The sequence below is a fragment of the Phaseolus vulgaris genome, chromosome 1 (genome assembly GCF_000499845.2).
Source record: "Phaseolus vulgaris cultivar G19833 chromosome 1, P. vulgaris v2.0, whole genome shotgun sequence".
Lineage (NCBI taxonomy): Eukaryota > Viridiplantae > Streptophyta > Magnoliopsida > Fabales > Fabaceae > Phaseolus > Phaseolus vulgaris.
This window is the reverse complement of record NC_023759.2, coordinates 8,432,482-8,504,570: the sequence shown is the minus strand read 5'-3', so window position 1 is coordinate 8,504,570 and position 72,089 is coordinate 8,432,482. Positions and strand designations below refer to the sequence as shown.

General features: G+C 32.0%; 3 protein-coding genes across 3 annotated transcripts; all 3 read left to right on the top strand.

Annotated features, from left to right (window-relative positions):
• The first annotated feature begins 24,151 nt into the window (after positions 1 to 24,151).
• LOC137813476 (probable calcium-binding protein CML44) lies at positions 24,152 to 24,878 on the top strand. The gene has a single exon (XM_068615756.1). The coding sequence runs from the start codon at positions 24,250 to 24,252 to the stop codon at positions 24,718 to 24,720; it is 471 nt and encodes a 156-aa protein (XP_068471857.1). The 5' UTR covers positions 24,152 to 24,249; the 3' UTR covers positions 24,721 to 24,878.
• A 13,943-nt stretch (positions 24,879 to 38,821) lies between these two features.
• LOC137813475 (alcohol dehydrogenase 1-like) lies at positions 38,822 to 43,402 on the top strand. The gene is made up of 10 exons (XM_068615755.1): positions 38,822 to 38,979; positions 39,534 to 39,670; positions 40,503 to 40,549; positions 41,557 to 41,882; positions 41,975 to 42,057; positions 42,148 to 42,223; positions 42,386 to 42,447; positions 42,568 to 42,663; positions 42,753 to 42,914; positions 43,055 to 43,402. Exons 1-10 carry the CDS (start codon positions 38,943 to 38,945, stop codon positions 43,169 to 43,171), a joined length of 1,143 nt encoding a protein of 380 aa, XP_068471856.1. The 5' UTR covers positions 38,822 to 38,942; the 3' UTR covers positions 43,172 to 43,402.
• A 19,406-nt stretch (positions 43,403 to 62,808) lies between these two features.
• LOC137813474 (probable methyltransferase PMT10) lies at positions 62,809 to 68,800 on the top strand. The gene is given in 10 exon segments (XM_068615754.1): positions 62,809 to 63,138; positions 63,141 to 63,583; positions 64,826 to 64,975; positions 65,050 to 65,320; positions 66,295 to 66,405; positions 66,615 to 66,774; positions 67,058 to 67,315; positions 67,457 to 67,579; positions 67,866 to 67,943; positions 68,019 to 68,800. Coding segments are annotated over 10 exon segments (1,989 nt in total). The 5' UTR covers positions 62,809 to 62,948; the 3' UTR covers positions 68,224 to 68,800.
• Positions 68,801 to 72,089: the final 3,289 nt, after the last annotated feature.

Here is a 72,089-nt window from a genome sequence, read left to right as displayed (position 1 = left end):
CCTCTACAAACATGGTTTCAAATCTAATTATTGGATTTGGACTGATCATGGGGAAGACATGGTAGAAGGTGACTTGTATAATAACGATAATTGCATGGCTTTGGGAATAACTGGAGGTGCACACAATCAGTCACAAGATTACCAAGTTAGGTTTATGGAAGACATGGTGCACTACAAAAAAAATCACTTTTAGCGACCACCAAGTTCGATCGCTAAAACCACTATAATCGGTCGCTAAACATATCTGCGACCGAAATTGTCACCAAAAAAAGATGGAAGCGAAAACCCTAGTCGTGAAGCATTTAGCGACCGAATTATAAAGTGGTCGCAAATCGGTCGCAGAAAATTTGGTCACTAAAATCCAGAACCAAACTAGCAACCAAAGTTTCGGTGTCTAAATCGGTTGCAGAAAATTTGGTCACCAAAATTCAAGAACCAGATTAGTGACCAAATTTTTATAAAAAATCGGTGACTAAATCGGTGACTGAAATAGAAGGTGATAGCGACCATCGTTTTCGGTCGCTAATGAATTAAAATATTTAATTAAAAAAAACTTATGGTGACTAATTCGGTGACTAAAATAGAAGGAGATAACAACCACCATTTTCAATCGTTAATAAATTAAAATAATAAAATATATTTATTTGTTTGGCTTAATTAAAATTATTTAATTAGGCTTAGAGAATAAAATAAAGTTTGACTCATATAGAGAAGAAAAAGGTTAGTAGTGAGTTGGGTTTGATATTGTGCAACCCTAAGTCATTCATAAGTGTATATGTATTCTTCCTTCTCATTACACATTTGTTTAGCTTCTAAAAAATATAAAAGATGGCAAAATGATATTTGAAAATTGTTTGCTGACACTATTAAATTCCACTAAAAAGGAAAAAGTGGATTTGGTTGCGAAACTTTGTTCTGCTAATCATATTCCTGGATTTTACATAATTTAATCACCAATATAGATAACCATTGCTCGTTAGCATTAGCATTTGGAATATTGTGAAATTAAGCTTCGATAACACATTTTCATAAACAATTCATTTAATTTTAATTCAAACTATCAGAGTAAAAAAGGAAATTAATCATCACAGGTAAAATGCATTCTGAATAACAAACCATCATTTGGAATTCTACAACACATTCCTGTATAAAACCATAAATTTTAATTTCTGTACAATAATTCTAAGAGAAATATCACTATATAAAGTCCTTGTGAGAAACTTTGCCATCTCCCAACTTGTAACACAAGACATTTTCCCTTAGTTGATGAGCAATGTAAAACAATCTAGCAGATTAAGTATAGTGAATGAATGGCAAGGTTCAAATAAATTGTCTTTCTCTCACCAGAAGCAAAAAGAATTGTTGTAGTTGCAGAAAAAACACAGGAGTTAAATTCTGACTGTGTCCACTAATGTGACCTCATGACAACTCTATCTAACCAATCAAGCATACGTGGTTGTACCAATCAAGGGAATTCTTTGACTGCTGCAATTGTAAGTTATAGGAATTTTCTATCTCTTCCTGCAATGCTCGTTATTAAAGTAGTTATGATAAGTATACTTGAATGTTGAATCTGTAATAATAGGGTATCAAGTTATTAAGATTAACAACATCAACACCAATGTTCTGAGGAATTTGAGTTGCAATGACAAAAAAAATGCCTATAAATGAAGAACAGAAAATGAGTATATTCAATTCTGCTATCAAACAAGGTAGTAAACCACTTTCACTTGTACTGGACTCCAGGTTGCAATTAGCATTAGAGGGAACATATCAATGTACATAACCCAAACTCGAAGAGTCCAAGACACGTGGTGATGGCAATGTGAAAATTTCACATAAAGGAAATTTTGATTGTTTTGAGTGTAAAATTAACTTACCACCATCAATATCAGATATTAAGCCTTCGTAATTAAGCTCCTCTATCAGCTGAAAAGTCACATACAATTCACAAAATCAAGCAAGATTCAGGCACAAAAAGTGTTCAGAAATTTCAGATAGCACAATCAATGGAATGTACATGAAAAAGAATTGAGTATCCCTTAACAAACATTCAACATTTAGATAGCATAATCTATTCAATAAATTAATTTTCTCTTTCTTGCATTATATTTTTGTAGAGGATACAGGCTAGAACTACACCAAATAATATTTTAATACAATTTTGAAACAAATCCCAAACAAAAGCTAAACTGGAATCAAACAACTTAGGTCCTGTCATGATTCAAAGCATTGTAACTAGCAGAAATCTCAATTTAAAAGCATGCTACCATGCATAAATAATTACCAGGCATCCAAAAATGGCGACAGGGAAATCACAGTGAACACGGGAATGAACAAAATTCTTCCACCAACTCACCAAATCCTCCCAACCACGGCTCAAATCGGGTATAGGGTTATCGCAAAATGTGCCTCCTCCTCCTTTAACATAAAAAAGAAATCAGATTAAACCCTAAAAAATGGTGAATATCAAATAAGAGACACATATATCCAGAGACAACAATTAATGCAAAAAAATAAAAGAGGAAGAGAAAGATTATTAGCATCCAATGTGCTAAGTAAATTGTACGTTTAATTTGAAGTTTATCACAATCGATTTTATGTATATAGAAGATCTAAAGGAACCAAGAGGCATGCAAATTATTTGAAATTAATTAAACTACGATAAACAAGAATGCCATGAATTAGTGGAGCATCGAATCTGGCCTTAGCAGAATCAGAGGCATTTGTGCTCAAACAAGTTCAAATTCACGTGTTTGATGCTCTTAGGCAACAAGAGTCATTACAAGTACCAAATGTAGATAACATGGAAGAGCCTCCAAACGAAGAAACTCAAAGGTTTTATAAGCTTTTGTTGGATGAAAATACATCATTGTATGAAGGGACATCAGAGTCCAAATTATCAATGTGAGTCAGGTTATTAGCTTACAAAGGCAATTGGAATATTCCTAACCAATGCTTAGAGTTTATTTCAAAATGCTTTTGGATGCAACATCAACCAAAATAGGTTTGCCTAAAAGTTATTATGATGCAAAAAGGCTAGTGTCGAAGTTGGGATTACAGCCTAAGAGGATTGATTGTTGTGTGGATGGTTGCATGCTCTTCTATGATAACGGTAAAAATGATGGAGCGTTGCTTGAATGCAAATTTTGTCACAAGTCAAGGTATCGTCACCACAACACCGGAGCAAGTAACAAAAAACCAGTTGTTGTAAAGGCAATGTTCTATTTTCCAATAATTCCAAGGTTGCAAAGAATGTATGCTTCAACACAGACTGCGGGACAAATGACATGGCACTATGATAACAAAAGCAGTAATGGTGTTTTGCGTCATCCATGTGATGGCGAGGCTTGGAAGCACTTTGATATCGTTTATCCCAATTTTTCTGTGGAGGCACGCAATGTGCGACTAGGTTTATGCTTTGATGGTTTTAATCCATATGTTCAAGCATCAAATGCACCATATTCATGTTGGCCAATAATTGTGACCCCGTATAATCTTACTCCTGAAATGTGCATGTCTAAACCTTATATGTTTTTCAGTTGTCTCATACCAGGCCCATTCAATCCAAAGGCGGGTATTAATGTATTTTTAGAGTCCTTGATAGAAGACTTGAAGAAATTGTGGAGTGGTGTCCCAACATACGATATTTCAAGGAAAGAGAACTTTATGATGAGGGCAGTGTTAATGTGGACGATTAATTATTTTCCTGCATACGGTATGTTGTTTGGTTGGGGAACTCATTGTAAATTGGCATGCCTACATTGCATGGAGCATTCAAAGGCATTTAGATTACATCATGGGGGGAAAAATTCTTGGTTTGATTCGCATCGTAGATTTTTATCGAATGATCATGCATTTAGGAGGAACAAGAATGCGTTCAAGAAGGGGGAAGTTGACATGCATCCTCCACCACTAAGTTCACACCTACACAAGTTTGGAACAGAGTAAAGATTTATCCTAAAGTAACTAAAAGTGGTGTGCAAAGATTACATGGTTACGGGGAGTGGCATAATTGGACAAAAAGAAGCATCATTTGGGATCTTCCATACTGGAAAGACAATATATTAAGACATAATCATATTGAAAAAAACTTCTTCGATAACATCTTTAACACTGTCATGAATGTCACTGGAAAGACAAAGGACAATGACAAAGCACGAATGGACTTAAGTTTGTATTGTAGGCGAAAAGACTTGAAACTTAAGTCATGTCCTAATGGAAAGATGTTGAAGCCAAAAGCAAATTACACACTTGCAACAAAGGAAATTAAACATGTGTGTCAATGGTTAAAAGATCTCAGGATGCTTGATGGATATTCTTCGAACTTGGCTAGATGTGTTGATGTGAACAAGGGAAGGGTGCTTGGGATGAAAAGTCATGATTGTCATGTGTTCATGGAATGCCTACTTCCCATAGCATTTAGTTCGTTACCAGCTCATGTTCTAAATCCCATTATTGAGGTAAGTCATTTTTTCAAAGATTTGTGTTCTACAACACTAAAAGAGGATGACCTTACTAGGATGGAACAAAACATTCCAATAATTCTTTGTATGTTGGAAAGAATATTTCCTCTGGAATTTTTTGATTGTATGGAACATCTCCCTGTCCATCTAGCATATGAAGCAAAACATGGTGGACCTGTCCATTATAGGTGGATGTACCCATTTGAAAGGTAATAATAAGAGTTATTAGTCTTTATTTAATGTGAACTATAATTATCAATCATATCAAATTTCTTTGATTGTAGATTCATGGGATATGCTAAACGTTCAGTGAAAAATAAGGTTAGGGTAGAAGTATCTATTTGTGCATCTTATTTGCATCGTGAGACAACTCATTTTTGTTCACACTATTTCAACAACTTCATGTTAAGACCACAACATTGTAGAAATGAAGTGGACATTGAAAGTGAAAGGCTTCCATCAATCTTATTTGTCTTTGACCAACCTGGACGTCATTCTGGGAGGGAGATCACTCGTTGGTTAACTGATGAAGAATTGAGCTCAGCTCATGTTCATGTTTTGATCAACTGTAATGAAGTTAAACCATACCTTGAGTAAGCGTCATGCAATATATTATTTTAAAACACTGTTATTCATCCATTAAGTTATCGCTAACCTAATGCATTGACACCTATATATTGACATCTCTTTCTTACATTCTAATGAAATTTCCAAATCACATGCTTCGGCTTGTATACATGCAGATTTTCCTTTGTGGTTTAGGACACAAGTATGTATCTAGAAATTGTATAATTTACTTTTTGTTGACTTCTTTAACCATTTCATAAAAACTTAATGACATTGATATATTTATAGGTTCATAAAGATACTTTAAATGTCAAGAACCAACACCTAAGAGATTTATCACTTGGTCCTTTAAGGTGTGTAAAAGAATGGCACACGTTCTTTGTGAATGGGTACAAATTCCACACTCACACATGGAGCGAGGGAAAGAAAAAAATAAATAGTGGGGTCCATGTAAAGGGTCTTACAAAAGGAGGTGAGGATGATTTCTACGATGTGATTCAACACATGTATGAGGTGGAGTACAAGTCTTCGACCTCAAATAAGAAAGTTGTATTATTTTCCTGTAATTGGTTTAATCCATCAACAAGAGGTACACGAGTAGATTCCAAATATGGTATTGTGGATATTCGAATGGATAGAAAATATGTGCCATTTGATCCTTTTATCATTGCACATAATGTTCGACAAGTTTATTGTGTACCATATCCAACATCACGCAGAGACAAACATGGTTGGTGTGTTGCAATCAAAACGAAGCCCAGAGGTAGTATAGATTCTGATGATGTAGAAGTTGAAGTGCCATATCAAGTTGATGAAATGTCATGTTAATGAAGTCATTAAAGTTGAAAGGGTTTCAGGATTACAAGATTTAGAGGTTGAGCTTGAAGAAGTGGACAGAAACAATGTATCATCATTTTAAGATCAGATAGATGAAGAAACAAATGAATGGGAAGAAGACAATGAAGAGGGAGACACTGAAGATGAATATGGAGATGACTTTGACATCTCTAGCTCTGAATAGACTTAGGAAGCCAATGTTAACAAATAATATTTATTGTAGGAACTAGTATTGTATTGTTGTTGTTAACATATTGTTTATTACTCCAATTAATTAGAGGTTTATGTTTGTTGATGAAATTTCTACATGTTTATTTCAATTTTTTTATTAAACTATATTCAACATATTTTTCTCCTTTGATAAACTTATATAATCTTCATTATCATTTCATGCCATATATATAGATGTCATCAGGAGGTTCTGATCAACCATCACCGAGTAACAACCAAAAACAGGGAAAAAAATTATGTGATAAAATTGTTATCACGATTTAACAACCAAAATCCATCATCCAGTCAACTCAATACACTTATTTCTTCTTCAGTTCATGGATCTACCCCATCAGTAGCAGATGCTACCCAATCCACCCCACCAGTACAAGATGTTATTGCATCAACACCATCTCCACTTGTTGGTTCTAATGCATCAACCCCACCAGATATTACACTATCCCCATATACAAATCTTGGAGGGACGCACTCAGCTTCTGCAGTGAATAACTTAGAGGACGAGGTCCTCTCAGCTGGTGATTGCCCTCTGATTCAGCCTGTTGGGGGAGGGTAAGAATATAACAAAATTCAATTTATATGATTTAATATTACTGTCGTATAATTTTGACTAACTTTGTTTTGGTATTTAGGGTTTATCCATCAAAAATTGCATCAAAGGCCATCACTGTCAGCATCAAGCAACAATTTGGTGAGCCATGGGCAATCCCAAAGGGTGAACGAGGTATATATTTTCAACATTTTAAGATACTTGTTTTTTATTCCCTTTAAAAATTTTATACTTTACAATTTGGATTGATGATTCTTGTTGTTTTGCAGAGGAAGGTCACATGGAGGGTTGAGAACGAGGAAAAATTTAACAAAAATTTCCATACAAAAGCTTCTCACACCCTTTCACAAATGTTTAAAGATGCTCGCCAAGAAGGTGAACGACCAAAATGGATTGGCAATAATGTTTGGAACAACCACCTTGAATAGTGGAACATGCCTGTGTATCGATCCAAATGTGATACAGCTAAAAAGAATCGTTTGTCTGAAAAAGGTGGATGTCTGCACACTGGAGGATCTATTAGTGTTCATGAACACGCTATTCGTATGGTATGATTTCCATATAATTTTTTTATATTAATTTATGATTGATTATTATCTTCTTAATTTATGAAATATTTTCTTTATAGATAGAGGAGCTTGGCCGCTCGGTCCATGTTGATGAAGTGTTTCAACAAACACATATACGGAAGAGCACTAGAGATTTTGTTGATGATAGATCAAGGCGGACTCATGTTAGTTATTTTAAACTTTTTTTTTTATATACATTAATTAGTATGATAACAAATATTTTTCATTTTAATAGGAAGATTTTGAAAGTAGATTGTCTCAAGCATTATCTGAGTCACAATCTACCTCAATATCTACTCCATTAGATCCTCCTGAGGAGAAAAGATTGAGAAGACGTTGTTGGTTAGAAACTGTAGGTGGAAGATACAAAGGACGAGTATATGGGGTTGGTCGTGTTGATTGTCAAGACGACTGTGTTAGTCGCTACCTACAAGAAACACAACCATCTTCTAGTAATAAGAAGGCTGATTCAGAAGAAATTGTTGAACTTAGGCAGCATATTGAACGCATGGCTGCAAGGTTTCAAAATTTTATGATGCAATATCTACCACCTGAAGCAGCAGTTACAGCACAACAGTTTTTTCAGCAGCCAAATACCCCGCCACCAACTCAACCGAATCAGCAGTCAAATGAAGTGCAACATCATAGTAATCATCATGAACAACAAAATTCACCCGGTGAAGATTATAATAATTATTAGCTTCTCTAGAACTTTGTTTTAATGAAATACATTTTAGATATTTGGAAATAGTAAGTATTGTATGTATGGACAACTTTGAATGTGATGAATATTTGTCTTCTGAAAACTAAAATGTACTGGAATGTTGATGAATATATGCAGGTGTAGAATATGGGGTGCTTCCAAATACAAAAAATATAGGGTGCTTCCAAATACAAAAAAACTGATACTGCTGTGTAGAATGTCCATATGTAAGTCTGTCCGTTAATTACATACGAATTTTACATACGGATTTATCTATATGTAATTACATACAAATTTTACATACGGATTTATCTGTACGTAAATACATACGGATTTATTTGTATGTAATTACATACGAATTTTACATACGGATTTATCCGTATGTACTTACATACGGATTTTACATACGGATTTATGTGTATGTAATTACATACGGATTTTACATAAGGATTTATCCGTATGTAATTACATACGGATCCAAAATTTGTATGTAAGAATTACCTACGACAGTTTTACATACGGATTTTTGTCCATATGTAATTCGTATGTAACTATGTCTTACATACGAATTTTGGTTGTATGTAATTTGAGTTTTTCTTGTAGTGATTCACAAATTAAAATATTACAACAATTGTCATAATACTTAATGTATTAATCATTTCTACGTGAATGCCTCCTAACATACACAACTCTGTCATCCGTCGTTCCTCGTGCTAACATGAGGGCTGCTTGTATTCCTTCCCACACAAGGTTGCTCTTTACCCCATCACCATGATTAAGTAATGGTTGCAATGTCCGTGTACTTCTATGAAAAATACCCTACAACCATGAATGTCATAATATTAGACAAAAATGAACACAAATGAAAATGTTATTAATGGTTCATACATACTAGAGCAGGATGTTTAAGATGTTCAGGATGTGTCTCCTCAGGATGTGTTGTCACTGGTTCATGGGCAGTGCTTCTAAGGGTATGAGTACAGAACGATCATCCTCAGTCATGTCAATGACATATGGATGTGATACCGGTCAAAACCACTCCATATAATGTAGAACGTAGGCTCCAAGATAAGGTGCTACGTCCATATCTTGTATGACACAATCATTGAAATGTAACCATCGTCGGTACACTTCATTTGTAGTGAGATCGTCATCTTTAACTACAAATGGGTGTCGAGGGATCATCTACACATATTCATACTGACAAAGAAAACATTCCAGCAAGTGCAACTGATGTGATTCCGCTAGCCACATAGAACAAGATTCTTGACATTCTTAGGAATCACCTTGAGCTGGAAAATATAGAGGCACTTTTCTTAGAGTTGGATCATTGTTCTAAGACAAGAACTCACCAAAAACTAGTACCAAATCCCAAACTCATTTGGATGAACCAAATATTGTCAAATTGAATCAACAAAGGGAATGAAAGCTGGAATGACCGAACAGAATTAAACAACAAATCATATGAACCGAACAGAATTAAGAACCAAACAGAACATAGTGCTGGAAAATAGAAAAACCGAAACTGAAAAACTCAAGAACACAAAGCAACATGAACAATTGAAGAAGAAGATAGGAAGGAGAAGAGAATGCTCATGAAGATGGAAGGAGGATGGATGATCTCGCCACTAGAAGTGTGGAATGCTCCTAGATGAGAGTGAAGCCGCCACTTGAGGACTCCATTGATCCATCAAGATAAGACTAGAGAAGAAGGCTCCAAAAGCTCTCCAAAGGTCACTCAAAATTTGAGTAGAGTTTTCTTAGATTAATTCCAATCTGAATTTTACAAAGGAAGCACCTCTATTTATAGCCTAAGGTGCTGAAAAATAGGTGGGAAATTTCAAATAAACTCATTTGAAATTCCCACTAAAAACAAGTCACATGGGAGGTGTGACCTTTTTCTACTATGACACCTCCCAAAAACTACACCTACACCACTCTCCTAAGTCACATGGGTAATGTGACTTTATTTTACATTTTCACACTCCTTTATTTAATAACCACACCTCCTAAAACTATACAAGAGTATTTCAAAGCTTGGCCTTGCCCCTCATGGGATGGACTTGGGTTCTTTGGGCTTTGGCCTTCTTGGGCTTGGGCTTGGGCTTTGGGCTTGGGCCTCATCTTTATTTTATGTCTTCTTTTAATTTTGAGAAGACTAGAAGGAAGAACTTCAAATGTGAGGGTGGATGTCCTCTTCCTCCATTAATAAAAGCCTCCTTTATTTGATTCTCATCAGCAACTCTCCAATTTTCAAGCCTCAAATAACCAGAGAATAATGATATCCCCTCAAATGAACGATCTTCCCTGTGCTCGTCGTATAGGAAAATTGAATGCAAGTTGGTGTCACTGTATCTAGTTGCAATCAGACAGCAACAAATGAAGTAACTTTCCCTGGTTCATACATCCTACAATGGGGTTCCTCTTTAGAATATTGGGATTGCACACGTCTCATCCCTATAGATGGGAAATACACATAAATCCAACCTTACAACAATGTCGCATAATTAGCTAATTGCCTAGTCTTTCCGTAGCTACAATCTCCTAGTTGCTTATACATGTGGGTTAACGCAGGTGCCACCTAAGCATATCCCCCAGTCAGCCTCAAATTGAAAAAAAAAACCCAAGATATATCACACTCACCAAAGTAGCACTCTTGTCAGCGAAGATAATGCAACCAACAAGGTGAAGTAAATAAGCTCTGGCAGCTATAGTCCACTACCTCCTTGAGCATGCGTGCTTGTATACATCCTTCAACCAACTCAAGCGCACATGAGCTCCCTGACAGTGTCGTGTCTCTTCATATGCTACTCCACGATCAACACGTAGGAATTCTACAAACAAATCATTCGCTCCATCTGCATCTAAGATCTGGTGTGTCAATATTGGCCAATAATGGGCAGATGCAACAAATTTGACACATCATCAAGAGTGATGATCATCTCCTCCAATATGTAAATGAAATGTGTTTGTCTCTGCATGCCACCTCTCTACAAATGCACAAAGCAATCCTCGCCCTAAATTCTCATAACTTTCATGGATCAAACCACTTAAACCAAACATGCCTACTGCAGCCTCTATGCATTCATGAGGTGATCCTAACTTGTTCATCTTTCTCCCATGAGAAACGACCTTTAACTCACCACGATCCTACAATAGTCAACATATACATATATAGATAAGACATTCAATTTATGTTCATTACTTACCAAACCATCCCATAATTGTCTGGCCACATGATTTTCATAATTAATTAGTAATGACTTATCCACTGGCCCTCCTGCATAGCCTTCATCATCAATTTCCACTTCTTTTTGTTTAATATTCTCTTTAAACTCCTCATTTGCAACTGAAGTACGAGTACCACCACGCTTTCTTCTCACAGATGCAGTTGGTCACACACGATCCACATTAGAAGATCCTCCTCCTCTAGTCCTCACCATGTTCCTAATCATAAAATGCCATTAAATGTAAAACAAAAAAATGCACATACACTGACTTCCAAATTTCTACATCCAGAACGCCTACGGATATCCAAATCCGGAGGCTAGAAAATCCATATTAACCTTATAGACATAACCATCCAACACAATTCTGGATAAACACTATAAGATAGGGGACTGGGTCTGAGTGATACAGTCGAGTGCATTTAGTTCTTAGCGATCACAGATAGTCTTAGAGAAAATTATAAGTTATTTTTATCCTCTTTTGCATTTATTTTAAAGCATTATTTATATTAAAAATTTATATGATTCCTTGGTTGAGTAAATCTCCCAATATAATTTTGTACCTGAAGGTCATCGTCCTGATTGAAGCAATTAGACGACCTGAGCACTGTGATCGTGTACGTGCAATTAGAAAGGGGTTGGAATTAAACAATATTTCAAAGCTGCACCACGACACTCATCTTCCTCCCCCGCCCTAGAGACCAAAGCAGAATTGACGAGTAAGATACATAAAAAATTAATGGAGGAGATGAGAAAGGAGACTAAATGGATGCGACTAGATTTGCGACATGAGTTTCTATCACAACAACATTGTGCTCAGTCGCTTTAGTCGTATGTTAGTGCCACTTCCAAGAATACAAAGGGGAGTTGTGCGACTCCTACAACATCAGGGGGATGTCATTGGTCAGATGAGCCAATGTGAACCTCAATTTTATTGAATCAAATTGTTTTTAGGACATTCATTTGATTATTTCTACTTTTTTTAATATTTTATTTATTGTAATGTCTTACTATCAATTTCAAGTTGCATAAATCCTTAGTAAACTAGGTAAAATAAAAAAAACTTATCTTCTATATTTTCTTTGACCATTAGTTTTGTTTCGTTTTGAAGAACTTTTGTTTTATAACAAAATTTTTCGTTCTCTCAACTTTTGTTTCACTATAAAATTTAGTATACATCAAGTTTATTCAAATCTCCAAGCTACTTTCTCTTTCATCATAATTTTGATTACATAGTGCGATTTCATTCAAATAGTGTATTATATTTCAAGAAATGCAATTTCCAATTGCATAGAATCAAATCATTTACATGTTACTTATTTGATATTTTTTTTATTTATTTAATATTTATCATGTAAGAATTTATGACTGTTAATTTCTAATCAAAATTGTTTATGGTTCTATACAATTCATATTGGAAGTGTTTAATTTTTATATAATTATTGTGTCTACTTTGCTTGGATTTTTCAAAGCATGATAACTTTATTTTTTTCATCACCCTTTCTCATACGTGTAATTTTATCACCACAATTGTGTAAATATATTTTATTTGGTATAATATAATAATTTATTGGCATGAACCTTTTTATTAGTATCCAACATAGATTTAAGTTGAAAAGATGAAAAATGCATTTGTATATTATAATTATTAGTAATCTAAATTACTAAACATTTGTAAAATTAATAGATATTCTACATGAAATTTTAATTATATACAATTATTATTTATTTTTTTATAATTATTTGGTACTATAATTTGATATTTATGTAATTATAATTTATTTCTTTATATCTAACATCAAAGATGAGAAAATGTATGTCTTTTTTACATTAAAATAATCCTTCTATCATATTGTTTTCTCTATTTTTTTAGTTTTTTGTAAATAACTTTTTTTAATTAATATTTGAAATAAGACTATAAAAAAATGCCATGTGAGAGTGACGTTGCAGAAGAGGAACAATGTGTGACAGAGATGTTGCATGAAAGGGACACTGACAACGAGATCAACAACATGGTGGTGCCTACAAATTGAAGTTGAAGTTGAAGGTTAAATAACACCATTCATAGATTCCAGAATGAGGATGCGGAGCAAAGGAATCTGTCTTATGCCAACTCTTTCACAACCTTCTTCTTCTCCAACTTCCCAGATAGTCATGGAGAATTTGATATGTTGGAAGTGTTTCAGAAAGTGGGCTAGGGTCAAGGAAATATTCATATCAAGGCGAAGGAATAGATGGGGCAGAAGATTCGGGTTTGTAAGAATTTTTGGTGTAAGAAATGTTGTTAGCCTGGAGAGGGACTTAGATAGTTGCTATATTGGAAATATGAAGCTTCATGTTAATCTCCCAAGGTATAGGAGAGACGGGTATGGAAGCAAAAGAGGCGGGTTATACTTTAATGAAGCGAAGGCAAAAGGGGGGGACGTACACAATCATATACAGAGGAAGAACAAGGAGGTGTGGAGGGAAAAAGGAGGGAAGGAAGAAAAGACCAAAAATAGCTCTGGCTCACAATCGTATGCGGATGCAATGAAAAGACCAGGACAAGGTCAGTGGAGTGGCCCTAGTGTAACGACAAGGGTGCAGTCTCTTCCTTGGTTGACCATAAGTATGGTCGGTTGTATGTTGGATGAGTTTGACTTTGAATCGATGCAAGAGGAGTGCCTTAAGGGTGGGATGTCTATGTTTAAGACGAAGTATTTGGGTGACAACCTAGTTCTTTTATCCCGTAAGGCGGAAGGAAGAATGGAAGAGCTGGTGAAACTACATAGGGAGTGGTTTTATAGCGTCTTTGCAGACATCAAACCTTGGTTCGTGCATGATGTTGTAAGCTATAAAAGAGTGTGGGTCAGACGTTATGGTTTGCCGTTCCAACTTTGGAGCAAAGAGTGTTTATCAAAAGTTGTGGGGGAAGTAGCCACGGTGGTGGGGATAGATGAAGCCACTCTATCTTGGGATTTCCTAGAATATGCTCTTTGCCAGGTTAGGTTGCTGAAGTCATGTAAAGCAAATTTTTCCAAGGAATTTCGTATTAATGGGAGATTATATAACATAACTGTGTATGCAGGGAGTATCAGCGGACATATCTTGCACTAGAAAAGACTTGTGTATGCAGGGAGTATCAGCGGAGAGAACATGTGTGTCTGACACGCAAAAACGTGTCAGCGATGCGTGTGCGGCTTTACATCATTCTATGGTCAACTTAGTAGAAGTGGTGGAGGTCGTAAGTAATTCTAGGTCCAGGCCCACTTGCACTGAGGCCCAGAGCAGGGGAAGTTGCATTCAGACTCATGCGCGTCACAGTGCTAATCGCGATTTAGCTCAAACTCAAATGTCGGGCGGTGTCGGGCTCTTGTCAACGACGGAAAGCATGAAGGGGGTATTTACTAGGGGTGTGGGTACTAAAGGAGACGCGAACTCGCATCTCAGTTTAGAAGGAACCCAACCCGACGTAGCTAAGAATCGGAACGAGGCTGAAGTGAAGGATGAAGAGGTAGATGTGGGGAACGAGGAGGTAGGCATAGCTAACGGAAAGGAAGGCGTTGCTATGGAGGAAGCCCATATAACACCAGAGAGAGTGCGGCATTTAAGAGCACTATGGGAGTAGGGGACTCTTACAGTTCAGCGACGGTGGAGGTCGAAGGGGAGCTTGGGGTCTCTTCACCAAGGAAACAGCTATTCGACCAGGTTAAGTTCTAAAACTTATGTTATGTTAGATTCTGAAATTGTTGAATACAATAATCATCTTAGAAGGGAAGCCACCCAAACCGAAGCTACTAGGCTATGGGAAGTAGGAAAACGTTTGGGGACAACATGTTCCGGGGATGCAGGCATGTTAATCAAAGAAATGGAAACATTGGAGGACAAGGATAACCAAGTGTTGAGTAATTCAAGGAGGGAATCAGAGGAGGTATCCCATGATTGTTATCAATTTGAATGTCAGAGGGTTGGGGGGGGGAGCGAAAGCTAAACATCTTAGAAATATTATTGCTAAGAAGGGTGCGAAGTTTGTGTGTTTGCAAGAAACAAAACTATCAGAGTTTTTAGATAGCAGGTGCTTTTCTCTCTGGGAGATAATAAGGTGGGATGGGTGCATAATGACGGTGTGAATGGGGCTGGAAGTACTTTATCTATGTGGCACAAGGAAGCATTCATGTACGTGTCCCATACTACAGGGAAAGGTTTTATTGCTATTGTGGGGCACCATATAAAGTTGAATTGCTCATGTATTATCATTAATGTTTATGTTGCTTGTAACTCGAGTGATAAGATTGCTATATGGGAAGTTGTGTCTGCTCTTAGAAATCTTCATCAGGGAAAGCTGTGGTGTTGTTGTGGAGATTTTAATGCAGTTAGGTGTGTTGTAGAAAGGAAAGGCATTAGAAGAAATGCAAGTAATAAAAAGGAAATCAGAGACTTTAATGATTTCATTGGAAGTAATTTTATGGAGGATTTGCCTATTGTAGGTAAGAAGTTCACATGGTATAAGGCAGATGGATCCGCAAAAAGTAGGCTTGACAGAATTCTGGTATCCAAAGAATGACTCCAAGTGTGGCCAATGAGCAAGCAATATGTACAAACAAGGGAGGTTTCGGATCACTGTGCAATAGTGGTGAAATCCTGGATTAAAGACTGGGGTCCAAAACCATTTAAATCAATTGATGCATGGCTCCTGGAGCCTTGGTTTAAGGATCTGGTGAGGGAAAATGGGGATCATATGAGGTGCAGGGCAACAATATAACCAAAGTTAAAGATAAACTCAAACGATTGAAGTTGGATCTTAAAGAGTGGAATAGGAGTGTCTTTGGGAATCTTGAGGATAAAAAGCGGAGGATTTTGAAGGAGATTGAGGATCTTGATGTCAAGGATGGCGTATCTGACTTGCTGGAGGGTGAAAAGTTAAAAAGAATGGAACTAGTTAGTCAACAAAGATTGGTAGAGAAAAAGCTGGAATCCCTGTATAGGCAAAAAGCCATGTCAAACTGGTTCAAATATGGAGATTCCAACTCTAAATTCTATCACTCTACTATTAGGTGGAGAAGACTCAAGAATGAAGTCAAAGGAGTGGAGTTAAATGGCCAGTGGTGTGAACATTCGGATGCAGTGCGCAGGGAAGTAAAGCGAGTGTTTGAGGATAGATTTAAGGCCACCCCTGATCTAGGAGTGAGGCTAGGAGCTGTGGAATTTAAATCTCTTCCCAAAGATTTCAGTGTGAGGATGGTTGAGGTGTTTTCTGAGGAGGAAGTAAGGGAGGCAGTGTGGCACTGTGAGGGGACAAAGAGCCCGGGTCCAGACGGCTTTAACTTCAATTTTATTAGAGCCAACTGGGAGACCCTAAAGGAAGATGTTATGGAAGCGGTGCATTGCTTCCATGAGACTGGGAGTCTTCCGAATGGGTGTAATTCGTCCTTTATTGCTCTTGTTCCGAAGGTAAAAGATCCCACTACGATTGATCAATTCAGACCAACTTCTCTTGTGGAAGTCGTGTATAAGATCATTACCAAGGTCATGTCGCATCGGTTTAAGACTATTATTACCTATGGTCATTGATGAAAATCAATCAGCCTTCATGAAAGGTAGGGGTTTGTTAGAGAGTGTTCTGGTGGCCAATGAGGTGATTGAAGAAGTACGAAGAAGGCGGAGGAGTGGTGTGTTCTTGAAGGTGGACTTCGAAAAGGCATATGACTCGGTCAGGTGGAGCTTCCTTTTTGATATGTTAATTAGGTTGGGGTTTCATGTGAGATGGATTAAGTGGGTGCAAGGCTGCTTAGAATTAGCAACAGTATCTGTTCTGGTCAATGGAAGCCTGACGGAGGAGTTTAGACCGACTAGGGGTCTGAGGCAAGGGGATCCTATGGCTTTGTTCCTTTTTCTTATTGTTGCAGAAGGGTTGGTTGGTCTAGTATGCTCTGCCTCAAAGGAGAACCTACTAAGGGGAGTGAGAGTGGGGAGAAATGAGCTGGAATGTTGTATGCTACAGTTTGCGGACAACACCCTCTTTATGTGTGAAGATTCTTTCTCTAATATCTTCACTATTAAGGCAATCCTCAGGATGTTTGAGATGGCATCAGGTCTTAAAGTTAACTTCCATAAATCTAAGCTGGCAGGAATCAAGGTTGGAAGGAGCTCGTTAGAAACATATGCGAGAAGTCTCAACTGTGGATTAATGCATGTCCCCTTCAAGTACCTGGGGTTAAAAGTAGGTGGGAATCCTAGGAGAACGCAGTTCTGGGATTCAGTGGTGGATAAAGTTAAAGCTAGACTTAGTGTTTGGAAGGGGAAATGCTTGTCACTAGCAGGTAGAGTATGTTTGGTTAAATCGGTCTTAACCTCCGTACCTTTGTTTTACTTGTCTTTATTTAAAGCTCCAAGATCAGTGTGCAAGAAGATCTCTAGCATCCAGAGGAGGTTTGTCTGGACCTGGGGGGCTGATAACAAGCGTATCTCGTGGGTTAGTTGGAGCAATGTTTGCAAGCCAAATGAGGAAGGGGGTCTAGGGTCAAGGATGTTAGAATGTTCAATTGTGCTTTACCAGCAAAATGGAAATGGAGGATGTTGAGTGAGGAAAAGGGGTGGAAAGAGATTCTAGTCTCTAAGTATTACATGGAGGGAGTAAGATCGGAAGTATCGAGTAACTACTCCTCTTGGTGGTGGAAAGACCTATCTAGGGCTTATGGAGAGGGAGATGGTGAAGGATGGTTCCATAAATCGATTGGTTGGAATGTTGGATCTGGTGATAAAGTTAGATTTTGGGAAGATGCTTGGGTGGAGAATTATAAGCTTAAAACACTGTTTCCTAGGCTGTATTCTGTTTCGTTGGATCAAGGTAAGGTGGTGGGAGAATAGGGCACTTGGGAGGATGTTGGGTGGAGTTGGAGGCTAAATTGGAGAAGGTCCAGGTTCACTTGGGAAAGTGTTATGGAGGAAGATCTGCTAAATCTTATTACAGGAAAGAGCCTATGCAAGGAAAGGAAGGATGCTTTAATGTGGAACGGGGAACAAGATGCACTACAAGAAAAATTGGAATTACATACAGTCAAAATTCGTATGTAAAACTGTCGTAGGTAATTTACATACGGATATTACATACGGATATCCGTATGTAATGTAAAAAAAGAAAATAAATTTTTCATTATTACAAATTATTATTTATCACAACCAGGATTCAAACCCAAGTCTTTCCAGTGACCCGGGAAAGCATTGACCACTAAACCAGACAAGTTCTTTGGTCATATTATCATTTTTATTATACTTATACATATTAATATAATTTATACATGTTAATATAATTTATACATATAATATAATTTATACATATTAATATAATTATTATTAATAATAATAATAAAATAAATTATATTTATATTATTATTATTATTAATATTATTATTAATATTATTATTAATATTATTCATATTATTAATATTTATTAATGTTATAATTAATATTATTATTAACATTATATTCATATTATTAATATTATTATTAATATTTATTAATATTATTATTAATATTTATTAATAATATTATTAATATTTATTAATGTTATAATTAATATTATTATTAACATTATATTCATATTATTAATATTTATTAATATTATTATTAATATTATTATTAACATTATTATTAATATTAATATTATTAATATTATTATTATTAGTATTAATATTCATATTATTATTAATATTTATTAATATTTATTAATATTATTATTAATATTATTATTATTAGTATTAATATTCATATTATTATAAATATTTATTAATATTATTAGTATTAATATTCATATTATTAATATTATATTCATATTATCAATATTATATTCATATTATTAATATTAATTTTGATATAAATATACATTTAGATATTTATTGTGTGTGTATAGTAGTTTTATTTGACTTGAGTAATATTACTTTTATCCGGATATAGATAGATAGATAGAGAGAAAAAGGAAGAAATTATATAATATTAATATAACTTTAATACTATAAATATATATATATATATATATATATATATATATTGATTAATATATTTCTTTATTTAATCATTAATTTTTTAAAACTCATGGTTAAATTTAAATTTACAAAATTATTTGATATCTTATTTTCAAATATAGGTTATTATAGGTAGTTGTGAAGTTTTTGTTAGATGGCTATATAGGTGCTTGTATCTTACACTTCTTTTCTGATTTGAGATTCTTGTATAAGGATTGAAATATCCTTAAAATGTTTTGTTTAATTTTTTTTATTCTTTGTCGATAAAAAAAATCTTATTTTCAAATATTTACTTACATAGATTAAAATTGATATGATGTATAATTTTTAAAATATTTTAAATTATAAATTATTTAATCACTTTGTCATTATGATTTATATATTAGTAGAAAGGGTTATTTAGTAACAACTTTTTACATAGATGTATGGAATAATTAATATAGTTTAAACTATAATGATATGCTAACTAGTAATCTGTATTAGAGATTTAATTAATAGTTAATGTAAAAGTCATCATTTTATGTTAAAAGATAATATTGTTTGTTGACAATATTCTTTACTATATATAACACACAAGTAAAACCAACTACCTATAATGAACTTAATTAAGTCAATATGATCGCAAAATAATAATTAATATGATAGTTGATTTTAATGTAATAGGTAATATGATGACTATGAGTATGACATATATTAAATTTGATTCATACTAATAGATAATATAATAAATTATGTTTAAATTCAAGTAGATTATAGATAAATTAAATGTGATTCATATGTTAATATTGTTAGTATCATTAATATTGTTAGTATTATTATTATTATTAGTATTATTAATATTTTTAGTATTATTAATATTGTTAGTATTATTAATATTATTAGTATTATTAGTATTATTAATATTGTTAATATTATTAATATTGTTAGTATTGTTAGTATTATTAATATTGTTAGTATTGTTAGTATTATTAATATTGTTAGTATTATTAATATTGTTAGTATTGTTAATATTATTAATATTGTTAGTATTGTTAATATTATTAATATTGTTAGTATTGTTAATATTATTAATATTGTTAGTATTGTTAATATTATTAATATTGTTAGTATTATTAATATTATTAATATTGTTAGTATTATTAATAATAATAAGTATAATAAAAATCATAATAAAACTAAAGAATTTGCTTAGTGTAGTGGTTAAATTTTACTTGGTTGCTAAAAGATTGCTGAAGGATCCTGGCTTCGAATCTCATTCACTGCTAATTTTATTTTATGGTGCTATCCGTATGTAATTACATACGGAAAAAATCCGTATGTAAACAGTTTACATACGGATTTTGATTCCCGCTCCATGGCACCAAAAATTACATACGGATATAATCCGTATGTAATGTTGATTTTACATACGGATTTTGATCCGTATGTAAAAATCCGTATGTAATGTTGATTTTACATACGGATTTTGATCCGTATGTAATAATCTGTATGTAATTCGCGTTTTTCTTGTAGTGATGGTGTGTTCTCTGTGAAGTCCGCCTACTTAGTATTGTGTAGTCAAGCAAATAATGGCTTGCAGGACATTTTTTCATCCCTCTAACAAGCTACAGCTGTTCCCAAAGCGCTTTATACAGCTTGGAGAATTTTGATTGGGAGACTCCCAACCTTTGTCAATCTAATTCGGAGAGGATTGGCTGTTAGCTCTCCTTTCTGTGTGTTCTGCAGAGAAACTCAAGAAACAACACAGCACCTCTTTCTAGAGTGTGCCTATGCGCAGTGTGTATGGCTCCTTTGCTTTAGATGGTTAGGCATCACATATGTGCAGCACAAGGATATCTTAATCCACTTTGAGAGTTTTCATTTGTCCCATTTAAATGTTAAACAGAATCAGGTTTGGAAGGGTGTATGGGTGATTATAGTTTGAAGTATTTGGGATCAAAGAAATATGGTGGTGTTCAAGCAAGGGATAGCCGATGTAGATGAGATTTTCCACCTAGCCCAACTGTCAGTGTGGCTTAAGTTGAAGTTTGGGACAACTTTCTTTGGTTATGCTTTTTCAGACTGGGTTCTCAATCCTGGTGTGTGCCTGCAAAGCTGCTAGTGCTGAGGGCATTGGACTGTACAGTGCTAGCTGAGGTAGGCGTGTACAAGACAAGGCCTATGCCGTGTAGCAATACCAATTCAGTATCAGTGAGAAGCCAGTGTAGGAGGTAACACTAGGGGACTAGTGTACACGACACTAGTAGAGATGAACTTTGTGGTATCTCTATGGGCATCGTATTGCACTGGTTTTTTGTCAAGCGCATATGCGCGGGTTGGTTCATCTGGGTGGGTAACGGTCGTAAAGGGAGGTAGATGTGAGAGGTTTGGAGTTACTGATATACTCTCCTGCTATAAAACATGGGTAGCAAATAGTGTTTTGTGGTGATGTCTTTTCTTCTGCTGGTGTGTATTTGTTTGGACAAGTACTTAGGTAATGGTTGCTGGTATGAAGATTTGATACCAGTTTGGAGTTGTGTTTGCCTTATTCAATGCATGAGAAGTTAAGCAGGTTATAATTCCTAGTTGTATTCTCTATGTTTTGGAAGAGCAGCTATGCGGTTTGTGTTGCAAGGGTCTATTAAGTGTCGAGCCTGTTGTGGAGAATGGGGGCTACTCAACACCGTCAACTCAGCGTGTCTTTTTCTGGTTTGGAGGGTGCTGGTGGTTATGTTGCCTTAGCTTGATGAGTGCTGATTTGGTGTTGCTGGTGGATTTTATGGACTTTGTTAGGTGTAAAGTTTTTTTTGTCTTAGGTGGTTGGCAAGGGTTTTTCTTTTTTATCTAATGGGGTAAATGGGCAAACCTTAAGTATATAGGTTGGCTTTTTTATGTCCAGCAGAATCTTGTAAGCCTGTGTATACGGTCTAGACATTAAGGTCTTTTGTATACGGGTTGAGACACCCCTGAAGTGTCTCTTTTTAAATTTTATTAATTCGTTGCATGGGTCTACCCCAATAATAAGGATATTAATGACCTAAAACTTTAATATTTCTTAAATGTAATGATGAAAATAGTCAAACTCCAATTAAAAATTTTGTTGTGATACTTATTTATCTCTTAAATTATTGATTATCCTTATTTAATAACCCTAAACCTTAATTAAATAACATGTGAGATTGATTATAGAAAAAAAAAACTATGTCTTCCCATCTTTGAATTTCAAAGATATGACTTGTGAAACTAGTAATGAAATTTTTTTATAACCATAACATTTATTTACTTTGGTGATAATTAGTTTTTCTTAGAAATCTTATTCAAAAAAGAATTTTTTCAAATTATATTTTTTACAAGTATATTTAATTGAGAAAGTTTGAATGTAAAGTTTTAATTTGGTTTAGTATGAGTATGATACATTGGTGGAAGAAATATCTTTCAATGAAAACATATAATTGAAGCATCCCATTAGGATTTTTTTTTTCTTGAAAACATATAAATCATGTTTTAAAGAGCATGACATAACATAACATTATAATTTTTTTTCACTGTGAAAGAATCATTAAATAAATAAAAACTAATTTTATATATAAAAAATAATTAATTATTATATTGACTAAGTTAGATACTAATTTATAAATGAAAAAAAATTATTGATATCTAAAGGAGTTTCTATTATTAATAAAAATTTATAAACTAATTTTTAAATTGATATCGCTACCAAAATTTTAGCTACTAACTATTTTAAATTTTATTTTAAATTTTAAACTAGTTAGTAACTAATTTTAGATATTTTATAAACTAGTTTAAAAAATTTATTAATAGTAGAAATTATTTTAAATATCAATAATTTTTTTTTAGTTTTTAAAATAATACTTAATTAATTAATATAATAACTATTTTTTTATTTTTAAAGTTAATTTTTATTTAATAATTTTTTTTAGTATTTTATTATTAATTACTCACAAAAATTGTTAAGGTACAAAGATTGAAACAAAATGCATACAAATGTTGATATACTTAATTTATTTATTTTTTTGATACACATGTTATTTATATTAAAAAAGTAAATTTGTATTCTTTAAACATAATATTTTGTGTAAGATCTAATTTTTAATTTTAAAAATCTTCTTATATTTCATAGTTGGAAAATCTATTATATTACTTTTAATATACAGATTTTGATTGTATATTTTTATTTTCAAATTTACTTTTAAGGTACGTGTGACATGATCTTTTATGTTTCTAAGCTGAGCATTTTAACTGGGTTTCTTAGCTTTGTAAGTTTATTATTTTTTACATATTTAGTTTTAAAGTAATGTCAGTATTTTTTAAAATTATAATAATTGAAAATAGCATATATTACAATATAATTTATGTATCACAAATTTAAATGTAATTTACATATTTAAAAAAAAGTTGTTTATTAAATTTTTAAAATATAATGTATATTTATTATAAATTTTATTCTACGCAATACTTGTTACTTTAAAAGATAAAAATTTAAAAATAGATGATGATAAGAACCATCATATGTATCTATTGAATTCTACAACTTTTTTATGCAAAAACAATGAACAAAAGAGGACACAGTATTTATTTGGTTTATGAACATAGTAATGTTTGTATCTAGAAACGTGGTTTCTGTCTGAAACGTGTACTCTCTAGAAGAGTCTGAACCAAGTGTACCACCATCAACACGCATTTGAATTTGTCAGTTCTATTCCAAAAAACATGTTCATGAAAATGACACATGAATAAGAAAAAAGTACTTAACCATAAAAATTAAAACTATATACTAAAATTTATAGACTAGAAAATTCTACTCATAAACATCCAATTGGAATAATCGAAAATTTGCTGTCAAGGCAATGACTGTGAAACTTCCATCAAATTGCCCAGTGGACTTGGATCATTCTCAGCCACATCATCAATATCATAAGTCTCAATAGATTTTTGTACAATAATGTCCCACAGTTGTGCCCACATGATTTTTTTGTATATCTATATAAACACTTAGTGCGTTGCAATGCATCCATGTATGAACATTCAGCATAGTGTTGAGAACTTTGAGAAAGAACAAACAAAAACTTTCGTTATCTTTCAAACACCCTTTTGAAAACCAAATGTGTCCCCTAACACGAAGTGATCTGCAGCGGATTTTTGAGAAAGTGGACGTGAATGGAGATGGGTTTTTGAGCCTTGAGGAGCTGAACATGCTGCTAGAGAAGACGGGCTTCAAGTACAGCATTGAGGAGCTGGAGTCTCTGGTGGGAAAGAAGAGCCTTGACTTGAGTGAGTTCTTGTTGTTTTATGAATCTATGCTGAAGCAAAACAATGGGGAGGAAGAAGGGACTGATCGGGGTGATGGTGATGATGAGGTTGATGACCTTGTGAAGACCTTCAAAGTGTTTGATTTGGATGGTGATGGGTTCATCACAAGCCAAGAACTTGAGTGTGTGTTGAAGAGGCTTGGCATGTGGGATGAAAGGTGTGGCAAGGATAGCACAACCATGATTTGCTCCTATGACACTAATTTTGATGGCAAGCTTGATTTTCAGGAATTTAAGGACATGATGCTTCTCACAACTTCCTGATTTTGTTTAGTTTTGTACTGAGTTTTACACTTTCACTTCTATGTGATCATTCTGATGCGCATGGTTTTGGTCATTTTTTCTGGCCTTAGATTTTGTGGCTTCTTGTAAATTATCAATCTGTTAACTCTATAACTGATACTGTTTGTACGTAGATTAAAGGTTTTTTAACTATGATGGTTTTTTTTTTTTATCAAAATGGGGTCCGTTTAAAAAAAATTACAAATTTAGGCAAGTCGTGCCAATTCGACACGACTTCATATGCAGAAGTCGTCCCAATTAGGCACGACTTCTGCCATGTCATACTAAAGTCGTGTCAACTTGGCACGACTTCTGCCCTGTCATACTGAAGTCGTGCCAACTTGACACGATTTCTGCCCTGTCATATTGAAGTTGTGCCAACTTGGCACGACTTTTGTCCTGTCATATTTAAGTCGTGCCAACTTGACACGACTTCTGCCACGTCATATTTTTTTTTTTTAATTTTATTGTTTATATATTGGGTAGTAAGTTATGTAATGTTAAAAATTAATTTGATACATAATTTTCTAAGAGTGTTAGTTTTAAGGAACAAAAAATTAGATAATTGTGTATGGATCATGTTTGAATTGAATGACATAGATAAAGAAAATAAATGTTCTAAGAGTGTTATGAATGAATAAATACATAGATAAAGAAAATGAGGAAAATAATAATCAAACTTGAATTGAATTCTATTATTAAGCTTGTCTGTGCGGACAATTATGACGTGGCAGAAGTCGTGCCAAGTTGGCACGACTTCAGTATGACAGGGCAAAAGTTGTGCCAAGTTGGCACGACTTTAGTATGACATGGCAGAAGTCGTCCCTAATTGGGACGAGTTCTGCATATGAAGTCGTAACGAATTGGCACGACTTGTCTAAATTTGTAAATTTTTTTAAACAGACCCCATTTTGGTAAAAACCAAAAAAAGTAACCCCATCATGATAAAAAAAAACCTAGATTAAAACTGTACCGAAACTGCTAGACATTAATATTGTAATATGAAGCTTCATTAGTTCTTTGAGCTTAGTATATAACAAATGAACTTTCATGTAACCATGCTTTACCTTAATCTGCAAAAAGAGTGGTGATAAATATGAACACCTCTTCTTAAGAAAACCTTTATCAGTAGCTGTTACTTTTTTTTCCTTCCTGTTTATATCACCATATTAGTTCTTGTATATACTTATGTTCTTCTCTTTTATCTGTTGTTGATGTCTTTTTAGTTTCAACAAATATTTTCTAATCCAAAATACCTATAAGCTCCCTCATGTATCCTTATTAATGTTTTTCATCATTCAAAATTATTTAAAGTTTAGTTTTAATCTTTCTTGAAAAATGTATTCAATTTTTATTTCTCTAATTTTAAAAATATACTTTTGATTCTAGAGAATATATATATATATATATATATATATATATATAAAACTTTTTATTTATAAAGCGTTGTCTAAGTTTATAGAAGAATATATAATAATTTTTATATTTTAAAATTAGAAGAATTAAAAATAGACAAAAAAAATAGAAGAATTAAAATTGAATTTTGAAAATTTAAGATATAGACCAAAAACAAAACAGAGAACTAGTGCTGAAAGACAAATATTTCATAATAAAATACTGTTTGGATAATAAAATTTAAAAGAAATTGAAATCTATAATTTTATAAATAACTAAATTAATTAAATTTGGATAATTTTAAATTTTATTTGAAAAATAAATTTAAATTTTACATATTTTCAAATTTATATTTCTTGTTTTATACTCAATTTGATTTTGATCGAAACATTGTTGAAAGTTATACCTTTCGATTAATGTCAACTAGGCTATATGAACATTCACTACAAGAAAATCATGAAATAGAAATTAATTTTTAGATATCAAAATAATTAGTTATAATAGTAACTAAATTAGAGACATTTTAGAAACTAAAAAAAAATTGACTTCTAAATTAGTTTCTATTATTGTTAAATAGTTTCTAAATTGGTATCTAATTAGCCACTAATGTTTTTCTACCAAATTTAGAAACTAATACCAATTTACAAACTATTTAACAATAATAGAAACTAATCTAGAAATTTTATTTTTTTTAATTTAGTTATTATTTAATATTTTTTGTTATTGTGAATCACTCTTATTTTATATTCGAGTAAAGGTTTTCTTATGGATGAATGTTTATTGTGCCTTTTCTGTTAATATTTACAATTTTTTTACAATCCAAATATTGACAAAAAAAAAAAAAACTTTTCATCAACAAATTCCTAAAAATAATTTGATCGATGTGAGTTTAATTAACCGTGACAAGTCAATCGACAAAAAACTTTTGCAATATTAATTGAAAAATATAGATAAACTTTTACCAAAACTAAAGTCAATTAAGATTGACTAAAAATATAATCAATATTAATATTTTAATTATTAATTAATATTTAAATAATTTGATATTGAAATATTTCATTTAAATGAAAAAATTAAAATTCGATCAATTTAAATTGTCTTGTCTGAAGAAAACAGTTGAACGATAAATAATTTAAAATAAGATTAATTTAATTTTTTTTTAAATCGTCAAATTTTCTATATAATACCTTGTAAAAGTCATATAGCATGAAAGACACTCAAAGGAAAAATTGAATAGTACATTGACTTAAATCGTTTGTTAGAAGAGTTGGAATTTGATAATTTTGTAAACCTTGGGCGGTGCATGCGTGTTACATATGTATGGAAATAAAATAAGGGAATGAAGAAGTCTACTTTAAATTATTATATACTAATTCAATCAATTAGTTTTGGCGGTTTGGTTTGTATAGTCAAAGTTGTTATCATAACAAATTTTGTTAAAAATATGTTTTTATGGTTAAAAGTTATGAGCACAATATAAATCAATTTTAGAATAAAAATAATTAATTATTATTTTATATTTAAAAATTATTAATATTTAAAATTTTAGTAGTTAATTAAATATTATTTTAAATACTATTAATTAATAATAGAAATTAATTTAAATATCAATAAATTTTTTAGTTTTTAAAATAATATAAATTTAGTGAATATAATTATTAATATTTTAATTTTTAAAATTAATTTATATTTAATAAGTTTCTGGTAGTATATGTAATAAATAAGTGATTGGCATATTTAACCTTGTTAATATACTGAGATATTAATTATACCTTAAACCTTTTCTTTTATATTTAATAGAAAAGAAATAGAATGGAAGTGATGGGATGTTTCTTGACAATAGGAATTTTATGGTCTTAAATTATTGTTTCTTATTTTTATTAATTTAAAATTTTAATTTAAAATTATTAATAACTTACTCATAAACTTCACTTAAAATCAACTCAAAGTTATATAGTTTTAAAAAATATATTTTATTGTAATCTGAGGAAAATATTAAACTTTATTTGTAATAAAAAATTTAATATTCAAATATACTCATGCAATTTTAAATAAATTATGATGTAACAAAATATAATAATAATAATGTTTAGTTGTAATTCATACATCTAAAATGTAAATATTTTTTTAATAGTTTAAGAGCAAAATATATGTTAGATATAATGATATTAGTACATATATTTTATATTGTTCTTATTTATAAATATATAATCTTAAGTCTCAATATATTAGAGGATTAGTTATATGTAATTTTTTTACTTTATTTTCACGTAGTATCTAAAGTTAGGATAAAAAAATTGTGTTCTTGGTGAATTCATTATTCACTAGTGATCTTTTTCTGTCATCGTCACCATTCCACCATTACTGTTGTCGCACTACCGTCATCGTTTGGTCCTGTGACACTTCTGTTTAAATAATCCCACCATGCTACAAAGCTCACAATGATTAGAAGTTCGATGTGCCTTCACCTGTCTTTCCATGTCTTGCCATCATATTTTGCTACAAGTGGTGGCGCGTCTGACCTTGTTTCCAGCGTCGATCAGTGTTGAGATCACTTGTCATTTTTGTTATGGATTTCTCCCTGTCATTTTGATCAAAGTTTTTTTTTTTTTTTTTCTCTCTCTTCTTCACTTATATGTCATTATACTTTATTTGTCCATCTATACTAATTAGATTAATGTACATCCATTTCTTGAAAAATTAGATAAAACTAATTATGATACTTGGGCATCGGACATTAAAGTATGACTTATGAGTCATGATTATGTTGATTATTTTACCTAGGTCACTTATGTTGTTGAAAATGAGATTCTCCGTTGATTGAAAATTGATGTTCAATTATGCATTGTTCTTAATTCTATTGTTCACTTATATTTAAAACAAATATTTTGTGCTTATGAGACATGTTTAGAAGTTTCAGAAGAGGACAAATTATTATACACTAATGATATTCAACGTATTTATGGTGTTTGTCAAAATCTCCTCGATATTGTTACTCTTAAATATCTTGATGGTTAAATGGTTGAATATCTACGTAAAGTTCATTTTTTCTTCATGACTTCAATGAGTTAATTTATCTTGCCTCCACTCCTTCTCAAGAATTCGAGAAAAAAAAGTCAAAATAACATGAGTTTCCTGATGATTATTCATGGGTCCATGATCATATTTTGGGATCCCCAGTTATGCCTAATTTTACTTCCACATGTTCCATCCTTTATGTGTGTGCTATGTAAGCCAACCACTGATATACATGCTTCCATTGATGACTCTTCTACTTTGGTATCTCAACATGATGATTGCAATCGTCCTTGCAAGTCGGACAATCACAAGTGCAAATATTGTCACAAGCTAGGCCTTAAAATTGACAAGTGTTATGTCTTACATGTTCGTCATCCTCAATCTGTTGCAGATGTCCAAGTTACTCGTTTTGTCTGTGATATTACAATTAATAAAATGACCAAAATAATGCGGTTCAGAACGACTAGAAGTAGGCAAGATAGTGACAAGGTACAAGCCAGCCGTGACTTTAACTGTATCAATCCTCTCTTGGGTGAGATTGTCCTGTATAATGCAGTGGGTTGAAGTGAAAGTTAAAGTGCATTTAAGTTGGTGTGTGAGTTTAGAAACATATATTAAGTTTAATTGAAAATGAGGCACATATAACACATCAGACAAATAAAACTTATCAGAAAAAACGTACTAAACCAGAATATGTGGCATAAATAGTTTGGCCATTTGGAAGACTAATTAAGACAGGTTTAATTTTAGTATAAGTAGTAAAAACGTTCAAATTGTGGCAAACATGGTTCGTGGTACCAGAATCAATAATCCAAGATTCTTTTATAGCAGATAGTGAAGAGAGAAACTTACCTGTTGAAGATTGCTCAGTATTAAGGATTTCATTCGCAGAGAAGGTGCCAACTTGATTAATTTGAGTGTGAGGGGAAAGATCCTCAAGGTTTAGTTGACGCAAAATGTTGGTCAGGAATTGGCACTGCTGTGATGTAAGTTGAATCCCCTTTACATCTTGTTCTTTAGAAAAAGGCTCAAAAAAAGTGAGTAATAATCATATTATTGGCTTGGGATGTCCAATTGGTGAATTTGTAGCCAGGAGGGAACCCATGCCTTTTATAACAGGTGTCGACAGTGTGGCCAAGACGATTACTAAAAGTGCAAACTTTTATAGTAGAAGAAAACTTTGAGGTTTTAACATTAAATCCACTTTGCAAAAACAAACAGCCTCAGTATAACCGTATTTACCACAAAAATTGAATGTAATAGTGTGACTACTATTAATACTATGAAGACTAGGGTTTTCATTAGACATTGTCTAAGAGATTTTGAAATACAATCAAGATTTTGAAAGAGAATAGAAAAGATAACTAAGAACAACAAATGGGGAAATAAAGATCAGAGAGAAGCGCAGCAAAACTCTTCATTCGAAGAACTCTGATACCATATTACAATAAATGAAGATGAATATTCCTTGTCTGATGTGGTGCATCAAATGGAGCACACGTAATCGCAATGAAGAAAGGGAGGTTCTGATGAACCCTAATTGCAAATGAAAAAGAGACAATAACTTAAGCATAAAAGAGAGAAAGACAGAGAAAAGAAAATACAAAAAAAATTCTTATTTACTTGTTTATTAGAGAGTAAAATATATGGTGTATATATAAGAAAAAAAAAGACTAAGACCTAACTGAAACAGAAAAAAAAAAAGTTAGACCAAACAAACAAAGTACAATCACTTAAAACAGAAAAACTAAATATGTAAACACTCTTTAGACAATTCTAATAGTCACGTCCTATATTTATTTTTTAAAATTTTACCTTATCATGAAAATAAAACAAACAAAATAGCTTGAAAAGAATTAAATAGTTTAGATAGAGATAATTAAAAGAGTTGTTATTTGCTGTCTAAACTAATTTTATATTGTCTAATCATAATTTATTGCTGAGCTATTACATTAAAAATTTATTAAATTAATTAAAATATAAAATTATTTTTATGTATTTAATATTATTTTTAATTAAGAATAATGATATTTACATATCATTCTTTAGCTTATTATATCATTCTTTACCTTATTATATTACCGCTCTCTTTTAAAATATTTTTATTTTGACCATAATATTTTCTATCCGAATTCCTTGGTATGCAACAATTATTAAAATAAGTACAAATTATAACAATTAATCTTACTTGAAAAGATGAACGGATGAATAAGCTTTGTACGAGATTCATTCACCTTTCTCGACATTGTGGTCGTTGCTGGCCCATTTTTTTCATCATATTTCAAACCTAATTGTTGGAAATGACCTTCAACAGAATCTACGATCAAATAAAGCTCTTTGCTAACAATACTTTTATGCAACACCTACAAAATTACTTAAATCTTAAATATTAAGAATTAAACCTTTTATGCGATTAACTATAATAACTATATGAGATCTAATTTTAAAATAATTATTATAAAAACAAAAAAAATATGTTTCATATTAACATGTAAAAGAAATATTTTGAACACTTACCTTTTGAAGATGGAGTACAAACACTAATATAAAGCGAAAAGGAAAAACTAAGATCATGAGGGAGTATGCAAAAAAGAAAAGATAAAGCAAAAAAGAAAACCCAAAAAGAATATAATCAAAAAGCGTGGTTGGTCATTTATCGTAATGTTATATTAATATGTAAAAAGGAATATTTTGTATTAAGGATTTTCTACACTAATAACTTAAAAATTTATATAAAAGATAAAACATCACGTTTAATCAAAAAATTTAAGAGAATGAATTTGTGAATTTTTAGATATTATTACATGGTTATTTTTATTTAACTAGACTTTTAATATTTTATTATTGGATTTTATAATGATAATGAGAATGTGAATTTAATCTAAATTTTTAAATATTAGAAAATGTAAATAAGAAATTAAGACGTGTCCTTAAGATAATACAGAAGCATTTTTATCATAAAAAAATTATTTACATGTTTTACTAGGTGAAATTTATAGAAGAAGTCATGAACTTTTATTAATAGATAATCATATGAAAAGAAAAGAGATGTGGATGAGGAGATAAGTAACCATCTAGGTGAAAGAAAGAATGATCTTAAGTGCTTTTTTCTCTCGAATTTATTCAGAAAATTTGTAATATCTTGTGATAATGGAAAATATTTTTGATGTAATTTATTGGTTTTTTTATTTTTTATCTCGAGTTCACCATGAAATGGATTTTTTATATTAAATTTTTTGGATTCTAAACCTAAACTTACCCATAAAATCAATGTTTTTCGGACGTGAACTATGTAAACCCTTTTAGTTGTTGCTACGAGTCCATTTCTTTTAAAGATTTTATATTATATTACAAAATAGATTTTAACTTAACTCAATTCCATAAAAATTAATTTATAAAGTAAAATTTACATTTATTTATATACAATAAAATACTCTAATATCTAGTCTACCTATTAAATACTATTCAAATAACATACTTTTTTTTTTTCCTAATAAATTATGAGATATAACAGTAAATTTTATATTAAAAAAATGAAAATTGGAGTATAAAACCCACTTGAAGTCTATCTAGCCACTTAGGTAAAACCTATAAATTAGCAACACTTGGAAAGAGTGCAATGCATGATAACTACGCGCGTCGCCAAATTCAACGGATACAAAAAGCAATGTCGCCACGTATATGTTTATTATTTATATGATTTAATTAAATTAATCAATTAGATTTAGATAATAAAATAAAAATATTTTATTAAAATAAAATGAAGCTCCACCCGGTATGTTATTAATACAAAAAATATCTTGATTTTTTTTATCACTAATTTTAATGAAAAATTACAAACTATCTTTTAGTGAAATCTTCTTATCAACTATTTTTTATATATATAAGATTTAAATTTGATTTTTTTTTCTTATAAAACGGAGTCTTTTCAGTAAGATCTAAATATATATTCTTTTAACACATGTCTATAAAATAACTTGCATTTTCAAATACTTTGTTCCCATTGCTTATTTTCATTAGTTTAAAATATAACGACAAATCATTAATATCTTTTTAATTTGAGTGAAATTGGACTAAATTTCTTTAAATGATAAGAACAGAAATAAGTAAATTTGATTTTTATAAAAAATAATTAAAAGAAGAAATTTCATTGCAAATATAGAGATTAATCATATATAATATTGGTACTAAAACATTGGATATACGTTTTACCCAAGCACCAACATGAAAGTAAAACAAGTTTTGAATTAGTTTTGTATTTGTATGGTTAATGAGACATCAATTCAAAGTCGATTACGAGCTGAACTTGATTTTGTTGTTGTTTTGAATCAATAATTGAATTGCTTTTGCCTTTTATTTTATCTCTAAGAATCACTATTTTCCGGTTTTTTTTTTATTTAAAAACTTTAAATTCTTTCTGATAACTACACATGTAAAGTGATTTTGATGGAAGTTGTCTGAATAACATTAACTTAGTCAGCATCAATTATAGATAAAATATATAAACAAAATCAACATTGTAAGAAAGAGGAGAAAGGAGAGATAACTGTGTCTTGTGAAACAAACTATGCCAATAGTTGCAACATACTATCAAATGTCAATTACAAAATTATCTAATGATTTTATATAATTTATCTATAAGTCCATATCCAAATCAACCGTTAATCTATTTCTTATTTTACTATTATTATTATTATTAGATACTAAAAAGTGGATAAATATTTATATATCTTAAAATAAATGGTTAGATATTTTAATTCAAATTATATATATATATATAATAATAATAATCAAATTCCCTAAAACTCTTTACACTACAGTAAAATCATTAAATAAAATTCAATTTTAAAGATAAAAAATAATCAATCACTATATTGACTAGATTAAATACTATTTTAGAGACTAACAAATTATTGGTATCAAAGTAGTTTCTATTATTAATAAAATGTATAAACTAATTTCTAAATTAATATCTAATTAGCTACCAAGATTTTAGTTACTAGTTTTTAAATTGGTATCTAATTAACTATCAAGATTTTATGGGTGTTTAGTCTTTATAGGTATGGTTAGGATACCTAGACTGGTGTATTGACCCAAGGATTGTAGTATTAAGTATGAAACTTAAGGAAAATAAATATTTATTGCTTCATTGATTATCTAATCACAAAGATTAAGATATCAAGTATTGAAAAACTGAAGATTTCTCTACATCAAGTTGTTATATACATGAACTACTTTAACATAGAAAACTGAGAATGAATTTTTAATATTATACTTTTAATGGATCAAATGTTAGTCTTTAATGAAACATGCTTAATACAAAATTGTTTGAAAGATGTCGAGTTTGATAAATTATATTGTTTGATTGAGTTACAATAAAAAAAAATCTTCCAATCTAAAATAGATTACTTCATTTTGTTCTTTATTATCTACTAAAGAGTGAGAATTTGATATGTGTGATCTATGTGTATATTTTATATGTATCCCATATTGTATGAGTGGTTTCAAAATTTTAACTTACCTTCGTGTATGTATGTGCAAATTTTCTTATGATATTTGAGTACTTATTTTACAAGTAGTAGCAAATGGACTATGCAAAGATAAATAAACGTTTAACAAATATTGATTTAAATAATTATAATGATAAACAATCATAATTCAGTAGTTGAATCAATACCTAACTTTTATATAATGGTGTAAATTTTCAAATTTTGAACACACTCTTTGTAGGATAAGTGTAATGATCCATCTCATTTATTTATATATCCAAGAAAGTGTATACATATCCATGCATAGGTTATGGTTGTTGCATGGATAGTTTTAGCTAAGATCACAATCCAAAACTTTGTTTGATTCCATTTTCTAGTGTCCACTTCCTTAAACTGTAAGATTCTTTCTGGCAGCTTTCGGACTCATTAATTCAGACCTTAATTTTTTTGACGTATTGCACGTTTCTTAGTGTATTTTAAGCGGTTAAATAAATTATTCATTTAATGTGATGATACAACAAAATTGGACAGAGATATTTTGTTTGCAATGATTTGCTTTAGCTTTGTTAGCCAGCTATTGAATGGGGTATGATTTGTATCTTTCATCTCTTGTCGCCTCGTGCTTATATGGCTTTCGAGGTTTTTATATGATTAATTGATTTTTATCTTTTTTACTATGAATTAAACGTCTAAATATGTTATAATTTTTTATTTCATATAACCTTTACGTTACTCTTTTATTTACTTTAGTAATTTTTTTTATAAAAAGTGTTATATATTACAATGAAATTTAACATCTCAAATATACTCACTAAATTAAATTCATGCAAAGAAATAAAAAAAAAATCTTAAAACAATTTAAGCAAAAGGATACATAGAAATTTTATATTTATTATGAATAGGTTGAAAGAAATGTTAGATGATATATTGTTATACCAAACATATTTAAGTTTATCGACACAATAATTATCCTCTCTAAAAATATGAGACACTTTAAACTCAATGTATTTATAAAACATTTATTCCATCTATTGTGAATAGATCAGAGAATGAGATGCCTTCAAGAAAAAACAATGCAGACCAAGGTTGAATCACTCCAACCACAAATGTCTCTAACGAGTCTCTTTAGCATGCTCAATAACTATGATAGCTCTCATAAACTTATCAAAGATGGAAGGTTGGATCCCAAGAAAATAAGAAAAGTCACCAACAAACTCCTTCATACTCTCTAAACATCACAACACAAGTTGCAAAATCAAGAGAACCTGTCGCAGCACCATCAATATAGACTTTAATCCAGCCAACAAGAGGAAAACTCCATAAAATCTAGGTAGGATTGAAGACTTTTTCAGGCCTAGTATTGACACAGAAGAACTTCAGGATAAAAATGTCAGATATATTATTATACATAGAGATTAGAAGAGTTACATGACATTCTAATGTAGCTCTTAATATAATCAATGACAAAATGAGTACTAATCTCTTGCTGAAACTTGGAATAATTCATTCTCCTCCAAATCATCCAAATCGAAAATGAGATACAACAAATCTTATAAGTTTAACAAGAGGGTTCCCAAGAGACTTAAAAAAGACAAAACGTTTGTACAAGAAGAAAAAGTTATCCTGGGGGAAATTTGCTTAAGCCAAGTCCAAACATACACAACATTAGAGCGTTCAAAAAAGAGATGAGAAATAAACTCCTTGTGAGATTTACATAGAGCACATGTAGCATAAAAACCACCCTTCTATGTTGAGCCTCAAGATCAGTAGGTAACCTATTGTGAAGGAGTTTCCATAAAACTAAGGTTTTAACTGGGAAAATGGAAGATGACCAAATAATATTACCCTAATCACAAATATTTCTAGGAGGGAAGAAAATAAGACAAGGAGCCTTCTAATTTAAAAATTCCAGTATCCTCAGGCATCCAATTAGGAGCATCATTCTCTAGAGAAATAACAATATTCTTCAAACTTGAAAACTCAAGTATATCAGAAAAAGGAGATGGAAGAGACCAAAAACCCCATTCCAAGTCTCAAAGACTTTTGAAGAAAGCTTAAGCCTATATGAGGTTATAAAAATACTGTTTTTTTCCATTTTGTTAGGAAGAAGAGAAACAATTCTAGTGGTATATATTGAAAATGGAAAATGATAAGGTTTTAGAAGATCCTTCGGCCATTGAGGATCATATTCTCTCCTTTTATAAAACTTTTATTCTAACACTAGTAATTGTTGTTATGATGAGCATAATAGGTTAATTGTTAAATATATTGCTTCTTTGGTATTGGGAGAAGAAAATTCTATGTTGATTAAACATCCTGATTCTGAGGAAATTAAGCATGTGATGTTTCACCTTAATGCTAATAGTTCTTCGGGACCAGATGATTTGGATAATTCTTTTTTTTTCATGCTTGTTGGAATATTATTGACACTGATGTTTGTTACTGTCAAGCAGCTCTTCATATACAATTGGATTTTTCTAAGAATGAATTCAAATGTTGTTTCCTTGATTTCTAAAATTTTTGGAGCTGATGTTGTGACTAATTTTCACTTTAAAATCATTTCCAAAATTTTGGTTGAAAGGTTGGTTGTTATTACTTCTAGGATCATTTTCCAATTAGTATGTGTTTGTGCACGACAGGCATATTCAGGACTGTATTTGTGTTACCTCTAAATTTATAAATAGGTTGTCTAAGAATGTAAAGAGGGAACATTGTTTTTAAGATTGGTATTCAGAAAGCTTTTGATATGTTTAAATGAGATTTCTTGCAGCTGATTCTGAAGAAGTTCGATTTTCGTGAAATCTTTTCTAAATTGATCGATGTTATTCTTTCTTCAGCTATGTTATATATCATAATAAATGGTAATATGTTTTGTATAAGAATGTAAAGAGGGAAACATTGCTTTTAAGATTGGTATTCAGAAAGCTTTTGATGTGTTTAACTGGGATTTCTTGCAACTGATTCTAAAAAAATTCAATTTTCATGAAATCTTCTTTGAATGGATCGATGTTATTTTTTCTTCAGCTATGTTCTCTATCATAATAAATGGTAATATGGCTGGGGTTTTTCCTTGTGGTATATGTGTTTGTCAAAGAGACCCCCTCTCCCTTTTTCTTTTATGTCTTGCTGAGTAAGTCCTGAGTAGAGGGATCTCTCCTCTTATATCCTACAAAAAGAAAATGTTTCTCATAACTGATCCAAAAGGTTTTGAGTTTCATTCTCATGTTCTTTATGCCGATGATATTCTTCTTTTTTGCATGGAGCTAGGATTTTAACTAATTTTATTATGTTCTTACATTCTTATGGTATTTCTTTGAGTCAATACATTAACTATGTTAAAAGCAATTTTTACTTTCCTCATTATTTTGTTAACTTTGTTAGGAAGTTAAAGTTTATTTTTAAGTGTACTTGTGAGACTTTACCTTTTATTTATTTCAATATTTCTATTTTTGTGGATGTTCCTAAAATTCGATTATTTATCTCAATATCTTTATTTTTGTAAGTGTTCTTAAAATTTGGTTTCTTTGACCATTTATAGATAAAGTCAAAATTAAACTTACCTTATAAATGCTATTTTTTTTCTCACTGACAACAATTTAGTTTAGTTTGTTTTAGTTTAAACTTTAGATTTCTTACTTCTGGTGTATTCTTCTAAATAAAGAAACTATTAGAATGTGTTTTTACTAGTATTTTTTTTTCTACATAAAGAATAAGTATTATAATATCCACGATGAGTCAATATAAAATATTTTAGCATCATAATTTATATTGTAAATCAATTTGTTACAAAGAAAAAAAAAACTAAAAATGATTTATTCTAATAGTTTTTTTTACTACAATTACTCATTACATCTAAAATTTAGTATATGAACGAAAAATATGTTTAACTCTTTCAACTCTAAATTAGATTGATTTAAAGTGTATAAATAAACTATGATTTTATACTTTAAATAAATTTGATTTGCATGATTTTTTAAAACATGCTTAAATATTTTTTAAACTCATCAATTTTAAACTTTAGTTAAATTTCCAAAACAAGTGTGCCATACCAAATAATGGCCCTTTCTAATAATTTGTATGGAACATAATTATAGAGAATTGTCCCTGAAGTTCTTATCCATTCTTACAGCTTTGTGGGCCAACAAATTGTCTTCTATAATGCACATTCCTTTCAATATATAGTCATTTTTCGTACAAAATTCCAACTTTTTCCACTATAAATAGTGCATCCATCTTCAATGCAGAATCATCGCATTAACTTATCAATAGTTAATTAATTCCTCTTTCAAAAAACTTGTAGCCATGTCTGCTACTGCTGGTAAGGTCATCAAGTGCAGAGGTGAGCCATTTCCATCTCTCTTTCCTAAATGTGCTTCTGTGAGTAAAGTTAGGCTTCTCATTTTTCTTGTAACCAAAATAATATGGGAAAATAATCATTACTTTTGTTTATTTTTTTTAATCTTGCCCTTTTAATTGAATTAACGGTTTCATATTACTTTTGATTTATTATTGATTTTAGAATGTTTATATACTGTCAACTAATTAAAAATCATTATATATATATATGTGTGTGTGATTTTTCTAAAGAATATTGTAAAAAGTGCATTATATTCTGTTAATCAAGGATTATCTGTCATCCTAATCCTAATACTGATACCATAAAAAGATAGAGTAATATTTATTATATAATGAAACTGAAGAAACCATACCAAAAGATTAAAGCCTGAAATACCAATTTTACTTATAATTATACACCAGACATTACTCCTCACATATTACAGTTGATCAAAGTTTCAGTTGAAACATGACTCAAAAGGTTGTTTCAGACATTGATAAAGAAGGGAAAAACAATGAGAAATTAGTAAAAAATGTTGTGTTTGGTGTGAAATGCAGCTGCAGTGGCATGGGAACCAGAGAAGCCACTGTCGATAGAGAACATAGAAGTGGCACCACCAGGGAAAGGAGAAGTGCGTTTGAAAATCCTCTTCAACTCCCTTTGCCGTACTGATGTTTACTGGTGGGATGTTAAGGTATCTCTTTCTTAACATCATTTCTCTTTTCCATTAAAATGAAAAATGTTTTAATGATACATTGAAAATCTTATTTCAGTATATAATAATTTTTTTTTCTTAAATTTTAATTTTGTATGATATGATCATCAATTAGAGGTTATATATTCGAGCTTGTTGTCAAGTATGATTTCTCTTTTCAAAATACTACTATATAACTCAATATAATTTTTTTAATGCGATTTAATTTTTTAAAATAATTTTCACTGTGACTTGAATGGTTATTTGGCTTCTATAATAAAAAAGAGTTTTTTTAATATATTTTTGTAAGATATTGGTTTGGTTTTGAGAGGCAATCTTTGATGGTGGGGTTGGTTTAGAAACGGGGAAAATCGACACATGCAAAGCATCATTATTAGGAGTGTTATGTTGGACACACCCTCTCAAAAGCTACTTTATAGGCTTCAATGATTAGGATATTCCTTCACTCAAAACTTGTTTATATAATATGAGTTTTTACTTTTAGTATATTCTTATCATTTTTACTTTAGTACAAAGATTTCATAAAACTTACATTTCAATTTTAAAACAAAACAAAAATATTTTTTATTATCTAGGATTTGGTTTCCGCATCTAAAATTTTATGTTAAGATAGTGTAATAATTTTATGAACCTATTCATTATCTTGATATATAATTTTAAATATTAAGATGAATTTAATTTTAAAAAAAATTGTGTATATTTTTATTGATTTTATTAAAAATATTTTATTCATAAATACTTTACAAGTTATGAATTGAGTGTGGATGTTTCTGTGTGCTGGTATTTATGTTTTGTCGTTTTTGGTTTTCAGGGTCAGAATCCGCTGTTTCCTCGAATATTAGGTCATGAAGCTTCAGGGTATGTTCCATTCGGTGAACACAATTTTTCAAGTGATAATTTATTAAATACGGAAATAATTCCACTTTAAAACTTATTATTTGACTGAGTAATACCATTAAATATTCCAAAATAATCTTGTAGAGACATAAAAATCACACATGACATTAACATGCATAAAAGTTTTCCCATTAATAAAAATTTGCTAATTTTGATTATTCGACAAGAATAGGAGTTAAGATTTATCACGACAATTTAGCAATATGGTGTAGTTTATCAAAAGAATTATTTAAATGATAAAATTATAAAAAAAAGTAAACCGTATTTTTTAAAAGTACTATTTCTTGAAAACTCATGTTCTATAACATTATTTTAATTTTTTATTTTTCATTCAACATATATCATATTTAGTAAATACGATTTTATTTCATACAATTTTATTATTTATTAAGTCCTATTTATCAAGTTCAATTTCTGATTATAACTTCATTATAAAAAAATAAACCAAATTCATACTTTTCAAACATAAGTAGAAGTCATAATTAGTAAACATGATTTCAGTAAGTAAAAATATAAATTATATGTTGTGGTGTATTTGTTTGCAAACGTCATCCTAATTTTGTAATTTTCTGACATTTGCAGATTCTGATATTTTTCGAGTTTGAATATTATTAAGAGTCATCACAACCATAAATCATATTATCATTAGAGGAGAAAGAGAAATAAGTTTTTTACAAAATAAAACAATTTTAAAATTATATTGAGTAAATTTGTAAATAAAATATTTTTCAATTTTTAATTTTTAATTGTGAAAGTAACATTTTCCTATTATTAACTACACATGGATCACAAACTTCTATTCAGATCTTGTTGGCTTAATTGGCTCGGGAAACTATGCATAATTCCTCCAATTTCATTGATCTAAAATGTTTAACAATGAACCAAAAATCAACACTTAAAATTTATGTTTGGACAATTTTTTCAACCTTAAAAACTTTTAATGGTGGTTATGTGAATGAATGAACTAGGATTGTGGAGAGCGTGGGCGAGGGAGTGACCCATCTGAAACCAGGAGATCATGCACTCCCAATATTCACTGGGGAGTGTGGGGAATGCAAATACTGCAAGTCAGAAGAGAGCAACCTGTGTGAAGTGCTAAGGATCAACAGTGACAGAGGAGTTATGCTGAGTGATGGCAAAACAAGGTTCTCCAAAAATGGACAACCCATTTACCACTTTCTGGGAACCTCTACATTCAGTGAATACACTGTTCTTCATGCTGGCTGTGTTGCCAAGATCAACCCTGCTGCTCCACTTGACAAAGTTTGTGTTGTCAGTTGTGGATTTTGCACAGGTTTGCCACATAAATCTACTCTTTCAAGTCATCATGCTGCTAACAGAACAATCTAGATTTTTTTAATGTATGCATCAATTTTGTACATGCAGGTTTTGGTGCTACTGTAAATGTTGCAAAACCAAAGCCTAATGATACTGTTGCTGTCTTTGGTTTAGGAGCTGTTGGTCTTGCTGTATGTGATATACCCTTCACTGATTTTTCCTGCAATAAATTAAGATACTATAATGACTACAGTTTTCTAACCTTGTACTTTGCATTCTAGGCCTGTGAAGGAGCAAGGGTTTCTGGTGCATCGAGAATCATTGGGGTTGATTTACTTCCTAGTCGATTTGAACAAGGTAGATTCATGTCTTTTAAGTGTTTGTGATATTATTCTTTGATCAATATCAGAGCTTTACCTTGACAAGTGCATTAAAGAATTATTGATAGAGAATAGTAAAAAACACACACACCAGAATTTTGTTCATTTAATGTCTAATTACATTGCTATTCTTGGTCAGCCAAACAATTTGGGGTCACTGAATTTGTGAACCCCAAAGAGCATAACAAGCCAGTTCAAGAGGTTAGTTCATAAGTAGTTCCACTTTCATTCATTTTACTTCATTTAAATATTCTATATTGTGTACACTGTAATTTAGTTAAATCCAAGGGAACTAATTCTCTTTCTTGCTATATCACTAAGGTAATTGCTGAAATGACTGATGGAGGAGTAGATCGTGCTATTGAATGCACTGGAAACATCCAAGCTTCGATCTCAGCACTTGAATGCACTCATGATGTATTTTTCCTAACCCCAGAGATATTATTCTTGTTTCTAGCTACATCTGTATCAAGTATTAAACATGAACTTCAATTGCTTGTTCTCAGGGTTGGGGTGTTGCTGTACTTGTTAGTGTTCCAAAGAAGGATGCTGAATTCAAAACTCATCCTATGAAGTTCATGGAAGGAAGAACTCTCAAGGGTACCTTCTATGGCCACTACAAACCCCGCACTGATATTCCTTCTGTTGTGGAGAAGTACCTCAACAAGGTAATCATACTTTAATGTCTGGCACTTCAAGTTTTTTATTTCATAAGTAAATTAATCACATTTAGTTATATGAATTAGTAAGTTCAAGATTGTTTAATAATTTCTGTATGAAATGACAAATGGTTTTAATAATAATGCAGGAGCTGGAACTGGACAAATTTATCACTCACACTGTGCCATTCTCAGAGATCAACAAGGCATTTGACCTTATGCTGAGAGGGGAGGGTATAAGGTGTCTCATCTGCATGGAAGAGTGAATCAATTATGTTCTCTGCTATGAGAACAGTGTTTGTCTGTAATGTGATAAAAGAGAGTTGAAGAATAAAATTGGCACGTAATTCTCTTGTTGAATCTGTGCCATATGAGTGTGTAAAGAGGTGATGATGATGACTTTCTTGGATATTGTCCTGCCTCTGTGACTTCTTTTGCGAATGGTGTGTCTTGTAACTTTGTTGTATTTTCTGCAATATAATTATATTTTATATTAACAGTAGAGTGTAACTTTGTTTTTATTTAAGCATTAAATATATATATATATATATATATATATATATATATATTGTCATATATTATAAGATAAATTAATTTTTTATTTTTGGTTCAAATCTAAGATTATTAAAAAATAATTGTAGTATAAAAATGATTGAAAAAAAAGGTGGTTAGTTTAAGAAAAGAACTAAAACGTAAACAGAAAATAAGGTAAAAATTTACAGTAACAATTTCGGAAAATACTTTGGTTACAAAATATATGTGGATGACATACAAAAGCTGACTTTGATAAGGTGGAAGAGAAAGTTCAAAATTGCTTAACCTTTTGGAAACACAAGGTGCTAAACAAAGCATGGTATGTTTGGAAAAGTCACGATTTACTTTTCTATCAACTTATACTATGAATTTTTTGTAACACCTTTATTTATACAATATATATGTATATATAACAATTTGTTTAATAAAAATATATTTATCATGTCTCCTTGTTAAATAATATAAATTAATTAAAATAAAATACTACAAACAAGAGTCACTATACAACTAATCCAAAAAATATACAAGAATTCAAAATAAATGATAAACTATGTAACTCTAAAGGTTGCATATTCTAATTTGATCACCTTTCCACATCATATCACCTTTTTTTAACCTATTTAACTAGAATATATAATATTAGGTGATATATATTAAGTGAATGGTAAATAATTTAATTTAATCACATAATTACTAATAAAATAATTAAAATATACATAACTTATAATAATAAAGAAAACATGTTCGTTCATTCATTTTCAAAGTTCTTCCACTTGATCCTACAATATTTTCATCTTGACTACCTTATCTTTAACATTTAGTAACATCTTCTAAGTTTTGTTTTGTCCATCTAAACAAGTCTTCGACCACATGTTCATGGGACTTACATTGCAAACAAAGTTCATCCCTCTAGGACTCCGACGTGGAATCTTTAATTTTCCAGCATAAAATATCATATTTAGCATTATTTACATAAGAGTTTCCTTTTTACTAGTTACCTTGATTACAAATACAATAGTGATAGTTAAAAACTTACAATTTTAAAAAAATATAAATAATTTTCTCTTCATTTTACAATTAGATAAGAATTTAGTAAAAAAAAAACAATATACATGCATGAGTTTCTTGACAAAATACCTATGAATAATTCCACTCAGAACCCAAAATTAAAAAGAAATATATATTGCATAGAAACTAAAAATTTGAAGGTATTCAATTTTCAACATTTTTAAAATCCACTACGACATATACAAATTCGATGTCGTCCAATCATGTGTAACAGTGATACGTGCAGGAAAGTAAAGAAACACACTCACCCTCTTGTATCTAGTAGAAGAATATGAAAATAACAAAATAATTGATACCCCAAGAAAGACGTATCTATTTCCTCAAAACAGAGGAACAAAAAAAATATTACAAAAACATGTAAGGTTTAGAAAATTTAACACAAGAAGAAACAATGCAATCTCTCCTTTAAATACTAATGCTTGGACCATTCAAAATTTGTCAGCTTAGAATTAGTTATTTTGGCCCGAGCACGACACCACTTTCTTTCGTTGCTTCCCACGTGTCCCTTTTCCTTATTTCCACTATTCCCTTTAAAAGAAACCTTGTCCTCAAGTTTGAATTCTGGAAAAGCTTTCTTGAGAGTCATGTTATCCTCCCACGTGGCTTGGCAGACTTTTAAACCTCCTCACTTGATTAAATGTTGTTTCACTTGATGTTCATTTCTTCTGATGGTCCTAGTTTGTAATATGGCTTTCGATTGCAACATTGAACTCGTATCTAAATTTGTAATGGATAATGGAACATATGGCTGGGCATGATCACCTTAACACACTTTTAGTTGAGAGAAATGAAAGACAGGATGTATTTTTGCGAAAAAAGTCCAAAGGAGTTTATAAGTTACTTTTCCAATCTTCTCAAGGAAATGGTATGAAATATCGTAGGCTAAGCTTCTGATTCTTTCTCAGCAGTACAAAATGTTGTGTATATGGTTGAAGTTTGACCAATACCATATCACCAATTTCCAGTTGCATTGGTTTTCTTCTTTAATTTGCCTCTTTCTTCATGTGTTGTTGTGCCTTTTGTAAATTTGTCTTGAGTTTGCTGAGTGTGGCATCCCTCTGAACGAGTAGGTCTTTCACATTAGTGGGATCTTGGTTGTTAATGGTATATTTAATTAGTTGTGGAGGTTCTCTATCGTATACTGCTTTGAAGGGAAGAGTTGTACCAAAATTCTGCCCATGGTAATAGTTTATACCATTCCTTAGGATTTTCATAGGTAAGAACCTTAGATACATCTCAATGCATTTTTTCAATGCCTCTGACTGACCATCTGTTTGGGGGTGGTATGTAGTGCTTAATTTCAAGGTGGTACCACTCAGCTTAAACGAATGTTGCCAAAATTGACTCGTGAATACTTTATCGCGATAAGAAAATTATAGACTTGGGGAAACCATGTAACTTGACTATGTTTTTGACAAAGAACTCAACCACTTGCTTGCTATTGAATTCAGTTTTCAAACTAGCCAAGTGTACATATTTGGAAAGTCTATCAATGACCACCATAATAATTGTATGCCCATTAGAAGAGGGGAGGCTGGTAATAAAATCCATGGCCATATATATTTGCTCCAGAATTGGCAAGGGTTGTAGTAATCCGGATGGAAGAGTTATATCATGTTTTGTTTGTTGACAGATTAAACAATTATGCACATACTCTTTTACATCAGCTTGCATACCTTGTCAATAGAACTGTGCCACAAGTCTCTTTAAGGTTCCTGTGAATCCAGAAATGTCCACCCAACAATGTACTATGGAATTCTTGAAGTTTTTTTTTCACTAATTCATGTCCTTTAGGTAAAACCAATCTACCTTTCCAATACAGTAATTGATCACAAACTGAATAATGAGGATTGGGAGGCGTGTTCTACAGACATAGTTGTATAATTGCACTTAATTGCTTATCTTGGGCAATCAATTCTTGTAATTATGGAATTAATTGTAGTTTAGGTTAAGATATTGCCATCATAAAAGAGCAAGAAAGAGAATCAACAACCACATTGTCTTTTCCAGGTTTATACTCAATAGTGAAATCATAACCTATCATCTTGGGTAACCATTTTTCTTATTCCAATGTGTGGACAACTTGATCAGTGAGTGATCTTAGACTCTTCTAGTCTGTCTTTATAGTGAAATTGTGGCCAAGAAGATAATGTTTAAATTTTGTGATAGCCTCCGTGATAGCAAAGAACTCCCTTGTATAAGCTGGTTGTCTTTGCATCATATCTGTTATCTTTTTAGAAAAATAAGCAATGGGATGTTGATCTTGACTCAAAACAGCATTGATACCAACTTCCGAAGCATCAATTTCTAGAGTGAAAGGTTTTGAAAACTCTAGCAAGGCTAAAATTGATGCTTGTGTAATTGAATATTTGAGCTTGGAGAAGGTTGTGTTAGCATCCGGGACCCAGGGAAATCTATCTTGCTTTAGTAAATATGTCAAGGCAGTTGCAATTACTGCATAGGACTTGATACATTTTCTATAATACCTAGTCAAGCCTAGGAATCCTCTTAGTTGTTTAAGATTTTGTGGAAGGGCACTGTAAAACTGCTTGTACCTTGTCTTTATCCATTGCTATTCCCTGTCCTGAAACTGTGTGACCAAGATAATCCACCTGTTGGAGACCATATAACTGGTGCTTTTGCAACAACTAAAGAACCAATTCAAGATGTAACAAATGGTTCTTCCAAGAAGAACTGTATACTAATATGTCATCAAAGAAAACCAATACAATTTTTCTAATAAAGTCCTTACAAATCTCATTCATGAGGCTTTGAAAAGTGGTTGCATAAAAACTAAAAATTTGAAGGTACTCAATTTTCTGCCTCCTTAAAATCCACTGCGACATATACAAATTCAGTGTCGTCCTATCATATGTAACAATGGTACCTACAGGAAAGTAAAGAAACGCACACACCCTCTTGTATCTAGTAGAAGAATATGAAATTAACAAAAGAATTGATACCCCGAGAAGGATGTATCTATTTAGTCAAAACAGAGCAACAAAAAATATTCCAGATACATGTAAGGTTTAGAAAAATTAACAGAAGAAGAAACAATCTCCCCCCCCCCCCCTCTCTCTCTCTACATTATCTACCTTAAATACTAATGCTTGGACCACTCAAAACATGCCACCTTAGAATTATTTGCTTTGGCCCGAGCATTGCACCTCTTTCTTTTGTTGCTTCCCACGTGTCCCTTTTCCTTATTTCCACTATTCTCCACAATTTCCTTTGCTGCAACTAAGTTTGTTACATCATGAAACAATTTTTAAGTTATGACATGATTGTACATTAGCACAACGCTGGTTTAGTGAAGCTAAGCAAATAGGTTGCCAGGAAAAAATGGAAATAATGATAATGACTTACAAATTACAACAATTCACAATTTACATCCACAACCTGAGTCACATGAAGCTACTGTAAAACAACTTAAGCATCCAATGAAGTTGAATACAAATAATTTTTTGCATTTTGGATGTACACGGGTGAAAGAAAAGAGGATTATTCTTCTTCACTAGCGCACAACAATAACTCTATAATCTAAACAATAACTCTATAATCTAAACAACAAAGTTATTAAAATAATAGAAAACACAACAACTTTAAGATGCTTGTACAAACGATTAAATTTGGTAGAAATAAAGTATTTTTGCACATATATTACTATATAAAAAATATAAACTAAAAACTAGGGTGAAGCATGGGATCATTTTACAATATATACAACATTTCAGAAACCCTATCCAAAAAAAAATAAAATTGCAGCCATAAAAACAAAACTATAAAAAAACAAATGACATGAAAAGAAACAGATGGGTGAAAACCAAAAATTCATGTGTTGATCTTGGGTGAGACTACTTTTACTAGTGATGTTATTTCTAAAGGATTGATAGTTATGATCTAAAGATTTGAATTCCAAGTGAGTTATGTGATAGAATTAATTTTGCTGAGTGTTCATGTTTTTTATGCAAACAATTTGTCTTGTTTAATTCTTACTTTTACTTGACACATGTGTGTGTTAGTATATGATCAAGACCTTGTTTCTTTTATGAACCACTAGAAAAAAAGTTAAAGTTGGATTTCCTTTACACTTGTCACCCCATAGAATCAAATAATAAATATTATTTTTGTATGATTCCCTTAAAACAAAATAAAGAATATAATAAATAATTCTAAGTTTGGTGTGGGTAAGAGCACCCCTAAACACAAAAAAAAAAGGATTTTGTGTTTGGTGTGAGCATGAGAATCCACAAATATAAAGAACATTTTTAAGTTTGGTGTGGGTTGGTAAACACCCATAATGCATAAACACTAGAAAGTAGGGGTTCCTCAAGGTTAAAACAACCTTTACGAAAAAAAAAATCCTTAAGTAGACGTGAATGAAGATATACAAAGAGAAAGATGATTCGAAGCACAAACAAATAATACATCATATTAAAGGCACATATTTAAACTTTCCTTTATCTAATACTTGGAAGAAACAACGTAAAAAAGGAAATATTCAAGTCAATAATTAGTTCAAGCTTCAATATTCCATTATATTTAGTTAATGAAACATTTTGAAAGGTTTATAAATTCAAGAACACGCAGATCGCATCAAAGCTGAAGTTTCCATTTCAAGTGTCTAATGGATTAAAGGAGAATAACAACATGGCATATTTGAACAGATATTCAAGTAAATATAATCAAAGCTTTAAAGTTCACATTTGAGGAATATAAGGAAATAATTTGAAATGTCTTACATGTTCTAGACACGCAAAGATCAATAAGAGAAATTGTTTCTATATTGAGCGTCTAATGGCTATATGGAAGAATGAAGAACACAAAGCTTCAACGGTCACATTTTTTAAGACTATATGAAGACCTTGAAGAAAAAGAGCACAATAATGAAGTGTGCATCACATACAAGCTTTTGAAGAGTACAAAAATATGATTCATGGTTATGTGATTAGAATAGGGTTAGATACAACTACATCTGATATTGTAGAGTGACATTATGAGATTGGATTGTGAGTTAAACCTTTGTAAATCCTTCACATTGTGAAGTATATCCCGTGAGCTTTCATTGTTCTCTGAGTATAGAGTTTTTTCATTATTAAGAGGTCTTGATCTTAGGAGAAGATTAGACTGTTTGTCTAGACAGGTAGAGAATACTTGGTGTACCTAAAAAGGTGTAACAACATTGGGTGTAACTAAAGAGATGAAGAATACTTAGTGAAATGCTCTTAAGCTGGTTGTTTGAGGGGACTAGACGTAGCCCTTGCTTTTAAGAAATCAAGTACAAATCAACATCAAGATCTCTTGAAGCACGAGCTAAAGTTGTTTTCTTCAACAACCTTTTAACACAAGCTATCTTCAACTCTGACCTAGCTATGTACCCCTTACAGTATGCATTTTTATCATAAGATGGTGCAAAAGGCTCTACTACTAAGGGATGTGTGTACTACTAGTCATCCAGGATGTTGTGTAAAGAATAAGAGCATTCAAAGTTGCATTTAATGCAACGATCATATTCAAATCTCGACAAACGCAAGATGGAAATGAAAGAAGAATTAAAGTTGCTCAACAACTATAAATAGTATCTCAAGATCTGTAACTATAGCTAAAACTCCCAATATTAGAACGTGGTGTAAAAATTGTACTAGACCTTTTTTGGTGCTTAGGTATCATAATAATGTGAAAATTTATTGAAAAAAACGCAAGTGATTATTGTTGATGAAAAAGCTTTGATGAATCCAATTTGTCTTGAAGACTTGCAGTTGTGTGTGCATATGTGTCTATATTTGGTTAGGTAGATTTTGATGTATAACTTTGCATTACATTGATCATTCTTCTTCTGTAAAAAAGATTTTTGGGTTTTCATTTCTAGTGTATTTCATTTGTAACAATCTAGGTGTGTTCAAACCTTATACTTTCACTGTATTTTGTTGAAAGTATATTAAGATAGGGTTTTTGAATCTTGTTGTGTGGTTAAGAGTGTTGTGTGTACTTGTAAGGTTCAAGATCAACACTCTTAACTATTTTTGTAAACCTTTTATGTTTGATTTAGTGAAATCTCAATGGTTTCCTGAGGATTGGATATAACTCTTGGTGTAAGAGTAAACCAATATAAATCTCCTATGCAATCTTTTTCTGTCTCACTCTTATATCTATTTTATTTGTTGTTTTACAGTGTTATGCGTTTAAATCAATTGGTTAAAATCTCGTAACAACTAGTTTATATTTTGAATATATGCTTGTTGTGCTTTTTATAATGGGTTGAATGGAAAAATCAATTAGCTAATTTTTTTAAAGTTTTCAATCTGACTTCAGTATTTGCAAAAATCTTTTTGAAAACAATTCACCCCCTCTTGTTTTAGGCCAATTATTCTAACAACTGGCATAAGAGGCTAAGTTATTGTATGTTATTCATGTTTTGATCCTAATTTTTTTTTAAAATGGCTTAAAAACTACCTTTTGGTGAGGGGGCTTCCATAAACAAACCACCAATGTCTTGTGGTGTAAATTACCTGTGTTGGAAAGTCGTAATGAAATTTTTTGTTGAATCAATTTATAGAGGAATCTGATATGCTATTGTAAATGGGCCTTTTATACAAAAATATGAAACTAATAAAGGGTTTGTTGAAAAATCTTGGTCTCAATGGACTGAGATTGAGGGAAAGAAAGCCCAGTATGATTGCATTGTTAAAAACATTATAACCTTTGCATTAAGTTCTGGTAATTTTTTCATTGTTTTTCAACAAAGGAAATGTGGGACATCCTAGATAAGGGCTATAATTCAACCTATAATTTAGGAATTTGAACATTTTTACTTATTTTTGGATTAAAAGATGAATAAGAACAATTTATTCCAATTTTGTGCTAATTTCATAAATTTAAGGAAATATGGAGAAAAATGGCTAAAGGAGAATGGACAAATTGAAGACAAAAAGAAAAGACAAAGTGGAGGAAACTATAAGACTTTATTATTTTTTTATTAACAAATTTTAACTATAAGACTTTACTTAAATTTAAATCCACTGTCACTTTTAATACTATGATTAAAATAAAACATTCATTTTTTAGTACATTAAATTTAATTTTTTTAAAATAAAATAAAATAAAGATCACATTGCAATGATGGGTGAATATGAGTTTTTTTATAAAAAAAATGAATAATTATTTTTTTTATTTACACAGGTCAGTGGGTTAACCCGTTCCGCTCTGGTGTTGGCTCGTGCAGACTGTGGGTTATACGGACGAGCCAAAACGGGTCAAGGCTAGATTAGTAAGTTCGTTCCGCATTTTTTGGTAGTGGGCATTGTCACCCCTATGTGAGAGTGTGAGGCTGGAAGCTGATGTGAGTGCTTCTGAGTGAAAAAGTAGTATTCTAGGGTGGTGGGTGAACTAGGGAGTGAGGAAAATGAGAAAAAAGTGTGGGTACTTTTTTGGAGTGTAGTGGTGTGAGAGAAACAGGAAGTTTGAACAGAAAAAAAAAATAGTGAAGTTGAGCAGAAAAAGTAGTATTATAGGGTGGTGGGTGAACTAGGGAGTGAGGAAAATGAGAAAAAAGTGTGGGTACCTTTTTGGAGTGTAGTGGTGTGTGAGAGAAACAGGGAGTTTGAGCAGAAAAAATAGTGAAGTTGGGCTGAGGAGGTGCAGAAAATAACAGTACGGGGTGTTAGAGAAAAACAAAGAAATGAAAAGAAGAAAGGGAGTGCGAACAAAGGAAATATAGGGGTGTGGGAAGCAAAAGATTTTTTTATTAAAAAATAAATAAGAAAATTTATTTTTTGCTTGTTTTTATTTTTATTTTTATTTCATTTTCATTTTGTAACATTTTTCATATTTTTTACAAATAGGGAAAAAATTTATTTATTTTTATTTTTGTTTTTACATATTTTTATTTAAAAGATTTTTTATCTTTTTTATCTTTTTCTTTCGCAAATTTTATTTAGTGTAAATTTTATTTATCCGGACGAAATCGAATGTTGACAACAACCATTCCAAAAGATCATCCATAACGATTAAACAAATTTTGTTAGCTCCTATGATCATTTGTTAACCGATAAATAGTTTATGCTCTAATAGGCTTATGAGCTTTTATGGTTTCCTATTCATTGATCATGTATGTGCTAAATAGTGTATGTGCTAATGAGTATATGAGTTCTAATGATTACTTGTTGGTCAATAATAACTTATGTGTTGATGAGCTTATGAACAACTATGGAGGTTTAACCAATAGTTTATGCATTGTTGCGTGATCTTAATTAACTCACCACTATTTTACGTAGTTAGCATAATCTCAACACATGCATAAACATGTATACTTGTTGATATATTCGATTATTTAGGAAATAAAAAACATATTGCTTAATTGTCTGACTACTTCCATTACTACATCAAAAACAATAATAGTTACAAACTTACAATATAAAATTTATTTTATTCTTCCTTATCTTTATCATGGTTGATTTGTTCATTGATTACGCTATTCAAATAATCAACAATCATTAATTTCGTACAAGGGTAAAACACCTAAAGTTGTTCCAACTTGTCTTAGGCATTGATTGCATACATCTTCAAGCATTATATACTTAATATAAGTTCAAATAAGACTTCAAGCATTTAGAAATTTTAGTTTTTTTGCCATTCAACCTTAAGGAGGGATTGTGTAGTTGCATACTACAAGTGTAACTTAATTTCCTTATGACATCCATGGACCAAAATTCCTATTGAATAAATAAAATAATTTTACTTATAAGTTTGATTTTTAAAGACGCGCAAATATCATGTAACCTTAAGTTGTGTCGAATTTTTAGGGACACGATAGTGCATTAACTAACTTGGAGATCAAACTCCATATACTTTATCTTAGAAAACTCCATTACCAAAATAGTAGAGAAAATGAACTCTTAATAATTTACCCTTAAATCTACATTAAGAAATGGCCAACAAATATAAAATCTTTAACTTTAAAGTCTTTCAAAACTTTTGGTTAAAACAACAAATTATATTACTTAATCCAAAATAATGTCATTTTTTTATAAAAGCTTCCATGTTAGGCATTACTATGCAACTTGACATCTCAGTTATACTAACACATCAAGCAACAACAATCATTTGTCATCACATGAAAAAAATATTATTAAATATATATATATATATATATATATATAAATATGGGGAGATTAGACCAAAACTCATATGTTAACAAAAACAATACATAGGTAGACTATAAATATTCATAAATAATTCTAAGCACAAACTAGATGAGAGTCTATTATACTAATGAAATGATTCTCTATTAATAAATCCAAAATAATGTCATTATTAGTGATAAATATCATCTTGAAAACCAAATTATATATATATATATATATATATATATATATATATATTGTATTACATAAATTGAAATATTTTATTTATTTTCGAAATTAATTAATTTTGAATACCTCATCAATAAAAATTAGAATTTTAAATTAAAGAAAAAAAAGTGAAAAAAAACAATAATTAAAGTTGTACCTAAATTAAATAAGCTTATAAGGTATCTATATATGTTACGTTAGTTTTTATTTTGTAACTCGTTTGTTTGTTGATCATTTCAAAGTATAAATGTGAAAATATATAAATCACTGCTATATTTTATTTCATTTTTAATTTATGAAAAATGACGTCGTCTTGACTTACTGATATTTGTAATTATTGACCATTTCATTAAAAAAAAGAATAATATTGACATGTCCAACAAAATACAATTATGGAAAAAAAAAATGCACATCAACACTCACATAGTTGTGCATGGATTATTATAGGCATGGAGTTTTATGATATAAACATTTTTGTTAAAATGATGGAGGCTATAGAAAATGTAAAGTGTAAAATGAGTTGGTTGAAATAATGTACCAATATAACTATTATATATAAATATATGTAAAAATTGGCATAGAGTTCTGAAACATTTTAATTGGGTAAGATATTGTTTGTGGATAGATACTAAAAATAGACGTAAAAGTCTCACTGTTAATATTTTTTTCAAAATTTTGAGTGCATCAATTAAAGTTAATAACGTGAAAATTGTAAGAGAAATGTTTTAGTATAATTAAAATGGAAGAAATTACAAAAGTAAATAAAAAAAAAGAAAAAGGAGAATTAAAGGAGGGAACTGAATCAAATTAGAAGTGAGAATAGATGCGAGAAAAATAAATAAATAATTGTTACAATATTTAATTTTCTATTGTGAATTATTGGGCTTTGTTTCTTTGCCCCAACTTTTCTTTTCTATTTTAGTTAGGTCTTAATCTTTCTCTTATATATACACCATGTATTTTACTCTTTAATATACAAGTAAATAAAAGTTTATTTTATATATAGTTTTCTCTACCAGTAGGGTTTATCAAAACCTTTTTTCATTACGATTACGTACAATTACGTACACTACATTAAAGCATCACATCAGGCAAGGAATATTCATCATCTTCATTTACTGTAATATGGTATCAGAGCCATTTAAAGCCTATCCTAGCGAATGTTTGTTGGGCCTATCGTGCCACCCGCTATCGGGCCGCTATCGGACCACCCATAATATATAGTCCCACGCACGAGTTGACCGTCTCGGTGTGAGGGGGTGTGTTGGAGATCCCACATCGACTAGAGATTAGGACTTTCATTAGTGGGTGCAAACCTCACCCCACGAGCCGGTTTTATGGGGTTGAGTTAGGCTTAAAGTCCACTTTGTAATATGGTATCAGAGCTCTTCGAATGAAGAGCTCTACTGCGCTTCTCTCTGATATTTATTTCCCTCTTTGCTGTTCTTGGTTTTTTTTTTCTTTCTTTAAATCCTTGTAGGCGATGGCTAATGCAAATCCCACACCGGCTTCCTCTTCAAATGGAAACCCTACACTGATGTCCCTTTTAGAACAGCCGATGAACAATTTCCTATACTTACACCCAAGCGAGAATCCCGTAGCTTCGTTGGTGTTGCCTGTTCTTGATTCAACAAACTACCATTCGTGGAGTCGGTCCTTCATCACTGCTCTTAGTGCCAAGAACAAAGTGGAGTTCATACTTGGCTCACACCCGTGCCCACAAAGGGATGATCCCACTTTCTCGTCTTGGACACGTTGTAACAACATGGTTGTCTCTTGGTTAGTACACTCTGTTTCAATCCCTATTAGGCAAAGCATTGTTTGGATGGACATAGCCTTTGACATCTGGAATGATTTAAAAGTTAGATATTCACAAGGGGATTTATCTCGCATTTCTGATTTGCAATTTGAATCTATTTCTTTAAACCAGGGGATATGCCTGTCACAGAGTATTTTACAAAATTGCGTATTATTTGGGATGAATTAGAGAATTTTAGACCTAATCCTGTGTGCACATGCCCAGTAAAATGTTCTTGTTCTGTCATTTCTATTATAAATCAAAGAAAATGTGAGGATCGTGCTATGCAATTTTTAAGAGGATTAAATGATCAGTATAAAAATATATGTTCTCATGTTTTGCTCATGGATCCCATTCCTGCCATATCCAAAAAAATTTCCTTGGTGGTTCAACAAGAGAGACAATTATCCACTGTTGTTCCTGCCCCCCTAGTCTTCATAGTCTTAATAGTAGTCGCACTACTACATGCAATTTTTGTGGTAAATACGGTCATACTGAAGTTGTTTGTTTTCGAAAAGTGGGTTTTCCTTCTGGTGATGTTAAAACCTCAAAGTTTTCTTCTACTAGAAAAAATTGCACTTTTTGTAATCGTCTTGGCCACACTGTCGACACATGTTATAAAAAGCATGGGTTTCCTCCTGGCTACAAATCCATCAATAGGACATCCCAAGCCAACAATATGTTTACTACTAACTCTTCTTCTGAGTCTTTTTCTAAAGAACAGGATGTAAAGGGGATTCAGCTTACATCACAACAGTGTCAATTCCTGACCAACATTTTGCGTCAGCAAAACCTTGAGGATCCTGTCCCTCACGCTCAAATTAATCAAGTCGGAACCTTTTCGACGGGCAAAATCACCAATACCGAGCAGTCTTCAACGGGTAAGTTTTTCTCTTCACTATCTGCTATAAAAGAATCTTGGCTTGTTGATTCTGGTGCCACTGATCATGTTTGCCACAATTTGAGCGCTTTTACTACTTGGACTAAAATCAAACTTGTTTTAATTAGTCTCCCAAATGGTCAAACTGTTTATGCCACATATTCTGTACACTTTTCGGCCAAGTTTTATTTGTCTGATGTGTTATATGTGCCTCATTTTCAATTAAACTTAATATCTGTTTCTAAACTCACACACCAACTTAAATGCACTTTAACTTTCACTTTAACTCACTGCATTATACAGGACAATCTCACCCAAGAGAGGATTGGTACAGTTGAAGCCACTGGTGGCTTGTACCCTGTCACTACCTTGCCTGCTTCTAATCGCTCTAAACCACATAACTTTGCTCCTCTTATTAATTGTAATATCACGGACAAAACACTGTGGCACTATAGATTGGGGCACCCTTCACATGAAAGATTACATGTCTTACGTAAACAATACCCTTTTATTACTATTGATACTCATCATGTATGTGACACTTGTAGTCGTGCAAAACAGAGAAAACTTCCTTTCACTTTAAGTACTACTGCTACCTCTACTATTTTTGATCTTGTACACTTTGATATTTGGGGACCCTGTTCCATAACTTCTATGCAAGGTTTTCATTATTTCTTAACTATTGTTGATAATTACTCGCGTTATACTTGGGTTATTTTGTTGCATAATAAATCTGAAGTGCGTTCGCACATCATTAACTTCACTGTTTTTGTTCAAAATCATTTCCAAACTAATATCAAAACGATTCGTACTGACAATGGTGTTGAGTTTGCTATGTCCAGTTTTTATGCTTCAAAGGGAATTATACATCAAATATCTTGTGTTGAAACACCACAACAAAATGGCATTGTGGAACATAAACATCAACACATACTAAATGTAACCAGGGTCTTACTTTTTCAAGCAAATCTTCCTCCTATTTTTTGGGAATTTGCTGTAAATCATGTTGTTTTCTTAATAAATTCTATTCCTACTCCATTACTTAATAACATCACTCCTCATGAACAATTGTTTGGAAAACCGTATGACATTTCTTTTTTAAAAGTGTTTGGTTGCCTATGTTATGCTAGTACTATTACTGCACATAGGAAGAAATTAGATGATAGATCTATCAAAGGTATTTTTCTTGGTTTCCCGCAAAATACAAAAGGTTATATTGTCTTAAATTTAAAGTTTCATCGCATAGAGATATCAAGACATGTAATCTTTCATGAAACCCATTTTCCATATAAATTGGATGGTGGCTTGCCTAGGGACCCCAACACTTTATCTCTCCCTATTTCTAACGCATATAATTCTGCTCTTGATTTTTTTTCTGATACTGCACCTCCTGCCGTGCCGTGTGCCTCTACTCCTGCATCTCTTGCCGAGTCGTGTGCCTCTACTCCTGCACCCAATACTGCCCCTCCATCAGCCTTATTATCCTTTGATCTTCCAACAAATAATGTCTCTGCTCCTGCATCCAACACTGCACCTCCACCAGCATCATCACCTCCTGCACCTCCAGGAAGCACCTCACCCCAATTTCCAAGAAGATCAACTCGTCCTCACCGACAGCCTGCCTATCTTGCTGATTTCCACACAGCAACCAACACTGTAAGTAGTAGATATCCTATTCATAATTACTTGTCTTACAATTCCTTATCTTCTAATTTTAGAAATATTATTTCCTCTATCAATTCTCATCTTGAACCTCGCACCTATACCGAAGCCTCCAAACATGCTTCTTGGCAATCTGCCATGCAAGTTGAGCTTCAAGCTCTTGCTGCTAACAATACTTGGCAACTTACCCCTCTCCCTCCAGGAAAGAAAACTATTGGTTGTAAATGGGTATATAAAATCAAATATCATTCTGATGGCACTGTTGAGCGCCACAAAGCTAGAGTTGTTGCCAAAGGGTTCACCCAAGTTGAAGGACTTGATTTATTAGACACTTTTGCACCTGTTGCTAAACTCACTACCGTTCGCCTTCTCCTTGCTATTGCCACTACCAAAAATTGGGTTTTAAAACAACTTGATGTCAATAATGCATTTCTTCACGGTGATCTCCATGAAGAGGTATACATGATCCCCCCACCTGGCCTCTCTCTTCCTTCTCCCCAGCATGTCTGCAAGCTTCAACGGTCTTTGTATGGTCTTCGTCAAGCTGGTCGTCAATGGTACGCAAAACTTTCTACTTTTCTTTTATCAAATAAGTACTCTATCTCTGTTGCTGACCACTCTCTTTTTCTTAAATATAATAATGATAAACTCACTGTTATTCTTGTTTATATTGATGACTTGGTCTTAACTGGTGATGACACGGAGGAAATCAATACAATTACTGCATCCCTTCACCATCACTTCAAGATAAAAAATTTAGGTAATCTCACTTACTTTTTGGGACTGGAAATTGCTCGCAACAGTACTGGTCTTCATTTAAGTCAACGCAAGTATACTCTTGATCTCCTTCAAGAAACTGGCATGCTTGACTCTGCACCTGTGGCCACTCCTATGACTCACACCTCCCGTCTCTCTCCCGACCAAGGCTCACCTCTCGATGCTGATGCCACTTCCCAGTATAGAAGACTCATTGGACGTCTAATTTACTTAACCAACACGCGACAGACATCGCCTTCGCTGTCCACAATTTAAGCCAATTCATATTTGCACCCACAACTCATCATCAGCAAGCTGTCTCCCGTCTTTTGCGTTACCTCAAAGGCACCCTTGGTGAAGGACTATATTTTTCTCACACTAGTTCACTTCACCTTTGTGGTTTTAGTGACTCTGACTGGGCAACATGCCCTACCACACGCAAATCTGTCACTGGATATTCCATCTACTTAGGAGACTCCCTAATATCATGGAAATAAAAAAAGCAACCAACTATCTCTCGCAGCTCCTCTGAAGCCGAGTATAAAGCACTTGTCACCACCACATGTGAGCTACAATGGTTGTCTTACCTCCTTCAGGATTTACATCTTCCTCTCTCCCAGCCTGCAACCCTGTATTGTGACAACAAATCTGCCCTTCAAATAGCTTCCCATCAAGTTTTTCATGAACGAACCAAGGACATCGAAATTGATTGCCACGTGAAAAACTTAACTCTGGTCTGCCCATTACCTCTGCAATGCAAGTTGCTGACATATTCACCAAACCCCTTGCTTCCGCACAGTTCTCTACTCTCAAATCCAAGCTGGGTCTGACAAATATCTACTCCCCAGCTTGAGGGAGTGTTACAATATTTAATTTTCTATTGTAAATTATTGGGCTTCGTTTCTTTGGCCCAACTTTCCTTTTCTATTTTAGTTAGGTCTTAATCTTTCTCTTATATATACACCATGTATTTTACTCTTTAATATACAAGTGAATAAAAGTTTATTTTATATTTAGTTTTCTCTATCAAAACCTTTTTTCATTACGATTACGAACAATTACGTACACTACATTAAAGCATCATATCAGGCAAGGAATATTCATCATCTTCATTTACTGTAAAAAAAAAATAAAGGAGAACTAAAGGAGGGAACTGAATCAAATTAGAAGTGAGAATAGATGCGAGAAAAATAAATAAATAATAGTAACATTTTTAATTGTTAATCATAGGAAAAAATTAATTTACTTTTGTTTCAATTTCATTCTTTTTATTTTAGGAAAACTTTTTCTTGTCACCATAAATAATAAAAAACATATACTTCATACCTCTTTATAATAATATAATAATATTTTTAATTAATAAATAAATAAAAATATAAAAATATAAATTTATTACTATGTGCCTGAAAATTATTTATCGGGGCACGAGACAGCGCAACTCCAAATTTAAAGCGCGCCAAGATGGATCACGCTGTCCGTGTGGCCACATAGATGCATCTTACCAACTTCTTTAAATTATTTGTCTAGATATTTTTTTATTTAATCTGAGTAAAAATCAGATTGATTATTTTGTCTGAATTGATGCATATTAATCTTTAAGAGGGTTCATTAAGAAAGAGGGATTTGAAGATATATCTTTGCAAACATTTTTTCAATGTTTTTATTAAAGAAAACCTAATAACATATATGATCGATAAACATGTTTGAATATTTATTTTATCCTTAGCTCTTTTAGTCCAAAGGATCATGTGAGATGCAAATTTACAATTCAAATAAATCACTTGACTAACATGTATTCATTTTTACTTTAACAAGTGGTTAAATCATAGTTTTATTGTCCGACCAATCAATGTAGATGTAAATAAAATACTTAATTTAATATCATTTAGTAAAACATTTTTGTAAGTACTCACACATTAGCTTTCCTTCTTAAATTAGTATAGACCATGAAAACATGCAATATAAAGGAGGTAAGGAAGAGAGACAATATACAACATAATAATTTATATTGGTTCATCTGTAGCAATAGATTACATCCAGTTCTTGACCAATCAGTCAAATTCAACTGAGTAGGTTAATGTTGTGAAGTACATTTTGGGTTCATAGCCATTATTGACTAACTGCTTAAGTATTTTTGACACAAGTCATTTTTGACTTAATTGAGTATTTTTTTGGCTCGTAGTCACCCTTAACTAACCCCTTGAGTATTTCTTCCTCAAGGCACTCTTGGTTGACACTCATTATTCTTTACTCAAGCTACTCCTAACTAACCACGAGTATTCTTTACATCTAGCCACTCCTGGCTAACCGAGTATTCTTTTGGATCATAGTCACTTTTGGCTAACCCCATCAAGGAGTATTCTTTAGTCAAGTCACTTCTGACTAAACTTGAGTATTATTTGCTCTTTAGCCACTTCTGGCTAACATAGAAAATGTTGAAGTTTGAATGATCATTTGATCATTGAGTATAACTAATGGATAGTGTTTTCGTCTTTCGATGAATACAAGGTTGAGTTTTTTCTCTTAGTTTAGATTATTTCACACTCTAGGAAGATGTTACATCTTTCGATGAATGCAAGGTGAAAGTTTACTCTCCTAGGTGACTAAAGAGACACTTCTTGTGTTCTCTTCTAAGCTTTCATGGATCCATACATTTCTTTGCACTACTCCTACTCTAGGGTTTGAGATCCTTTTCTTAAGATTTGAGGATAACTTATCTTCTTGACACCATTTTGGCACAATACATTCTCTGCTCTCTTTTTTCTTCTTCTTGATGATAGACTTTACATAGTTGCTGGAAGAAGGTAGCCATTAAGAGATCATTTATAGTTGTTGAACAAGTTTAGTTCTTCTTTTATGTCTTACTTAAGTCTGATGAACTTTAATTTGACATTTGCATTTAATGCACCTTATGTTTTTCTTCTTTATGCAATATCTTGAATGATTGACAATACACACTTTCCTCGATGGCATAACCTTTTGTACCATCTTTGCACACCGTACAAGGCAAGTAGCTGGGCAAAAATTTGAAAGTAGTTATGTCAGAAGAGTTAGTGGTCTTTGTAGCTTTAGCTCATTCCCAAGAGATATTTGAACGTTGTTTAACACGAGTCTTCTTATGGATAGATCTAAGAGGTAATTTCTTTGAAATAATATCAAGTTTCAAGAATATTTTTTGATCTTGCGTTAGCTTGGAATCTACATTTATCTTATTATTTGATACTCTTTCACTTCTTCAGCGAATATTCTGAATAATCTGGGTTACTCCTTATGCTTATCAGATGAAGTGAAAACTCACTTTAATGTTCTTTTGTGTGCTCTTCAATCTTCAAATGACAACTATTGTGATTGATCAACAATTTCTTTTATCTGAAAAACAATATACTTCATTTTATATACTTTATTGATTTAAACACTTAATTATAAATGTAGGATGTTAAATGCCGTATTTATCTTTTCATTCGATGAATAAACAGTTAACTAATATTAAAGACGACAGTAGTGTTTTTCAACTAAAAGAAATAATCTTCTTATCAAAATCAAAAGTGAGTGATACCAACTAAACCATTTTTTGAGACATTAAACAAGATTGAGGCATGTAGATTATTAAAACAAAGTTAAAAACAGTAGAAAATTTTCTGGACAGCACAAACAAACAGCATAACATGAACGACGACGGAACCTACTAAAATTCTACAGGATAACAGAACACAAGAGTTTTGCTATTCTGAGTTACCATTACCAGTATAGTTCACTTTTATGTTAAATTGCTTTTATTTTGTTTTTTTTCTCTCTTCTCGGTTTAAGATTCCGAACGAGAGTATCTTTTCAGCCACTCACTCATTCTACTTGTCACCATTTCTTGCACCCAACACGACACAATAACTACACAACACAAGTTATCCCTGGAATAAAACATGTTCTCATTTCTGGTCTTAGCACCGAACTGAGATCCACACTTACATCTCTTCTTCTCTTTCACACACTCGAACCAAATGAAGTCCCTATGCTCCATGGATTTTCTCAAAACCTCTTCATCTGTTAGAATCACCGCCCTCACACTCTTCTCTCTTACCCTCTTTCTCTTCCTCTTCACACATTTGTCCCCCACCTCTTCTTCTTCCTTCGCCTTCTCCTCTTCTGCCGCCGTTGATGCACCCGAGCTGGAGCAGCCACCACCTTCTCCCCCCCTCCTCCTCCTCCTCCACCTACTCTTCCGAGTTCGCCGGTGATGGCGTCGCATCTGCCGGGTTCGAAAGTTTTTAGTGAGCCGCCGTTACCGCCGGTGGAGCGGATGGGGGTGTTGGACGGGAACGGCGTGATGACGGAGGATTTCAAAGTGGGGGAATTAGATCCGGGTTTTGAGGAGGAATGGGGGAACGGCAGTGCTTTTGTAAAGGAGAGTGGTGGTGTGAGGGAGAAAGTGAAGAAGTATAAGGTGTGTGATGTGAGAATGGTGGATTATGTGCCGTGTTTGGATAACGAGAAAGCGATGAAGAAGTTGGAAGGGAGCGTGAGAGGGGAGAAGTACGAGCGGCATTGCCCTCAAGAAGGGATGGGCCTCAACTGTCTAGTGCCGCCGCCCAAGGGTTACCGGAGGCCCGTAGTTTGGCCCAAAAGCAGAGACGAGGTACATGCTCTGTAAGTTTTTTGTTTCTTTGTGAAAGGTTGTTTTTTTTTTTGTCTTCTTTCTTTGAGTGGTTGGTCAGATGCATTTGGGTTTTGGTGAGTAGTGTTTTTGATGAAATGACTGATTAGTTAGCACGGTTTTTTTGCATGGATGGTCATTGGTCAGGGACAGCTTGCGAACATGTTTAGTTTTTGTTTTATGTCAAAGGTTGTTTTGTCTAACGTCCCTGGTGAATTTGAGGAGGGGTGTTTGGTTGTAGTTTTGGTGAGTGGGGATTTTGAAAGGGTTAATAAGTTGACACATTTTATTGCATGGATGCCCTTGGCCAAGTACAGGTCGCCAACATGTTTAGTTTTTGTTTCATGTTAATGGTTGTTTTGTCTTCTCTAGGTGGTGAATTTGAGGGGGTGTGTTTGGTTGTTGCTTTGGTGAGCTTCGAAAGAGTTAATTAGTTAGCACGCTGGATATGGATGACCATTGAAGGCTTGTGAACACATTCTACGATAATATGTATTTTGTTCAAGGAGAATGCGAAGTGCTAACCTATAAGGGTACGAGTTAAGGATAAAGGTGGAAGGTTTTCGTGGGAAAGTATACCAATGCACCCCTCTAAGTGATTTTCTATATAAAAAATAGAATGTATTTAATAATTGTTTAACCAATGAACTTGATAGTGGAAGCCTTTTATGAAATGAAAAAATACATAATTTTTGTTGAGATACTTATTGGTGTTTTAACGAGAAGCTAAAATGAATGAGCAGGAGATGAACAGTATTGGGATCGTGGAATTTGCTTTCCTTTTAATCGGAATCTACATCATCAGGATAATCTAGAAAAGGAAATTTTTAATCTGGAGTCTTAAGCACCAATAAGAAGAATGTATTAAATGATTTTTAGTCATGTGAAGAGTGAGAGAGGGAGACCAAGGACTTTAGAAGAAATTGTAATGAGTAATCTTACGGTAAATAATATTCCTAAGAATTTGGTTTTTAACTGAATCCAATAGCACTGTGTGATCCATGTAGCCAGTCTAACCTAGTAGGATAAGACTTTAGTTTGTTAGTCTTTGGCATGTTCAGTTTTGATTTATATCTTAATTAGATGCTGGGAGCTGAATCTGATTTTGTGGTCAAATTTGCTGAATTTTTTCTTAACCATGAACATTAAATTTTATATCATCTCACACTTTTCAATTGGTTTGGATTGGGAAGAAAGGGTTTGATAACTTATGTTTAATTACAGGTTTGGTTCGGTAATGTACCCCATACACGTTTGGTTGAGGACAAAGGTGGCCAAAATTGGATATCAATAAAGAATGATAAATTTGTTTTTCCTGGTGGTGGAACTCAATTTATACATGGTGCAGATAAATACCTGGATCAGATTTCTGAGGTTAGTCTCTTATTTAAATTTGTTCTAATATTTGTTGCTGACATATTGAGAGCATTTTGAAATTGAATGTGCAGATGGTTCCTGACATTTCATTTGGTAACAATATCAGAGTTGCATTAGATATTGGCTGTGGAGTGGCAAGTTTTGGTGCCTTTTTGATGCAACGTAATGTGACCACTCTTTCAATAGCTCCAAAAGATGTTCATGAAAATCAGATTCAATTTGCGCTTGAGCGAGGTGTGCCTGCAATGGCAGCTGTATTTGCTACACAACGTTTGTTATTCCCAAGCCAGGCATTTGATCTCATCCATTGTTCAAGATGCAGAATTAATTGGACTCGTGATGGTACTTCCTCTCTATTTAAACTTTTGATCTCTCATTGTTCATCTCCTAACTATTCTATGGTTTTTTAAAGTTTATATGAAAACATGTTGCACCTGGTCACTGAAACAATTCTTTGCAGATAGGGGCTTGTGCTGGTTGTATAATGCCATCTTGTAAGATGGTGGCTATGAGGGATGTCAATTGTTTGTTTTTGTGCATAAGGGTAGTGATAGGGCTTAATATCAATAGGGGGCAGCATTAGGTAATAGAGGATGTAGTGGTTGTGGGGACGATTTGGGAGTAGGCCACCGGGTGTGGAAAAGACATTGAAATTCATTGATGAGAGTTATGAGGGCATGATTTGTAGTGGAGAAGGGGGACTTATGGTCAATGTGATGATAAGTGAGCAAGTGTAGAGATGCAATGGAGTCTATGTGTATAAGTGAGGGATTTGGTGGAAAGATGTTATTGTGGGGTAGTTCGAGGTAGATCCGAAAAGGGTAATATGGGAGTTGTAATGGGTGAAAGAAAGCATGGGAGTGCAAAAATCAGCTTTCATGGGGCCTAAGGATTGCAACCAATCCATGTATTTGGTGGGTTTGGGAGGCATGGAGGTGGGCAATGAAAACACTAATTTGGTACGAAGTGCACAGTAGGTTAAGGAAAACAGAAAGAGGAAAACTTATAAAATGCTTAGCAGAGATAATACATGACAGCTCATTGTAGTAGTCAAATGATATCCTTGAGCCATGTATATGTGTATAGGAGACAGCCCACTATCATTTGCTGTTTTCGACCAGCAATGTGACTAAAACAATTTACACAAGTATTTGAGCTACCCTATGCAATGAATTGTTCTCAGAATAAGAAGTATCCAAGGTTAAATATAGTGACTCAATGAACTTGAGAAAAAATATCTAAAAGTTGAATAACAATTATGCTTAAGGCTTTAGTTCTTTGTTCTGATATTCTGTTTTTATATGGCTTTAATGGAGATGGAATTTTGCTTCTTGAGGCCAACAGGCTCCTGAGGGCAGGTGGCTACTTTGTCTGGGCAGCACAGCCTGTTTACAAACATGAAGAGACCCTTCAAGAGCAATGGAAAGGTAGCCCATAATTTCTGTGTTTACCTAACAGCAGTACTATTTTCAATGGGTAATGGGTTGATATATACTTAAATGTTAAGGGTAACTATTTTCTCACTCTATTCTTTCTGTAATCCATACTACAACATGATATGGTATAAATGACCTAGATCTTCGTATATTGACATGAGATATTTAGTTTTAAACCCCATGGTCTTTGGACTTAACAGAAATGGAGAACTTGACAACTAGCATTTGTTGGGAACTTGTACAAAAGGAGGGTTATATTGCTATATGGCGGAAACCTATGAACAATAGCTGCTACCTTAGTCGAGACATGGCTGTGCATCCTCCATTATGTGAGTCCAATGATGATCCAGATAATGTTTGGTATGACGCCGTATATATTGTTTAATTTAGCCATATATCTCTCATCTGTGGTCTTCATTATTACGTGAACTGGAATGTAAGAAACAAGAGTCAGAGATGTTAAAAGATTGATTGTCATCCCAAAACAGTTTCTTTGAAGTTATAATGGAAAAAATGTTTCATCTTTGACCTTCTATATGCATTCATACAGTAATAGTTTGACTTTTCAATTAGAATTTTATGCATGCATTACGTTACAACCACAAAAAAACAGTACTTATGATAGCCACAAAACAATTTGCAGGTATGTCAATCTTAAGGCTTGCATCACTCAATTACCTAGTAATGGATTTGGAGCAAATGTTACAGAGTGGCCTTTGCGTCTCCATGAACCACCAAAAAGGCTCCAAAGCATCCAATTGGATGCCATTGTATCGAGAGATGAACTTTTCCGGGCTGATACAAAATATTGGTTTGAAATAATAGAAAGTTATGTTCGGGCTTTCCGTTGGCAGGAATATAACCTGAGAAATGTAATGGACATGAGGGCAGGATTTGGAGGGTATGGGAGTGTTACTTTTCTTGTTTTCCTTATCTGATTTTTTGCTACATTTGCCAGTTATTAGGTTTCTATAGAATGATTGTCTGATCTTGCTGTTATGTATGTGTATATTATGACATTACTTTCACTCTGTAACTGCAGGGTTGCTGCTGCACTGCATGATCTCCATATTGACTGTTGGGTTATGAATGTTGTCCCTGTTAGTGGATTCAATACCTTGCCAGTTATATATGACCGTGGGCTGATAGGAGTTGTGCATGATTGGTACGTGATTTTGTCTGTGCGTTTATGCTTCTTCACGATTGATTTACGTTTTAGCAAGTGTATATTATGAAAGGTGATATGTGAATGTGCTTTTATGTCTTATCTAAGTGACTTGAGAGCACACTAAGAATTTGGAGTCATTTGAGCATAACAAGCAATTAATCACATACTTCCAGAATGAGATCTAAACTATTTATTCTACTTTTGAAACCAGTTGCCAAATAATTTCATATGTGTCTGTTTATTTTCTTAATTTTTACCGAGTAGGGATTTCTTTCCTTGACAGGTGTGAACCATTTGACACCTACCCTAGAACATATGATCTGCTGCATTCCGCAGGTCTTTTCTCTGTTGAAAAAAAGAGGTGTGTATCACACTATACTTCTTTCTCTATAGACACCTACGATTATTAGTGTTTGATAAACTAATTGTTTCTCAGGAAAAGGTGTAACATCTCAACCATTATGCTTGAGATGGATCGGATGCTAAGACCAGGAGGGCGTGTATATATTCGTGACACCACATTTGTTATTGGTGAACTTAAAGAAATTGCAACTGCATTGGGATGGTCAAGTTCCCTAAATGATGTAGGAGAGGGTCCCTATTCAAGTTGGAAGATATTAAGGTCTGAGAAACCATTCTGAATTGCCCAATTGTGTCAGCAACATTTTGAAGAAATGTTTGTAACAACCATATATTGGCTCCTGCAACCAGAACATGGTACTCCACTTGATATCTCATTCTGTGCCAGAAATGTGGCAAAACTAACCCTGTCCATGCAAGTTTTTAAGAAAATCATGTATTTGTCAAAAGTGGTAGTCTTCATACTCTGTTGAATCCCTACTAAAGAGTTTTCTTCTTAAACACTTCACTCACACAAAGAAGAAGAATATTTTCCTTGTATCAATCACTACAGTATTGGTTAATATTTTTAGGTGATAATTTTGTGTAATTGATCCACGTGTGATGTAAGTTATAGTGTATACTAGACCAAATGCTTGAAAGTTGTTTATTATGTGACAATAAAGCTTCACCTGTAATATGCTGTGTTCCCTCCCTCCCTCCCACAAGCCAGGGTTTGATAGTGTTGTTGTGACAAGATGTTTTGTTAAGGGAAATTAGCTACTTAGAAACAATCTCTATAGAGTATCATTGTATCTCTTATTCCTTTATTCCATATACAATGAGTTACTTTATTGGTATTCTTCTACTATTCTTTTAGCTCTATGATGTGTTGTTCCATCTTCTCAGTTTTCCTATAATGGCTGAATGTTCGAAATCATAAGCAGAGATACTAATAACATTACTGTGTTTTGGCACACCTTATTGTTATTTTGGACTAAATGAAGATGTTTTTTTGTGACTCCATGTTTCAGTTTTATGTTTGTCTTTGGACTAATGGAAAAGATCAAATAAGGTAGAACAAAATGTTGTAGTATTATATTTCACTATTTCAATTTCATATTTTTAATTATTTCCTTTCCCTCTTATTCGTGAGCTAGCATTCAATCAATGAAATTTCTAAATAAGGAAATGGTAGCTTTGTCTTATTCAATTCTATTGATTTTACTAACAAATAAAATATCTTTATTATACTTAACTTTTCTAAGTTTTATCACACCCTATTAGATTTTACTCACTAAAAAATTTGACAGAATGTAGGAACATATATGAAAGTGTTAAAACAAACGCCTACACTTGAAGTAGAAAAAGTGAAGGGTGTTTCTTTATACATCTCGTCAAACTTCTTTCTGCAATATATTAATTAGATAAAATGATTAAAATATTTTATCTAATTAGTCACCATTCCACATATTCTTTAAAAAATTTATTTAAAAAACACATTATATTTGGAAAGTTATTCTGAAAATTATGTTTTAGAAAACATTTTTCATTAATATATTTCATGAATTTCGAAAAATATGTTACAGAAATATTTCCATAATAAGAATTCAGAAGTTATTTTAAAAAATGGTAAAACAGTTTTTTAAGAATTAATGGAGTGTGGGAAGAATTAATGGAGGTGCACGAATAAACATCCAAAAGGGAAAAATGATGTGACTCAATGTCAAAATTGATTTGATAAACAAACGAACATAGTTTTAATAAAATAATAATATTTTAGTATATTTCATTTATTATTTTAAAAATAGGTTGAGCAATAAATCTAGTTAAAACTTATTTGGATGGTAAACTAAACAAGTTGAAGAATGGTCCAATAAAACCATTTTTTTTTCTTGTTTTGACTTGTTTAAGGAATTTTTCAGGTTGTTCTACTATGTCAAACCATTTTGTCACATCAAAACTCACTTGAAGGTTTTTACTTTTAGTGGTCCTACGCAATGACATTAGGTAATAATTTAAACATTCTTCAGAGCAACTTGCATTGGGTTTCAGATACTATTTAAAAAAGTTTATTACTTATTTTTGTTTATTTTTACTTCAAGGTAAATAGTTCATTTGCTTTTTTAATTTGAAACAATAAATATTGTAAAAAAACTATTGTAACTGTTTTTTTTTTAAATATAACAAATTATGTTGATCGTCAATAATTTAATATAACCTGTAGGTCGTTGAGTTAGGCAAATTTGACTTGTTTTTTTTTTTAATTTGATATTAACAACAGAAAATAAGTATTAGGTACGTAAAATAGATTGGGCTATAAATAAAAAAAATCTTTTAATCTTAATATTTTGATTATTATATAAAAATTATTATTATAAGCTTGAATAATACATCTTAACAAGAATGGATCAATAGTTAGATAGAGGAGCTTGTTTTAAAATATGTAAAATTTAACACGGGACATGAAATCATATAATTGGTGAAACAATTTAAGTTAGATGTTGTTTTTGTTTAGTCGTGTTTTAGGCTTTTTTTTAAGTCATGATAAATGTCCTTCTATAATAAGATCTCAATTTGATCTTATATTTGTTTAAAAGAAGTTAATATAGTCGTTTTTGTTAATATTATTAAATTGATTAACAAAAGAGTTTGATATGATAATTGAAATATCTTCACAAAATTCATTGAAATATCTTCACAAGGAATGTTAAGAAGGGTAGTGTACAAAATCATGAGGTAAGACTTTAGATTTGGACTTTTGTAAACATTGTATTTTTCACAAAATTTGAATCTTCTTTTTGTAAGTGAGGTTGATGAGCATGATTATATTCATAGTTAATAGATTTAATTATATATTATGTGAATGTTTTAATTAATATTGTTCTAATTGGGTTTATTTGAGCCTTAATTTTTATTTATGTTAATTCAGTGTTTGTAATCCAAGTTGCTTATTTTGAATCAAAACAAGAAACAAGATTTGAGATAAAAAAAGATAGATAATTAAATATGTAATTATCTCAAAAATAAGAATTGAAAACTATTCTTTTGCAGGAATTTTCTCTCAAAATCCTGCAATTAAAGCTCCTTTACAAAACCCTTCAAAAATAGAGCAAATATACTTTGAAGATATTATTCAAGAAAATCTTCTGCAATATCTATTACAATAGTGTTGGAATCAATTACAATCAATGCCCAAATCTGAAGAAAAAATTGGAAACAATATATGTAGAAGAGAAGCAAGAATAAATTTGAGACTGATAGAGAATGAAGATATTTGTTTAATAATTTGAAATAGGAAAAGGAAAATTTGATAATTGTAAAACAATATCATGAGGTAGATTTTGAATCTGACTTTGTGCAAAGATTATAAAAAGACTTTAAAGAAAGAAAGGAGCATTTGGATCGCATCTCATAGCCACACAACACACTTTAAACCTAGTCTTATTTTCTTTTTTGTATTGTTGTGTTTTTCCTCCACATCGAAGGTGATGACCCCTTTTTTATGGCAAGTGTATCAAGTCAGAAGTAATAATTTGTCCCTAAGAACGGATATCAAACCCACGAACAATTATTTAAAATCCTAATAGTAGCATTCATTAAGTATAAGAACATGTAAAATAATTTGATTTGATTTGATACTGACAATAGTTTGTGTGAAAATTAAATAAAAACAAAATAAATGAGTAAAATAATTCAATTAATTGAAAATGAGGTTAATACTTTTCACTCATCTGTAGTTTAAAACATATAACATTCCATCTTGATTGATATTGATAAACATATAAAAATCATTCATATCGATTCCTCACATATTTATAAAAACTCAAAATATGTTATAAAGCAATCAACATTGTATTCAACTAAGTTAAGCATCATCATTTAGGTCAAATGCTTAGAAGTACTTTCTAGTGAAATCTAAGGATCAAAATCATGAACAGTTTGAAGCTTTGAGAATAAAATGATAATACCAATCATCAACCAAGAATTGAATATTATAGATAAATATCACCTCAATACACAAGAGTTTGAACAGATTACTCTCAATTCCAAAGAAAAGAATTAACCACTCACGGTGGCTATTATAAGCATGAACAACAAGAAAAGAAGATCCAAAGCATTTCTCCTTGACAATTATCTCCTTTAGGGTTTTCTTCCTTTGTTCATC

Excerpts from the sequence above, each read along its gene's own strand:
- LOC137813475 (XM_068615755.1), top strand. The coding sequence starts at position 38,943 with ATGTCTGCTACTGCTGGTAAGGTCATCAAGTGCAGAG. Across the intron at positions 39,671-40,502 it reads TTTACTGGTGGGATGTTAAG|GGTCAGAATCCGCTGTTTCC; the intron begins GTATCTCTTTCT and ends TTTGGTTTTCAG. Across the intron at positions 42,058-42,147 it reads TAGGAGCTGTTGGTCTTGCT|GCCTGTGAAGGAGCAAGGGT; the intron begins GTATGTGATATA and ends TTTGCATTCTAG.
- LOC137813476 (XM_068615756.1), top strand. The coding sequence starts at position 24,250 with ATGTGTCCCCTAACACGAAGTGATCTGCAGCGGATTTTTGAGAAAGTG.